Raw genomic sequence first — 71,856 nt, 5'->3', positions numbered from 1 at the left:
CAGAGCCAGAATCAGTCTGAGAGGTAAGAGCCAGAATCAGTATGAGAATTCAGAGCCAGAATCAGTCTGAAAGATCAGAGCCAGATTCAGTATGAGAGGTCAGAGCCGGAATCAGTATGAGAGGTCAGAGCCAGAATCAGACTGAGAGGTCAGAGCCGGAATCAGACTGAGAGGTCAGAGCCAGAAGCAGTATGAGACGTCAGAGCCAGAATCAGTGTGAGAGTTCAGAGCCAGAATCAGTCTGAGAGGTCAGAGCCAGAATCAGTCTGAGAGGTCAGAGCCAGAATCAGTCTGAGAATTCAGAGCCAGAATCAGTATGAGAGGTCAGAGCCAGAATCAGTCTGAGAGGTCAGATCCGGAATCAGACTGAGAGGTCAGAGCCAGAATTAGTATGAGAGGTCAGAGCCAGAATAAGTCTGAGAGGTCATGCCAGAACCGGTATGAACGGTCAGAGCCAGAAGCAGTATGAAAGGTCAGAACTGAAATCAGTACGAGAGGTCAGAGCCAGAATCAGTATGAGAGGTCAGAGCCAGAATCAGTATGAGAGGTCAGAGCCGGAATCAGTCGGAGAGGTCAGAGCTAGAATTAGTATGAGAGGTCAGAGCCAGAATCAGTCTGAAAGGTCAGAGCCAGAATCAGTATGAGAGATCAGAGCCAGAATCAGTATGAGAGGTCAGAGCCAGAATCAGTATGAGAGGTCAGAGCCGGAATCAGTATGAGCGGTCATAGCCAGAATCAGTAAGAGAGGTCAGAGCCAGAATCAGTATGAGAGGTCAGAGCCAGAATCAGTATGAGAGGATAGAGCCGGAATCAGACTGAGAGGTCGAAGACGGAATCAGTATGAGAGGTCAGAGTCAGAATCAGTCTGAAAGGTCAGAGCCAGAATCAGAATGAGAGGTCAGAGCCAGAAGCAGTATTAGACGTCAGAGCCAGAAGCAGTCTGAGAGGTCAGAGCCAGAATCAGTATGAGAGATCAGAGACAGAATCTGTATGAGAGGTCAGAGCCAGAATTAGTATGAGAGGACAGAACCAGAAGCAGTATGAAAGGTCAGAGCCGGAATCAGTCTGAGAGGTCAGAGCCAGAATCAGTCTGAGAGGTCAGAGCCAGAATCAGTATGAGAGGTCAGAGCCAGAATCAGTATGAGAGATCAGAGCCAGAATCAGTATGAGAGATCAGAGCCAGAATCAGTATGAGAGTTCAGAGCCAGAATCAGTATGAGAGGTCAGATCCAGAAGCAGTATTAGACGTCAGACCCAGAATCTGTATGAGAGGTCAGAGCCAGAATCAGTATGAGAGGAAAGAACCAGAAGCAGTATGAAAGGTCAGAGCCGGAATCAGTATGAGAGGACAGGGCAAGAATCAGTATGAGAGGTCAGAGCCGGAATCAGACTGAGAATTCAGAGCCAGTATCAGTATAAGAGGTCAGAGTCAGAATCAGTCTGAGAGGTCAGAGCCAGAATCAGTATGAGAATTCTGAGCCAGAATCAGACTGAGAGGTCAGAGCCAGAATCAGTTTGAGAGGTCAGAGCCAGAATCAGTATGAGAATTCATAGCCAGAATCAGTCTGAGAGGTCAGAGTCAGAATTAGTCTGAGAGGTCAGAACCAGAATCAGACTGAGAGGTCAGAGCCAGAATCAATATGAGAGGTCGGAGCCAGAATCAGTCTGAGAGGTCAGAGCCAGAATCAGTATGAGAGGTCAGAACCAGAATCAGTATGAGAGGTCAGAGCCAGAATCTGTATGAGAGGTCAGAGCCAGAATTAGTATGAGAGATCAGAGCCAGAATCAGTATGAGAGGTCAGAGCCAGAATCAGTATGAGAGGTCAGAGCCAGAATCAGTATGAGAGATCAGAGCCAGAATCTGTATGAGAGGTCAGAGCCAGAATCAGTATGAGAGATCAGAGCCAGAATCAGTATGAGATCAGAGCCAGAATCAGTATGAGAGGTCAGAGCCAGAATCAGTATGAGAGATCAGAGCCAGAATCAGTATGAGAGATCAGAGCCAGAATCAGTATGAGAGGTCAGAGCCAGAATCAGTAAGAGAGGTCAGAGCCAGAATCAGTATGAGAGGTCAGAGCCAGAATCAGTATGAGAGGTCAGAGCCAGAATCAGTATGAGAGGTCAGAGCCAGAATCAGTCTGAGAGGTCAGAGCCAGAATCAGTCTTAGAATTCAGAGCCAGAATCAGTATGAGAGGTCAGAGCCCGAATCAGTCTGAGAGGTCAGAGCCAGAATGAGTCTGAGAGGTCAGAGCCAGAATCAGTATGAGAGGTCAGAGCCAGAATCAGACTGATAGGTCAGAGCCAGAATTAGTCTGAGAGGTCAGAGCCAGAATCAGTCTGAGAGGTCAGAGCCAGTATCAGTATAAGAGGTCAGAGCCAGAATCAGTCTGAGAGGTCAGAGCCAGAATCAGTATGAGAATTCAGACACAGAATCAGTCTGAAAGATCAGAGCCAGATTCAGTATGAGAGGTCAGAGCCAGATTTAGTATGAGAGCTCAGAGCCAGAATCAGACTGAGAGGTCAGAGCCGGAATCAGACTGAGAGGTCAGAGCCAGAAGCAGTATGAGACGTCAGAGCCAGAATCAGTGTGAGAGGTCAGAGCCAGAATCAGTCTGAGAGGTCAGAGCCAGAATCAGTCTGAGAGGTCAGAGCCAGAATCAGTCTGAGAATTCAGAGCCAGAATCAGTATGAGAGGTCAGATCCGGAATCGGACTGAGAGGTCAGAGCCAGAATTAGTATGAGAGGTCAGAGCCAGAATAAGTCTGAGAGGTCATGCCAGAACCGGTATGAACGGTCAGAGCCAGAAGCAGTATGAAAGGTCAGAACTGAAATCAGTACGAGAGGTCAGAGCCAGAATCAGTATGAGAAGTCAGAGCCAGAATCAGTATGAGAGGTCAGAGCCGGAATCAGTCTGAAAGTTCAGAGCCAGAAGCAGTATGAGACGTCAGAGCCAGAATCAGTCGGAGAGGTCAGAGCTAGAATTAGTATGAGAGGTCAGAGCCAGAATCAGACTGAGAGGTCAGAGCCAGAATCAGACTGAGAGGTCAGAGCCAGAATCGGTATGAGAGGTCAGAGCCGGAATCGGTATGAGAGGTTAGAGCCAGAATCAGACTGAGAGGTCAGAGCTGGAATCAGACTGAGAGGTCAGAGCCGGATTCAGACTGAGCGGTCAGAGCCAGAATCAGACTGAGAGGTCAGAGCCGGAATCAGGATGAGAGGTCAGAGCCAGAATCAGTATGAGAGGTCAGAGCCAGAATCAGTAAGAGAGGTCAGAGCCAGAATCAGTCTGAGAGGTCAGAGCCAGAATCAGTCTGAGAGGTCAGAGCCAGAATCAGTCTGAGAGGTCAGAGCAAGAATCAGTATGAGAAGTCAGAGCCGGAATCAGACTGAGAGGTCAGAGCCAGAATCAGTCTGAGAGGTCAGAGCCAGAATCAGTCTGAGAGGTCAGTGCCAGAATCAGTCTGAGAGGTCAGTGCCAGAATCAGTATGAGAGGTCAGAGCCAGAATCAGTATGAGAGGTCAGAGCCAGAATCGGTAAGAGAGGTCAGAGCCAGAATCAGACTGAGAGGTCAGAGCCAGAATCAGAGTGAGAGGTCAGAGCCAGAATCAGATTGAGAGGTCGTAGCCGGAATCAGACTGAGAGGTCAGAGCCAGAATCAGTATGAGAGGTCAGAGCCAGAATCATTATGAGAGGTCAGAGCCAGAATCAGTATGAGAGGTCAGAGCCAGAATCAGTATGAGAGGTCAGAGCCAGAATCAGACTGAGAGGTCAGAGCCAGAATCATTATGAGAGGTCAGACCCAGAATCAGTCTGAGAGGTCAGAACCAGAATCAGTATAAGAGGACAGAACCAGAAGCAGTATGAAAGGTCAGAGCCGTAATCAGTATGAGAGGATAGAGCAAGAATCAGTATGAGAGGTCAGAGCCGGAATCAGACTGAGAATTCAGAGCCAGTATCAGTATGAGAGGTCAGAGCCAGAATCAGTCTGAGAGGTCAGAGCCAGAATCAGTCTGAGAGGTCAGAGCCAGATTCAGTCTGAGAGGTCAAAGCCAGAATCAGTCTGAGAATTCAGAGCCAGAATCAGTCTGAGAGGTCATAGCCGGAATCAGACTGAGAGGTCAGAGCCAGAATTGGTATGAGAGGTCAGAGCCAGAATTAGTATGAGAGGTCAGAGCCAGAATCAGTCTGAAAGGTCAGAGCCAGAATCAGTATGAGAGGTCAGATCCAGAAGCAGTATTAGACGTCAGAGCCAGAATCTGTATGAGAGGTCAGAGCCAGAATCAGTATGAGAGGAAAGAACCAGAAGCAGTATGAAAGGTCAGAGCCGGAATCAGTATGAGAGGACAGGGTAAGAATCAGTATGAGAGGTCAGAGCCGGAATCAGACTGAGAATTCAGAGCCAGTATCAGTATAAGAGGTCAGAGTCAGAATCAGTCTGAGAGGTCAGAGCCAGAATCAGTATGAGAATTCTGAGCCAGAATCAAACTGAGAGGTCAGAGCCAGAATCAGTATGAGAATTCATAGCCAGAATCAGTCTGAGAGGTCAGAGCCAGAATCAGTCTGAGAGGTCAGAACCAGAATCAGACTGAGAGGTCAGAGCCAGAATCAATATGAGAGGTCGGAGCCAGAATCAGTCTGAGAGGTCAGAGCCAGAATCAGTATGAGAGGTCAGAGCCAGAATCTGTATGAGAGGTCAGAGCCAGAATCAGTCTGAGAGGTCAGAGCCAGAATCAGACTGAGAGGTCAGAGCCAGAATCAGTATGAGAGGTCAGAGCCAGAATCTGTATGAGAGGTCAGAGCCAGAATTAGTATGAGAGGTCAGAGCCAAAATCAGTCTGAGAGGTCAGAGCCAGAATCAGTCTGAGAGGTCAGAGCCAGAACCGGTATGAGAGTTTAGAGCCAGAAGCAGTCTGAAAGGTCAGAGCCAGAATCAGTATGAGACGTCAGAGCCAGAAGCAGTCTGAGAGGTCAGAGCCAGAATTAGTATGAGAGATCAGAGCCAGAATCAGTATGAGAGGTCAGAGCCAGAATCAGTATGAGAGGTCAGAGCCAGAATCAGTATGAGAGGTCAGAGCCAGAATCAGTCTGAGAGGTCAGAGCCAGAATCAGTATGAGAGATCAGAGCCAGAATCAGTATGAGATCAGAGCCAGAATCAGTATGAGAGGTCAGAGCCAGAATCAGTATGAGAGGTCAGAGCCAGAATCAGTATGAGAGGTCATAGCCAAAATCAGTCTGAGAGGTCAGAGCCAGAATCAGTCTGAGAGGTCAGAGCCAGAACCGGTATGAGAGTTTAGAGCCAGAAGCAGTCTGAAAGGTCAGAGCCAGAATCAGTATGAGACGTCAGAGCCAGAAGCAGACTGAGAGGTCAGAGCCAGAATTAGTATGAGAGATCAGAGCCAGAATCAGTATGAGAGGTCAGAGCCAGAATCAGTATGAGAGGTCAGAGCCAGAATCAGTATGAGAGGTCAGAGCCAGAATCAGTCTGAGAGGTCAGAGCCAGAATCAGTATGAGAGATCAGAGCCAGAATCAGTATGAGATCAGAGCCAGAATCAGTATGAGAGGTCAGAGCCAGAATCAGTATGAGAGATCAGAGCCAGAATCAGTATGAGAGATCAGAGCCAGAATCAGTATGAGAGGTCAGAGCCAGAATCAGTAAGAGAGGTCAGAGCCAGAATCAGTATGAGAGGTCAGAGCCAGAATCAGTATGAGAGGTCAGAGTCAGAATCAGTCTGAGAGGTCAGAGCCAGAATCAGTCTGAGAGGTCAGAGCCAGAATCAGTCTAAGAGTTCAGAGCCAGAATCAGTCTTAGAATTCAGAGCCAGAATCAGTATGAGGTCAGAGCCCGAATCAGTCTGAGAGGTCAGAGCCAGAATGAGTCTCAGAGGTCAGAGCCAGAATCAGTATGAGAGGTCAGAGCCAGAATCAGACTGATAGGTCAGAGCCAGAATTAGTCTGAGAGGTCAGAGCCAGAATCAGTCTGAGAGGTCAGAGCCAGTATCAGTATAAGAGGTCAGAGCCAGAATCAGTCTGAGAGGTCAGAGCCAGAATCAGTATGAGAATTCAGAGCCAGAATCAGTCTGAAAGATCAGAGCCAGATTCAGTATGAGAGGTCAGAGCCGGAATCAGTATGAGAGGTCAGAGCCAGAATCAGACTGAGAGGTCAGAGCCGGAATCAGACTGAGAGGTCAGAGCCAGAAGCAGTATGAGACGTCAGAGCCAGAATCAGTGTGAGAGTTCAGAGCCAGAATCAGTCTGAGAGGTCAGAGCCAGAATCAGTCTGAGAGGTCAGAGCCAGAATCAGTCTGAGAATTCAGAGCCAGAATCAGTCTGAGAGGTCAGATCCGGAATCAGACTGAGAGGTCAGAGCCAGAATTAGTATGAGAGGTCAGAGCCAGAATAAGTCTGAGAGGTCATGCCAGAACCGGTATGAACGGTCAGAGCCAGAAGCAGTATGAAAGGTCAGAACTGAAATCAGTACGAGAGGTCAGAGCCAGAATCAGTATGAGAGGTCAGAGCCAGAATCAGTATGAGAGGTCAGAGCCGGAATCAGTCGGAGAGGTCAGAGCTAGAATTAGTATGAGAGGTCAGAGCCAGAATCAGTCTGAAAGGTCAGAGCCAGAATCAGTATGAGAGATCAGAGCCAGAATCAGTATGAGAGGTCAGAGCCAGAATCAGTATGAGAGGTCAGAGCCAGAATCAGTATGAGAGGTCAGAGCCAGAATCAGTCTGAGAGGTCAGAGCCAGAATCAGTATGAGAGATCAGAGCCAGAATCAGTATGAGATCAGAGCCAGAATCAGTATGAGAGGTCAGAGCCAGAATCAGTATGAGAGATCAGAGCCAGAATCAGTATGAGAGATCAGAGCCAGAATCAGTATGAGAGGTCAGAGCCAGAATCAGTAAGAGAGGTCAGAGCTAGAATCAGTATGAGAGGTCAGAGCCAGAATCAGTCTGAGAGGTCAGAGCCAGAATCAGTCTAAGAGTTCAGAGCCAGAATCAGTCTTAGAATTCAGAGCCAGAATCAGTATGAGAGGTCAGAGCCCGAATCAGTCTGAGAGGTCAGAGCCAGAATGAGTCTCAGAGGTCAGAGCCAGAATCAGTATAAGAGGTCAGAGCCAGAATCAGACTGATAGGTCAGAGCCAGAATTAGTCTGAGAGGTCAGAGCCAGAATCAGTCTGAGAGGTCAGAGCCAGTATCAGTATAAGAGGTCAGAGCCAGAATCAGTCTGAGAGGTAAGAGCCAGAATCAGTATGAGAATTCAGAGCCAGAATCAGTCTGAAAGATCAGAGCCAGATTCAGTATGAGAGGTTAGAGCCGGAATCAGTATGAGAGGTCAGAGCCAGAATCAGACTGAGAGGTCAGAGCCGGAATCAGACTGAGAGGTCAGAGCCAGAAGCAGTATGAGACGTCAGAGCCAGAATCAGTGTGAGAGTTCAGAGCCAGAATCAGTCTGAGAGGTCAGAGCCAGAATCAGTCTGAGAGGTCAGAGCCAGAATCAGTCTGAGAATTCAGAGCCAGAATCAGTATGAGAGGTCAGAGCCAGAATCAGTCTGAGAGGTCAGATCCGGAATCAGACTGAGAGGTCAGAGCCAGAATTAGTATGAGAGGTCAGAGCCAGAATAAGTCTGAGAGGTCATGCCAGAACCGGTATGAACGGTCAGAGCCAGAAGCAGTATGAAAGGTCAGAACTGAAATCAGTACGAGAGGTCAGAGCCAGAATCAGTATGAGAGGTCAGAGCCAGAATCAGTATGAGAGGTCAGAGCCGGAATCAGTCGGAGAGGTCAGAGCTAGAATTAGTATGAGAGGTCAGAGCCAGAATCAGTCTGAAAGGTCAGAGCCAGAATCAGTATGAGAGATCAGAGCCAGAATCAGTATGAGAGGTCAGAGCCAGAATCAGTATGAGAGGTCAGAGCCGGAATCAGTATGAGCGGTCATAGCCAGAATCAGTAAGAGAGGTCAGAGCCAGAATCAGTATGAGAGGTCAGAGCCAGAATCAGTATGAGAGGATAGAGCCGGAATCAGACTGAGAGGTCGAAGACGGAATCAGTATGAGAGGTCAGAGTCAGAATCAGTCTGAAAGGTCAGAGCCAGAATCAGAATGAGAGGTCAGAGCCAGAAGCAGTATTAGACGTCAGAGCCAGAAGCAGTCTGAGAGGTCAGAGCCAGAATCAGTATGAGAGATCAGAGACAGAATCTGTATGAGAGGTCAGAGCCAGAATTAGTATGAGAGGACAGAACCAGAAGCAGTATGAAAGGTCAGAGCCGGAATCAGTCTGAGAGGTCAGAGCCAGAATCAGTCTGAGAGGTCAGAGCCAGAATCAGTATGAGAGGTCAGAGCCAGAATCAGTATGAGAGATCAGAGCCAGAATCAGTATGAGAGATCAGAGCCAGAATCAGTATGAGAGTTCAGAGCCAGAATCAGTATGAGAGGTCAGATCCAGAAGCAGTATTAGACGTCAGACCCAGAATCTGTATGAGAGGTCAGAGCCAGAATCAGTATGAGAGGAAAGAACCAGAAGCAGTATGAAAGGTCAGAGCCGGAATCAGTATGAGAGGACAGGGCAAGAATCAGTATGAGAGGTCAGAGCCGGAATCAGACTGAGAATTCAGAGCCAGTATCAGTATAAGAGGTCAGAGTCAGAATCAGTCTGAGAGGTCAGAGCCAGAATCAGTATGAGAATTCTGAGCCAGAATCAGACTGAGAGGTCAGAGCCAGAATCAGTTTGAGAGGTCAGAGCCAGAATCAGTATGAGAATTCATAGCCAGAATCAGTCTGAGAGGTCAGAGTCAGAATTAGTCTGAGAGGTCAGAACCAGAATCAGACTGAGAGGTCAGAGCCAGAATCAATATGAGAGGTCGGAGCCAGAATCAGTCTGAGAGGTCAGAGCCAGAATCAGTATGAGAGGTCAGAGCCAGAATCAGTATGAGAGGTCAGAGCCAGAATCTGTATGAGAGGTCAGAGCCAGAATCAGTATGAGAGATCAGAGCCAGAATCAGTATGAGAGGTCAGAGCCAGAATCAGTATGAGAGGTCAGAGCCAGAATCAGTATGAGAGATCAGAGCCAGAATCTGTATGAGAGGTCAGAGCCAGAATCAGTATGAGAGATCAGAGCCAGAATCAGTATGAGATCAGAGCCAGAATCAGTATGAGAGGTCAGAGCCAGAATCAGTATGAGAGATCAGAGCCAGAATCAGTATGAGAGATCAGAGCCAGAATCAGTATGAGAGGTCAGAGCCAGAATCAGTAAGAGAGGTCAGAGCCAGAATCAGTATGAGAGGTCAGAGCCAGAATCAGTATGAGAGGTCAGAGCCAGAATCAGTATGAGAGGTCAGAGCCAGAATCAGTCTGAGAGGTCAGAGCCAGAATCAGTCTTAGAATTCAGAGCCAGAATCAGTATGAGAGGTCAGAGCCCGAATCAGTCTGAGAGGTCAGAGCCAGAATGAGTCTGAGAGGTCAGAGCCAGAATCAGTATGAGAGGTCAGAGCCAGAATCAGACTGATAGGTCAGAGCCAGAATTAGTCTGAGAGGTCAGAGCCAGAATCAGTCTGAGAGGTCAGAGCCAGTATCAGTATAAGAGGTCAGAGCCAGAATCAGTCTGAGAGGTCAGAGCCAGAATCAGTATGAGAATTCAGACACAGAATCAGTCTGAAAGATCAGAGCCAGATTCAGTATGAGAGGTCAGAGCCAGATTTAGTATGAGAGCTCAGAGCCAGAATCAGACTGAGAGGTCAGAGCCGGAATCAGACTGAGAGGTCAGAGCCAGAAGCAGTATGAGACGTCAGAGCCAGAATCAGTGTGAGAGGTCAGAGCCAGAATCAGTCTGAGAGGTCAGAGCCAGAATCAGTCTGAGAGGTCAGAGCCAGAATCAGTCTGAGAATTCAGAGCCAGAATCAGTATGAGAGGTCAGATCCGGAATCGGACTGAGAGGTCAGAGCCAGAATTAGTATGAGAGGTCAGAGCCAGAATAAGTCTGAGAGGTCATGCCAGAACCGGTATGAACGGTCAGAGCCAGAAGCAGTATGAAAGGTCAGAACTGAAATCAGTACGAGAGGTCAGAGCCAGAATCAGTATGAGAAGTCAGAGCCAGAATCAGTATGAGAGGTCAGAGCCGGAATCAGTCTGAAAGTTCAGAGCCAGAAGCAGTATGAGACGTCAGAGCCAGAATCAGTCGGAGAGGTCAGAGCTAGAATTAGTATGAGAGGTCAGAGCCAGAATCAGACTGAGAGGTCAGAGCCAGAATCAGACTGAGAGGTCAGAGCCAGAATCGGTATGAGAGGTCAGAGCCGGAATCGGTATGAGAGGTTAGAGCCAGAATCAGACTGAGAGGTCAGAGCTGGAATCAGACTGAGAGGTCAGAGCCGGATTCAGACTGAGCGGTCAGAGCCAGAATCAGACTGAGAGGTCAGAGCCGGAATCAGGATGAGAGGTCAGAGCCAGAATCAGTATGAGAGGTCAGAGCCAGAATCAGTAAGAGAGGTCAGAGCCAGAATCAGTCTGAGAGGTCAGAGCCAGAATCAGTCTGAGAGGTCAGAGCCAGAATCAGTCTGAGAGGTCAGAGCAAGAATCAGTATGAGAAGTCAGAGCCGGAATCAGACTGAGAGGTCAGAGCCAGAATCAGTCTGAGAGGTCAGAGCCAGAATCAGTCTGAGAGGTCAGTGCCAGAATCAGTCTGAGAGGTCAGTGCCAGAATCAGTATGAGAGGTCAGAGCCAGAATCAGTATGAGAGGTCAGAGCCAGAATCGGTAAGAGAGGTCAGAGCCAGAATCAGACTGAGAGGTCAGAGCCAGAATCAGAGTGAGAGGTCAGAGCCAGAATCAGATTGAGAGGTCGTAGCCGGAATCAGACTGAGAGGTCAGAGCCAGAATCAGTATGAGAGGTCAGAGCCAGAATCATTATGAGAGGTCAGAGCCAGAATCAGTATGAGAGGTCAGAGCCAGAATCAGTATGAGAGGTCAGAGCCAGAATCAGACTGAGAGGTCAGACCCAGAATCAGACTGAGAGGTCAGAGCCAGAATCATTATGAGAGGTCAGACCCAGAATCAGTCTGAGAGGTCAGAACCAGAATCAGTATAAGAGGACAGAACCAGAAGCAGTATGAAAGGTCAGAGCCGTAATCAGTATGAGAGGATAGAGCAAGAATCAGTATGAGAGGTCAGAGCCGGAATCAGACTGAGAATTCAGAGCCAGTATCAGTATGAGAGGTCAGAGCCAGAATCAGTCTGAGAGGTCAGAGCCAGAATCAGTCTGAGAGGTCAGAGCCAGATTCAGTCTGAGAGGTCAAAGCCAGAATCAGTCTGAGAATTCAGAGCCAGAATCAGTCTGAGAGGTCATAGCCGGAATCAGACTGAGAGGTCAGAGCCAGAATTGGTATGAGAGGTCAGAGCCAGAATTAGTATGAGAGGTCAGAGCCAGAATCAGTCTGAAAGGTCAGAGCCAGAATCAGTATGAGAGGTCAGATCCAGAAGCAGTATTAGACGTCAGAGCCAGAATCTGTATGAGAGGTCAGAGCCAGAATCAGTATGAGAGGAAAGAACCAGAAGCAGTATGAAAGGTCAGAGCCGGAATCAGTATGAGAGGACAGGGTAAGAATCAGTATGAGAGGTCAGAGCCGGAATCAGACTGAGAATTCAGAGCCAGTATCAGTATAAGAGGTCAGAGTCAGAATCAGTCTGAGAGGTCAGAGCCAGAATCAGTATGAGAATTCTGAGCCAGAATCAAACTGAGAGGTCAGAGCCAGAATCAGTATGAGAATTCATAGCCAGAATCAGTCTGAGAGGTCAGAGCCAGAATCAGTCTGAGAGGTCAGAACCAGAATCAGACTGAGAGGTCAGAGCCAGAATCAATATGAGAGGTCGGAGCCAGAATCAGTCTGAGAGGTCAGAGCCAGAATCAGTATGAGAGGTCAGAGCCAGAATCTGTATGAGAGGTCAGAGCCAGAATCAGTCTGAGAGGTCAGAGCCAGAATCAGACTGAGAGGTCAGAGCCAGAATCAGTATGAGAGGTCAGAGCCAGAATCTGTATGAGAGGTCAGAGCCAGAATTAGTATGAGAGGTCAGAGCCAAAATCAGTCTGAGAGGTCAGAGCCAGAATCAGTCTGAGAGGTCAGAGCCAGAACCGGTATGAGAGTTTAGAGCCAGAAGCAGTCTGAAAGGTCAGAGCCAGAATCAGTATGAGACGTCAGAGCCAGAAGCAGTCTGAGAGGTCAGAGCCAGAATTAGTATGAGAGATCAGAGCCAGAATCAGTATGAGAGGTCAGAGCCAGAATCAGTATGAGAGGTCAGAGCCAGAATCAGTATGAGAGGTCAGAGCCAGAATCAGTCTGAGAGGTCAGAGCCAGAATCAGTATGAGAGATCAGAGCCAGAATCAGTATGAGATCAGAGCCAGAATCAGTATGAGAGGTCAGAGCCAGAATCAGTATGAGAGATCAGAGCCAGAATCAGTATGAGAGATCAGAGCCAGAATCAGTATGAGAGGTCAGAGCCAGAATCAGTAAGAGAGGTCAGAGCCAGAATCAGTATGAGAGGTCAGAGCCAGAATCAGTATGAGAGGTCAGAGTCAGAATCAGTCTGAGAGGTCAGAGCCAGAATCAGTCTGAGAGGTCAGAGCCAGAATCAGTCTAAGAGTTCAGAGCCAGAATCAGTCTTAGAATTCAGAGCCAGAATCAGTATGAGGTCAGAGCCCGAATCAGTCTGAGAGGTCAGAGCCAGAATGAGTCTCAGAGGTCAGAGCCAGAATCAGTATGAGAGGTCAGAGCCAGAATCAGACTGATAGGTCAGAGCCAGAATTAGTCTGAGAGGTCAGAGCCAGAATCAGTCTGAGAGGTCAGAGCCAGTATCAGTATAAGAGGTCAGAGCCAGAATCAGTCTGAGAGGTCAGAGCCAGAATCAGTATGAGAATTCAGAGCCAGAATCAGTCTGAAAGATCAGAGCCAGATTCAGTATGAGAGGTCAGAGCCGGAATCAGTATGAGAGGTCAGAGCCAGAATCAGACTGAGAGGTCAGAGCCGGAATCAGACTGAGAGGTCAGAGCCAGAAGCAGTGTGAGACGTCAGAGCCAGAATCAGTGTGAGAGTTCAGAGCCAGAATCAGTCTGAGAGGTCAGAGCCAGAATCAGTCTGAGAGGTCAGAGCCAGAATCAGTCTGAGAATTCAGAGCCGGAATCAGTCTGAGAGGTCAGATCCGGAATCAGACTGAGAGGTCAGAGCCAGAATTAGTATGAGAGGTCAGAGCCAGAATAAGTCTGAGAGGTCATGCCAGAACCGGTATGAACGGTCAGAGCCAGAAGCAGTATGAAAGGTCAGAACTGAAATCAGTACGAGAGGTCAGAGCCAGAATCAGTATGAGAGGTCAGAGCCAGAATCAGTATGAGAGGTCAGAGCCGGAATCAGTCGGAGAGGTCAGAGCTAGAATTAGTATGAGAGGTCAGAGCCAGAATCAGTCTGAAAGGTCAGAGCCAGAATCAGTATGAGAGATCAGAGCCAGAATCAGTATGAGAGGTCAGAGCCAGAATCAGTATGAGAGGTCAGAGCCAGAATCAGTATGAGAGGTCAGAGCCAGAATCAGTCTGAGAGGTCAGAGCCAGAATCAGTATGAGAGATCAGAGCCAGAATCAGTATGAGATCAGAGCCAGAATCAGTATGAGAGGTCAGAGCCAGAATCAGTATGAGAGATCAGAGCCAGAATCAGTATGAGAGATCAGAGCCAGAATCAGTATGAGAGGTCAGAGCCAGAATCAGTAAGAGAGGTCAGAGCTAGAATCAGTATGAGAGGTCAGAGCCAGAATCAGTCTGAGAGGTCAGAGCCAGAATCAGTCTAAGAGTTCAGAGCCAGAATCAGTCTTAGAATTCAGAGCCAGAATCAGTATGAGAGGTCAGAGCCCGAATCAGTCTGAGAGGTCAGAGCCAGAATGAGTCTCAGAGGTCAGAGCCAGAATCAGTATAAGAGGTCAGAGCCAGAATCAGACTGATAGGTCAGAGCCAGAATTAGTCTGAGAGGTCAGAGCCAGAATCAGTCTGAGAGGTCAGAGCCAGTATCAGTATAAGAGGTCAGAGCCAGAATCAGTCTGAGAGGTAAGAGCCAGAATCAGTATGAGAATTCAGAGCCAGAATCAGTCTGAAAGATCAGAGCCAGATTCAGTATGAGAGGTCAGAGCCGGAATCAGTATGAGAGGTCAGAGCCAGAATCAGACTGAGAGGTCAGAGCCGGAATCAGACTGAGAGGTCAGAGCCAGAAGCAGTATGAGACGTCAGAGCCAGAATCAGTGTGAGAGTTCAGAGCCAGAATCAGTCTGAGAGGTCAGAGCCAGAATCAGTCTGAGAGGTCAGAGCCAGAATCAGTCTGAGAATTCAGAGCCAGAATCAGTATGAGAGGTCAGAGCCAGAATCAGTCTGAGAGGTCAGATCCGGAATCAGACTGAGAGGTCAGAGCCAGAATTAGTATGAGAGGTCAGAGCCAGAATAAGTCTGAGAGGTCATGCCAGAACCGGTATGAACGGTCAGAGCCAGAAGCAGTATGAAAGGTCAGAACTGAAATCAGTACGAGAGGTCAGAGCCAGAATCAGTATGAGAGGTCAGAGCCAGAATCAGTATGAGAGGTCAGAGCCGGAATCAGTCGGAGAGGTCAGAGCTAGAATTAGTATGAGAGGTCAGAGCCAGAATCAGTCTGAAAGGTCAGAGCCAGAATCAGTATGAGAGATCAGAGCCAGAATCAGTATGAGAGGTCAGAGCCAGAATCAGTATGAGAGGTCAGAGCCAGAATCAGTATGAGAGGTCAGAGCCGGAATCAGTATGAGCGGTCATAGCCAGAATCAGTAAGAGAGGTCAGAGCCAGAATCAGTATGAGAGGTCAGAGCCAGAATCAGTATGAGAGGATAGAGCCGGAATCAGACTGAGAGGTCGAAGACGGAATCAGTATGAGAGGTCAGAGTCAGAATCAGTCTGAAAGGTCAGAGCCAGAATCAGAATGAGAGGTCAGAGCCAGAAGCAGTATTAGATGTCAGAGCCAGAAGCAGTCTGAGAGGTCAGAGCCAGAATCAGTATGAGAGATCAGAGACAGAATCTGTATGAGAGGTCAGAGCCAGAATTAGTATGAGAGGACAGAACCAGAAGCAGTATGAAAGGTCAGAGCCGGAATCAGTCTGAGAGGTCAGAGCCAGAATCAGTCTGAGAGGTCAGAGCCAGAATCAGTCTGAGAATTCAGAGCCAGAATCAGTATGAGAGGTCAGAGCCAGAATCAGTCTGAGAGGTCAGATCCGGAATCAGACTGAGAGGTCAGAGCCAGAATTAGTATGAGAGGTCAGAGCCAGAATAAGTCTGAGAGGTCATGCCAGAACCGGTATGAACGGTCAGAGCCAGAAGCAGTATGAAAGGTCAGAACTGAAATCAGTACGAGAGGTCAGAGCCAGAATCAGTATGAGAGGTCAGAGCCAGAATCAGTATGAGAGGTCAGAGCCGGAATCAGTCGGAGAGGTCAGAGCTAGAATTAGTATGAGAGGTCAGAGCCAGAATCAGTCTGAAAGGTCAGAGCCAGAATCAGTATGAGAGATCAGAGCCAGAATCAGTATGAGAGGTCAGAGCCAGAATCAGTATGAGAGGTCAGAGCCGGAATCAGTATGAGCGGTCATAGCCAGAATCAGTAAGAGAGGTCAGAGCCAGAATCAGTATGAGAGGTCAGAGCCAGAATCAGTATGAGAGGATAGAGCCGGAATCAGACTGAGAGGTCGAAGACGGAATCAGTATGAGAGGTCAGAGTCAGAATCAGTCTGAAAGGTCAGAGCCAGAATCAGAATGAGAGGTCAGAGCCAGAAGCAGTATTAGACGTCAGAGCCAGAAGCAGTCTGAGAGGTCAGAGCCAGAATCAGTATGAGAGGTCAGAGCCAGAATCAGTATGAGAATTTAGAGCCAGAATCAGTATGAGAGGTCAGAGCCAGAATCAGTATGAGAGGTCAGAGCCAGAATCAGTATGAGAGGTCAGAGCCAGAATCAGTATGAGAGATCAGAGACAGAATCTGTATGAGAGGTCAGAGCCAGAATTAGTATGAGGACAGAACCAGAAGCAGTATGAAAGGTCAGAGCCGGAATCAGTATGAGAGGACAGAGCAAGAATCAGTATGAGAGGTCAGAGCCGGAATCAGACTGAGAATTCAGAGCCAGTATCAGTATGAGAGGTCAGAGACAGAATCAGTCTGAGAGTTCAGAGCCAGAATCAGTCTGAGAGGTAAGAGCCAGAATCAGTATGAGAATTCAGAGCCAGAATCAGTATGAGAGGTCATAGCCAGAATCAGTCTGAGAGGTCAGAGCCAGAATCAGTCTGAGAGGTCAGAGCCAGAATCAGACTGAGAGGTCAGAGCCAGAATTAGTATGAGAGGTCGGAGCCAGAATCAGTCTGAGAGGTCAGAGCCAGAATCAGTCAGAGAGGTCAGAGCCAGAATTAGTATGAGAGTTCAGAGCCAGAATGAGTCTGAAAGGTCAGAGCCAAAATCAGTATGAGAGATCAGAGCCAGAATCAGTATGAGAGGTTAGAGCCAGAATCAGTATGAGAGGTCAGAGCCAGAATCAGTCTGAGAGGTCAGAGCCAGAATCAGTATGAGAGATCAGAGCCAGAATCAGTATGAGAGGACAGAGCCGGAATCAGACTGAAAGGTCGGAGCCAGAATCAGTATGAGAGGTCAGAGCAACATTCAGTCTGAAAGGTCAGAGCCAGAATCAGTATGAGAGATCAGAGTCAGAATCAGTATGAGAGGTCAGAGCCAGAATCAGTATGAGAGGTCAGAGCCGGAATCAGTATGAGAGGTCAGAGCCGGAATCAGTATGAGGTCAGAGCCAGAATCAGTATGAGAGGTCAGAGCCAGAATCAGTATGAGAGGTCAGAGCGGGAATCAGACTGAGAGGTCAGAGCCGGAATCAGACCGAGAGGTTAGAGCCAGAAGCAGTATGAGACGTCAGAGCCAGAATTAGTATGAGAGGTTAGAGCCAGAATCAGTCTGAGAGGTCAGAGCCGGAATCAGTATGAGAAGTCAGAGCTCGGAATCAAACTGAGAGGTCAGAGCCGGAATCAGACTGAGAGGTCAGAGCCAGAATCAGTATGAGAGGTCAGAGCCAGAATCAGGCTGAGAGGTCAGAGCCAGAATCAGGCTGAGAGGTCAGAGCCAGAATCAGGCTGAGAGGTCAGAGGCGGAATCAGTATGAGAGGTCAGAGCCAGAATCAGTATGAGAGGTCAGAGCCAGAATCAGTATGAGAGGTCAGAGCCAGAATCAGTATGAGAGGTCAGAGCCAGAATCAGTATGAGAGGTCAGAGCCAGAATCAGGCTGAGAGGTCAGAGCCGGAATCAGTATGAGAGGTCAGAGCCAGAATCTGTCTGAGAGGTCAGAGCCAGAATCAGTCTGAGAATTCAGAGCCAGAATCAGTCTGAGAATTCAGAGCCAGAATCAGTATGAGAGGTCAGAGCCAGAAGCAGTATGAAAGGTCAGAACCGGAATCAGTAAGAGAGGTCAGAGCCAGAAGCAGTCTGAGAGGTCAGAGCCAGAATCAGTCTGAGAGATCAGAGCCAGAATCTGTATGAGAGGTCAGAGCCAGAATCAGTATGAGAAATCAGAGCCAGAATCAGTATGAGAGATCAGAGCCAGAATCTGTATGAGAGGTCAGAGCCAGAAACAGTATGAGAGGTCAGAGCCAGAATCAGACTGAGAGGTCAGAGCCAGAATCAGTCTGAGAGGTCAGAGCCAGAATCAGTATGAGAGGTCAGAGCCAGAATCAGTATGAGAGGTCAGAGCCAGAATCAGGCTGAGAGGTCAGAGCCAGAATCAGGCTGAGAGGTCAGAGCCAGAATCAGGCTGAGAGGTCAGAGGCGGAATCAGTATGAGAGGTCAGAGCCAGAATCAGTATGAGAGGTCAGAGCCAGAATCAGTATGAGAGGTCAGAGCCAGAATCAGTATGAGAGGTCAGAGCCAGAATCAGTATGAGAGGTCAGAGCCAGAATCAGGCTGAGAGGTCAGAGCCGGAATCAGTATGAGAGGTCAGAGCCAGAATCTGTCTGAGAGGTCAGAGCCAGAATCAGTCTGAGAATTCAGAGCCAGAATCAGTCTGAGAATTCAGAGCCAGAATCAGTATGAGAGGTCAGAGCCAGAAGCAGTATGAAAGGTCAGAACCGGAATCAGTAAGAGAGGTCAGAGCCAGAAGCAGTCTGAGAGGTCAGAGCCAGAATCAGTCTGAGAGATCAGAGCCAGAATCTGTATGAGAGGTCAGAGCCAGAATCAGTATGAGAAATCAGAGCCAGAATCAGTATGAGAGATCAGAGCCAGAATCTGTATGAGAGGTCAGAGCCAGAAACAGTATGAGAGGTCAGAGCCAGAATCAGACTGAGAGGTCAGAGCCAGAATCAGTCTGAGAGGTCAGAGCCAGAATCAGTATGAGAGGTCAGAGCCAGAATCAGTATGAGAATTTAGAGCCAGAATCAGTATGAGAGGTCAGAGCCAGAATCAGTATGAGAGGTCAGAGCCAGAATCAGTATGAGAGGTCAGAGCCAGAATCAGTATGAGAAATCAGAGCCAGAATCAGTATGAGAGGTCAGAGCCAGAATCAGTATGAGAGGTCAGAGCCAGAATCAGTATGAGAGGTCAGAGCCAGAATCAGTCTGAGAGGTCAGAGCCAGAATCAGTATGAGAGGTCAGAGCCAGAATCAGTATGAGAGGTCAGAGCCAGAATCAGTCTGAGAGGTCAAAGCCAGAATCAGTATGAGAGATCAGAGCCAGAATCAGTATGAGAGATCAGAGCCAGAATCAGTATGAGAGGTCAGAGCCAGAATCAGTATGAGAGGTCAGAGCCGGAATCAGTATGAGCGGTCATAGCCAGAATCAGTAAGAGAGGTCAGAGCCAGAATCAGTATGAGAGGTCAGAGCCAGAATCAGTATGAGAGGATAGAGCCGGAATCAGACTGAGAGGTCGAAGACGGAATCAGTATGAGAGGTCAGAGTCAGAATCAGTCTGAAAGGTCAGAGCCAGAATCAGAATGAGAGGTCAGAGCCAGAAGCAGTATTAGACGTCAGAGCCAGAAGCAGTCTGAGAGGTCAGAGCCAGAATCAGTATGAGAGATCAGAGACAGAATCTGTATGAGAGGTCAGAGCCAGAATTAGTATGAGAGGACAGAACCAGAAGCAGTATGAAAGGTCAGAGCCGGAATCAGTATGAGAGGACAGAGCAAGAATCAGTATGAGAGGTCAGAGCCGGAATCAGACTGAGAATTCAGAGCCAGTATCAGTATGAGAGGTCAGAGCCAGAATCAGTCTGAGAGTTCAGAGCCAGAATCAGTCTGAGAGGTAAGAGCCAGAATCAGTATGAGAATTCAGAGCCAGAATCAGTATGAGAGGTCATAGCCAGAATCTGTATGAGAGGTCAGAGCCAGAATCAGTCTGAGAGGTCAGAGCCAGAATCAGTCTGAGAGGTCAGAGCCAGAATCAGACTGAGAGGTCAGAGCCAGAATTAGTATGAGAGGTCGGAGCCAGAATCAGTCTGAGAGGTCAGAGCCAGAATCAGTCAGAGAGGTCAGAGCCAGAATTAGTATGAGAGTTCAGAGCCAGAATGAGTCTGAAAGGTCAGAGCCAAAATCAGTATGAGAGATCAGAGCCAGAATCAGTATGAGAGGTTAGAGCCAGAATCAGTATGAGAGGTCAGAGCCAGAATCAGTCTGAGAGGTCAGAGCCAGAATCAGTATGAGAGATCAGAGCCAGAATCAGTATGAGAGGACAGAGCCGGAATCAGACTGAAAGGTCGGAGCCAGAATCAGTATGAGAGGTCAGAGCAACATTCAGTCTGAAAGGTCAGAGCCAGAATCAGTATGAGAGATCAGAGTCAGAATCAGTATGAGAGGTCAGAGCCAGAATCAGTATGAGAGGTCAGAGCCGGAATCAGTATGAGAGGTCAGAGCCAGAATCAGTATGAGAGGTCAGAGCCAGAATCAGTATGAGAGGTCAGAGCGGGAATCAGACCGAGAGGTTAGAGCCAGAAGCAGTATGAGACGTCAGAGCCAGAATTAGTATGAGAGGTTAGAGCCAGAATCAGTCTGAGAGGTCAGAGCCGGAATCAGTATGAGAAGTCAGAGCTCGGAATCAAACTGAGAGGTCAGAGCCGGAATCAGACTGAGAGGTCAGAGCCAGAATCAGTATGAGAGGTCAGAGCCAGAATCAGGCTGAGAGGTCAGAGCCAGAATCAGGCTGAGAGGTCAGAGGCGGAATCAGTATGAGAGGTCAGAGCCAGAATCAGTATGAGAGGTCAGAGCCAGAATCAGTATGAGAGGTCAGAGCCAGAATCAGTATGAGAGGTCAGAGCCAGAATCAGTCTGAGAATTCAGAGCCAGAATCAGTATGAGAGGTCAGAGCCAGAATCAGGCTGAGAGGTCAGAGCCGGAATCAGTATGAGAGGTCAGAGCCAGAATCTGTCTGAGAGGTCAGAGCCAGAATCAGTCTGAGAATTCAGAGCCAGAATCAGTCTGAGAATTCAGAGCCAGAATCAGTATGAGAGGTCAGAACCGGAATCAGTAAGAGAGGTCAGAGCCAGAAGCAGTCTGAGAGGTCAGAGCCAGAATCAGTATGAGAGATCAGAGCCAGAATCTGTATGAGAGGTCAGAGCCAGAATCAGTATGAGAAATCAGAGCCAGAATCAGTATGAGAGATCAGAGCCAGAATCTGTATGAGAGGTCAGAGCCAGAAACAGTATGAAAGGTCAGAGCCAGAATCAGACTGAGAGGTCAGAGCCAGAATCAGTCTGAGAGGTCAGAGCCAGAATCAGTCTGAGAGATCAGAGCCAGAATCAGTATGAGAGGTCAGAGCCAGAATCAGTATGAGAGGTCAGAGCCAGAATCAGTCTAAGAGGTCAGAGCCAGAATCAGTATGAGAGGTCAGAGCCAGAATCAGTCTGAGAGGTCAGAGCCAGAATCAGTATGAGAGGTCAGAGCCAGAATCAGTATGAGAGGTCAGAGCCAGAATCAGTCTGAGAGGTCAAAGCCAGAATCAGTATGAGAGATCAGAGCCAGAATCAGTATGAGAGGACAGAGCCGGAATCAGTATGAGAGGTCAGAGCCGGAATCATTATGAGAGGTCAGAGCCAGAATCAGTAAGAGAGGTCAGAGCAAGAATCAGTATGAGAGGTCAGAGCCAGAAGAAGTATGAGAAGTCAGAGCCAGAAGTAGTCTGAGAGGTCAGAGCCAGAATCAGTATGAGAGGTCAGAGCCAGATGCAGTATGAAAGGTCAGAACCGGAATCAGTATGAGAGGTCAGAGCCAAAAGCAGTATTAGACGTCAGAGCCAGAAGTAGTCTGAGAGGTCAGAGCCAGAATCAGTATGAGAGGTCAGAGCCAGATTCAGTCTGAGAAATCAGAGCCAGAATCAGTATGAGAGGTCAGAGCCAGAATCAGTATGAGAGGTCAGAGCCAGAATCAGTCTGAGAGGTCAGAGCCAGAAACAGTATGAGAGGTCAGAACCGGAATCAGTATGAGAGGTCAGAGCCAAAAGCAGTATTAGACGTCAGAGCCAGAAGTAGTCTGAGAGGTCAGAGCCAGAATCAGTATGAGAGATCAGAGCCAGAATCTGTATGAGAGGTCAGAGCCAGAAACAGTATGAGAGGTCAGAGCCAGAAACAGTATGAGAGGTCAGAGCCAGAATCAGACTGAGAGGTCAGAGCCAGAATCAGACTGAGAGGTCAGAGCCAGAATCAGTATGAGAGGTCAGAGCCAGAATCAGTATGAGAGGTCAGAGTCAGAATCAGTATGAGAGGTCAGAGCCAGAATCAGTATGAGAGGTCAGAGCCAGAATCAGTATGAGAGGTCAGAGCCAGAATCAGTATGAGAGGTCAGAGCCAGAATCAGACTGAGAGGTCAGAGCCAGATTCAGTCTGAGATATATAGGCGAGCGCAAATACAGGGTGTCCAAAAAAAACGCGCGCGCACATGGGCGCGGGTGTCCTATATATACACGTGCACATATACAGGGTCTCATATATATATGCGCGTGCATATACAGGGTGTCCCATATATATGCGCGCATATACAGGGTGTCCCAAAAAAATGTATACACATTTTAGCAGCTGATAACTCAATTATTTATTCTTTCTTTACAGACTGAATCCATTACGAGCGCTCCCATTGAAGTTAAAGGGAAGTGTTCGGCAGCCTGTCGTAGCGCTGGCGTGTACGGCTGTGATACACGCTCGGCGTTACTCTGTGTGAATGTTCCTTTACACGTGGTTGTGCACGTCAGTTTCACAACCTGAACAGGTAAGAGGCCATCGGGTCTAAATAGATATTATTACTTTTTTTGTACCAACCATATTTTAAAAATTACTACACTATCATCGGTTTTTGCTCGGTGCTGTTTTGTGTTCTCTTTGAGGTTTAATATGATGGAAGTTCTTGGTTGTCCTGATCTGGTCCTAGTCTTCGCTGAAGTCCTCGCCTGTCTTGGATTGTGTTCAGTCCTGGTCCTGGGTTGTGCCTAGCCTTGTCCTGGATTGTGTCTATTCCTGTCCTTGGGCTGTATCTAGTCCTGTATTGGGCTGTGTGTAGCCTGGTCTTGGGCTGTGTCTAGACATATTCTTGGGCTGTGTCTGACCCTGTCCTGGATCGGGTCTAGTCCTGTCTTGGACTGTAACTAGTCCTGGTCTTGGGCTGTGTCTGACCTTGTCCTGTCTTGGGCTGTATCTAGTCCTGTCTTGGACTGTATCTAGTCCTGTATTGGGCCGTGTCTAGACCTATTCTTGGGCTGTCTCTGACCCTGTCCTAGATTGTGTCTAGTCCTGTATCTAGTCCAGTCTTGGACTGTATCTAGTCCTGTATTGGCCTGGTGTAGCCTGCTTTTGGGCCGTGTCTAGACCTATCCTTGGGCTGTGTCTGGCCTTGTCCTGTATTGTGTCTAGTCCTGTCTTGGGCTGTATCTAGTTCTGACCTAGGGCTCTGTTTAGCCTGGTCTTTGGATGCTTCTTAGTCTTGTCTTGGGCTCCGTATACTCCTGATCTAATATTATCTATAGTCAGTGTTTTGAGCATGCATTATCCCTAGCCTCACACAGCAGGGACTCAGTAGTCAGCACTACTACATCTGTCAGACCCCATAGGAATGTTATTATCCATATTCTGCACCGATTCTATGCTGACGGCTTAAAGTGACAGAGCAGACTTTCATATAACCTTCACGGAGTGCATCTGTCAGGGGTTTGTGATGCTGCGGTGCCGCACGTGTCTCATTCAGTCCATTCTTTGTTTTACACACATATATATATATATATATACACACACATACTGTACATATCATGGAGGCTTCAGACCCGGGAGGTCAATTATTACCATCTCCCAGTACATGCTCGGCGTTCTACCTCCCAGAGGACACAATCCGCAGCAGAGCCATCACCCAATTATATCGACAACCCAGCAGGAGCCACAATTATTATTATTTCTTTCTAGTCACGTCCAATGTAAGCATTATAAAAAAAAGTATTTGCCCCCTTCCAGAATCATTATTTATGAGTGTAAATGTACTTCAGTACTTTCCTCCTATATTTGTAGTGCAGAAGTCTCGCCCCTGGCCATTGGGGGTAGCTGGTTCCATAGATCCAAAAAGCCCCAAGATGTCTCCGTAGGACAGAGGCAGTGTCTTCAGTATGGCACCTGTGAACCGAGTAGGGTCCAGTACGTAGACAATGGGGCTGAGCCACAGAACTACCATTGGAGAGGCTAGACAATGTTGCAGACAGAAAAATGGAAAATAGTCCATGTTGCTAGTTGGGATGGGTACAGCACAGATCCAGTTGTGAACCCTCAACAACATGGAAGACGTCATCTTATCAAGAGACTGAGTTGGCCTGGAACCTGGAGGACAAACCTGGGTTTGTCCTTGTAACGTAAGAGACCAGCTTGTAGGCCGTGGGTTGAAGACCAGAGGCAAAGACAGCAGAGACACTGCACTCATTTGGAGATCCCTGGGTGGAAGTGGTCATCCTGACACCGCCAAAAACGGCCTATAGAGTCACCTGTAGGGGTGGGATGAAGCCGCTTCTCCCCAGTTCTGTTGATCTACTTGTTAAATATTTGGCAGGTTTGCAAAGACAGTGATAAAAGGTTCCACTGATGTGATTCTGAGCCTCCGGTAGAGCAGGAAGCCATAGGCCTCCTGCCCTACCCCTCTGATATATAGGTTAAAAGTACCCTGTGGTCTACAAGGTGCGAGGAAAACAGACAAGTTACGTGTCCTGGTGCAGGTGGTGGAATAATCACTGCCTTGTGTCCCCCGTGTCGGGTCACTCATGTTCTCTCAGAACTCCCGGTACCTTGTATTTGGCTCACAATCTGGAAGAAGAAGCAGCGTCACCGCGGGATGGCGGAGGTGAGTATAATATTCACACATCGGGGGGGTTATAATAAGGGGACATTGTGGGGGATTATATTATTGGGGGAATCAGGTTACATTACAGGAGGGTATAAAAACATGGTGGCAGCAGGTGACATTGTTGGTCTTAGAGCACATTGGGGGGATTGGTTATATCATGGGGGTATCAGGGGATATTGGGGGAATATTAATACAAAGAGACACCATTTATATCAGGTTATAGTCATACTACCTTCTTTCTATCTTGAAACACTATGCTAAAAAAGAGCAATGTCACAAAAAATGTTTAACAAAAATATATCAGGCTTTATTTAAATACATGTTAAAACATATATAAGAAAAGAGATAATGAGGTGGTACAACCATACAAAAAATGGAGGCCCAATTGAGATAATCCTTGTGTTTGGATGTTTGTGAGTTTGGATGTTTGTTCCTCAATCACGCTAAAACGCCTGGATGGATTTGCATCCAATTTTCCACAAACATAGTTTTCCCTTAGGATTGAGTCACAGGCTACTTTTGGTGCCACTAAACTACATGGCTTCCTAGCAGGAGACTCACAAAAGCAGGACTCCTAGCCCCAGCTATAGACTCACACACACTGCCTGGCATTTCCTGCCTCAACCTGCCTGCACACTCCTTACTGTCACCTCAGGAGTCGCCCTCACTCTACTCACTCACATTTACATATAGCTTTCCACTATATAACAGATCACATTGTCTGTATTACTACATACACAATATAACACATTACATTGTCTGTATCACTACATACACAATACATCACATTGTCTGCATCACTACATACACAATACAACACATCACATTGTCTGCATCACTACATACACAATACAACACATCACATTGTCTGCATCACTACATACACAATACAACACATCACATTGTATCACGACATACACAATACAACACATCATTGTCTGTACCACTACATACACAATACAACACATCACATTGTCTGTATCACGACATACACAATTCAACACATCACATTGTCTGTACCGCGACATACACAATACAACACATCACATTGTCTGCATCACTACATACACAATACAACACATCACATTGTCTGTATCACTACATACACAATATAACACATCACAACACATTTGCTAGCCTACCAAACTTTTTAAAGCACTTTTACAGTTTCACACGTCTGTGTCCGCCCAATTCTCAAATCACCACAGACGAAGTCGCGGGTAAAAGCTAGTATATATATTAGTAAGTAAATGACACTCTCATTGCATACATATAAGTATATACAATATCCATAATTTTTAGAGTGCAAATACAACATAGAATTATCATAGTACAAAAATATTAATTATCTATGCGAAGACCTCCATATAGTAAACGCATCCCAGGGACCTCCAAACAAGGACACAGGTCGCAGCATGGGCATGTTATACTGTATGGGGGAGCACTGCTGGGCTTGCTATACTGTGGGGGGGGGGGGGGGACACTGCTGGGCATATAATACTGTGGGGGGACACACTGTTGGGCATGAAATACTGTGTGTGTGTGTGTGGGGCACTGCTGGGCATGTAATACTGTGGGGGGGGGGGGGCACTGCTGGGCATGAAATACTGTGTGTGTGTGGGGGGGGGGCACTGCTGGGCATGTAATACTGTGCACGCCACTGCCCTCCCCCTTAGATGCAGAAGTACCCCCAAAGATCTCTTGCTCCCCCTTAAATGCCAGAAACACCCAAAGAACCCTGTCTCCCTCCATGCCAACGACTCCTATACCACCCTAAACATCAATCCAATCCCCCAGACCCTCCGGGATACAGTCCCATATAAAACATCACTCTTTTCAGCCTCATCCAACATGCAGTCCCGTGTAACTACATCACTCATGCCCCCAGCCTTACCCAACGTGCAGCCCCATGTAACTAACTCACTCCCCCCCTCAGCCTCATCCAATGTGCAGTCCCATGTAACTACATCACTCCTTCCCTCAGCCTCATCCAACGTGCAGTCCCATGTAACTACATCACTCCTTCCCTCAGCCTCATCCAACATGCAGCCCCATGTAACTACATCACTCCCCCCTCAGCCTCATCCAACATGCAGTCCCATGTAACTACATCACTCCCCCCTCAGCCTCATCCATGTGCAGTCCCATGTAACTACATCACTCCCCCCTCAGTCTCATCCAACGTGCAGTCCCATGTAACTACATCACTCGCTTCCCTCAGCCAACGTGCAGTCCCATGTAACTACATCACTCGCTTCCCTCAGCCAACGTGCAGTCCCATGTAACTACATCACTCGCTTCCCTCAGCCAACGTGCAGTCCCATGTAACTACATCACTTGCTTCCCTCAGCCTCGTCGAACATGCAGTCCTATGTCACTACATCACTCTCTCCCCTCAGCCTCATCCAACGTGCAGTACCATGTAACTACATCACTCCTTACCTTAGCCTCATCCAACGTGCAGTCCCATGTAACTACATCACTCCCCCCTCAGCCTCATCCAACGTGCAGTCCCATGTAACTACATCACTCCCCCCTCAGCCTCATCCAACGTGCAGTCCCATGTAACTACATTACTTGCTTCCCTCAGCCAAGGTGCAGTCCCATGTAACTACATCACTTGCTTCCCTCAGCCTCGTCGAACATGCAGTCCTATGTCACTACATCACTCTCTCCCCTCAGCCTCATCCAACGTGCAGTCCCATGTAACTACATCACTCTCTCCCCTCAGCCTCGTCGAACATGCAGTCCCATGTAACTACATCACTCGCTTCCCCCTCAGCCTCATCCAACGTGCAGGCCCATGTAACTACATCACTCTCTTCCCCCTCAGCCTCATCCAACATGCAGTCCCATGCAACTACATCAATCCTTCCCTCAGCCTCATCCAACATGCCGTCTCATGTAAAACAAACCTGTCTCTCCCCTTCCATCCTCCATTACCACGTTACAATCCTCTCTGCTTTCTGTTCTCCAGCTCCATGTGCTCTGCTCCGGCTTACTCTACACAGCACAGAGCAGTGATGGCCGAAACTCCGCCCTCCTCCGAGAGGCCACGCCCCTTCCTTTGACATCATACCTACCAGGAGCAACTCCACTCTAGTCACGACCAATTGATCATTGCTAGTGAGGAAAGTTCCCGTGCTCCATATTACGCGCGGCTCGTGCGTATTGTACAGTGAGGAGATGGCAGCACATGCCGGCTGGTGACTGACGAGGCATCATGGCAGAAGTGAATGGGGCTGGCAGAAGAAAGGGTCGCAAAGAGCGTAAGGCAGGCCAGGCTGCCAGCAGGAGGGACCTGATAGCCCGGTCTGTGCATAGCGCTGAGCAGTGTCTGCGGGCCCGGGACTATGGCACTGCTTATGCCCACTTCCTGCTGGTGCTTAGCCTGGCTCCGGAACTGAAGGAAGACTTCAAGGTATCAACCAGACGTATAAGTGTCCAGGCCAGCATGGCAGCTGTTTGTGGTGAACGCCTTCTATGTTTTGTCAGGCCCCATGTGTTAGACATAGCGGTAAGCTGTGTAGAATAATTGCACTCTTAGTATGTGTGGTTACACCTACCAATTATATTGGACGTGACTACCCAGCTGACCAGTTCGTCCGATGCTATAGTGACTACCCAGCTGACCAGTTCGTCCGATGCTATAGTGACTACCCAGCTGACCAGTTCGTCCGATGCTATAGTGACTACCCAGCTGACCAGTTCGTCCGATGCTATAGTGACTACCCAGCTGACCAGTTCGTCCGATGCTATAGTGACTACCCAGCTGACCAGTTCGTCCGATGCTATAGTGACTACCCAGCTGACCAGTTCGTCCGATGCTATAGTGACTACCCAGCTGACCAGTTCGTCCGATGCTATAGTGACTACTCAGCTGACCAGTTCGTCCAATGCTCTCGTCCAATGCTATAGTGACTACCCAGCTGACCAGTTCGTCCGAGGCTATAGTGACTACCCAGCTGACCAGTTCGTCCGAGGCTATAGTGACTACCCAGCTGACCAGTTCGTCCGAGGCTATAGTGACTACCCAGCTGACCAGTTCGTCCGAGGCTATAGTGACTACCCAGCTGACCAGTTCGTCCGAGGCTATAGTGACTACCCAGCTGACCAGTTCGTCCGAGGCTATAGTGACTAACCAGCTGACCAGTTCGTCCGAGGCTATAGTGACTACCCAGCTGACCAGTTCGTCCGATGCTATAGTGACTACCCAGCTGACCAGTTCGTCCGAGGCTATAGTGACTACCCAGCTGACCAGTTCGTCCGATGCTATAGTGACTACCCAGCTGACCAGTTCGTCCGAGGCTATAGTGACTACCCAGCTGACCAGTTCGTCCGAGGCTATAGTGACTACCCAGCTGACCAGTTCGTCCGAGGCTATAGTGACTACCCAGCTGACCAGTTCGTCCGAGGCTATAGTGACTACCCAGCTGACCAGTTCGTCCGAGGCTATAGTGACTACCCAGCTGACCAGTTCGTCCGAGGCTATAGTGACTAACCAGCTGACCAGTTCGTCCGAGGCTATAGTGACTACCCAGCTGACCAGTTCGTCCGAGGCTATAGTGACTACCCAGCTGACCAGTTCGTCCGAGGCTATAGTGACTACCCAGCTGACCAGTTCGTCCGAGGCTATAGTGACTACCCAGCTGACCAGTTCGTCCGAGGCTATAGTGACTACCCAGCTGACCAGTTCGTCCGAGGCTATAGTGACTACCCAGCTGACCAGTTCGTCCGAGGCTATAGTGACTACCCAGCTGACCAGTTCGTCCGAGGCTATAGTGACTACCCAGCTGACCAGTTCGTCCGAGGCTATAGTGACTACCCAGCTGACCAGTTCGTCCGAGGCTATAGTGACTACCCAGCTGACCAGTTCGTCCGAGGCTATAGTGACTACCCAGCTGACCAGTTCGTCCGAGGCTATAGTGACTACCCAGCTGACCAGTTCGTCCGAGGCTATAGTGACTACCCAGCTGACCAGTTCGTCCGAGGCTATAGTGACTACCCAGCTGACCAGTTCGTCCGAGGCTATAGTGACTACCCAGCTGACCAGTTCGTCCGAGGCTATAGTGACTACCCAGCTGACCAGTTCGTCCGAGGCTATAGTGACTACCCAGCTGACCAGTTCGTCCGAGGCTATAGTGACTACCCAGCTGACCAGTTCGTCCGAGGCTATAGTGACTACCCAGCTGACCAGTTCGTCCGAGGCTATAGTGACTACCCAGCTGACCAGTTCGTCCGAGGCTATAGTGACTACCCAGCTGACCAGTTCGTCCGAGGCTATAGTGACTACCCAGCTGACCAGTTCGTCCGAGGCTATAGTGACTACCCAGCTGACCAGTTCGTCCGAGGCTATAGTGACTACCCAGCTGACCAGTTCGTCCGAGGCTATAGTGACTACCCAGCTGACCAGTTCGTCCGAGGCTATAGTGACTACCCAGCTGACCAGTTCGTCCGAGGCTATAGTGACTACCCAGCTGACCAGTTCGTCCGAGGCTATAGTGACTACCCAGCTGACCAGTTCGTCCGAGGCTATAGTGACTACCCAGCTGACCAGTTCGTCCGAGGCTATAGTGACTACCCAGCTGACCAGTTCGTCCGAGGCTATAGTGACTACCCAGCTGACCAGTTCGTCCGAGGCTATAGTGACTACCCAGCTGACCAGTTCGTCCGAGGCTATAGTGACTACCCAGCTGACCAGTTCGTCCGAGGCTATAGTGACTACCCAGCTGACCAGTTCGTCCGAGGCTATAGTGACTACCCAGCTGACCAGTTCGTCCGAGGCTATAGTGACTACCCAGCTGACCAGTTCGTCCGAGGCTATAGTGACTACCCAGCTGACCAGTTCGTCCGAGGCTATAGTGACTACCCAGCTGACCAGTTCGTCCGAGGCTATAGTGACTACCCAGCTGACCAGTTCGTCCGAGGCTATAGTGACTACCCAGCTGACCAGTTCGTCCGAGGCTATAGTGACTACCCAGCTGACCAGTTCGTCCGAGGCTATAGTGACTACCCAGCTGACCAGTTCGTCCGAGGCTATAGTGACTACCCAGCTGACCAGTTCGTCCGAGGCTATAGTGACTACCCAGCTGACCAGTTCGTCCGAGGCTATAGTGACTACCCAGCTGACCAGTTCGTCCGAGGCTATAGTGACTACCCAGCTGACCAGTTCGTCCGAGGCTATAGTGACTACCCAGCTGACCAGTTCGTCCGAGGCTATAGTGACTACCCAGCTGACCAGTTCGTCCGAGGCTATAGTGACTACCCAGCTGACCAGTTCGTCCGAGGCTATAGTGACTACCCAGCTGACCAGTTCGTCCGAGGCTATAGTGACTACCCAGCTGACCAGTTCGTCCGAGGCTATAGTGACTACCCAGCTGACCAGTTCGTCCGAGGCTATAGTGACTACCCAGCTGACCAGTTCGTCCGAGGCTATAGTGACTACCCAGCTGACCAGTTCGTCCGAGGCTATAGTGACTACCCAGCTGACCAGTTCGTCCGAGGCTATAGTGACTACCCAGCTGACCAGTTCGTCCGAGGCTATAGTGACTACCCAGCTGACCAGTTCGTCCGAGGCTATAGTGACTACCCAGCTGACCAGTTCGTCCGAGGCTATAGTGACTACCCAGCTGACCAGTTCGTCCGAGGCTATAGTGACTACCCAGCTGACCAGTTCGTCCGAGGCTATAGTGACTACCCAGCTGACCAGTTCGTCCGAGGCTATAGTGACTACCCAGCTGACCAGTTCGTCCGAGGCTATAGTGACTACCCAGCTGACCAGTTCGTCCGAGGCTATAGTGACTACCCAGCTGACCAGTTCGTCCGAGGCTATAGTGACTACCCAGCTGACCAGTTCGTCCGAGGCTATAGTGACTACCCAGCTGACCAGTTCGTCCGAGGCTATAGTGACTACCCAGCTGACCAGTTCGTCCGAGGCTATAGTGACTACCCAGCTGACCAGTTCGTCCGAGGCTATAGTGACTACCCAGCTGACCAGTTCGTCCGAGGCTATAGTGACTACCCAGCTGACCAGTTCGTCCGAGGCTATAGTGACTACCCAGCTGACCAGTTCGTCCGAGGCTATAGTGACTACCCAGCTGACCAGTTCGTCCGAGGCTATAGTGACTACCCAGCTGACCAGTTCGTCCGAGGCTATAGTGACTACCCAGCTGACCAGTTCGTCCGAGGCTATAGTGACTACCCAGCTGACCAGTTCGTCCGAGGCTATAGTTTTCTACTCCACTTTCTGCCCCAGCCTGTAAATGGCAGGATGGCTAGGAGATGACCCCTTATGTGTAGCAGGCTCTTCAGCAGTACATTTAGGCCGGTTTTTGGGCTGGAATTTGACGCGGAATCCGCACCAGAATCCGACTCAAAAACCGCCTCCCATTGAAATCAGTGGGAGCTAGTCATTTCCTTTTTCCGCGAGTGGTCTGTTCCCGCTTGTGGAAAAAAGAAGCGACATACTTTCTTCAGATGGATTCCACAACTGATTCAGCTGCGCACTGCATCGGCATCCAGTCGTGGCTAGCCGTTTTTTGGACCCGAATCTGAGGCTGCCTCCGCCTCAAATTTTCCCCCAAAAAACCCTGTGTGAAACCGGCCTTAGGGTAAGTTCACACAGGGTTTTTTGGACCGGATATTGATGCAGAGTCCACCTCAGAATCCGGTCCAAAAATGGCTAGCTGCGACTGGATGCCGATGTTTATTGCTTTAGGTGGAAGATAAAGTCCTGCCAGCCACCTATAAATTGTGTCCTGCCATGTTCCATCTACTTTTACAGCCATCAAGACAGAGCTATTTCCTCTATAGGCACAGCAGCTTTTCCTTCTCCACTTCCTGCAAAGGAACATGGTTTTGTCCTCTACTTCCTCAGTGGAGGAGCTCCCTATTTGCATCTTCATTAGGCACAGCAGCTTTTGCCTAAACATTGCTTCAGTAGGCCCTGTTGTTTCAGTAAGGCCCTGTTGTTTCAGTAAGGCCCTGTTGTTTCAGTAAGGCCCTGTTGTTTCAGTAAGGCCCTGTTGTTTCAGTAAGGCCCTGTTGTTTCAGTAAGGCCCTGTTGTTTCAGTAAGGCCCTGTTGTTTCAGTAAGGCCCTGTTGTTTCAGTAAGGCCCTGTTGTTTCAGTAAGGCCCTGTTGTTTCAGTAAGGCCCTGTTGTTTCAGTAAGGCCCTGTTGTTTCAGTAAGGCCCTGTTGTTTCAGTAAGGCCCTGTTGTTTCAGTAAGGCCCTGTTGTTTCAGTAAGGCCCTGTTGTTTCAGTAAGGCCCTGTTGTTTCAGTAAGGCCCTGTTGTTTCAGTAAGGCCCTGTTGTTTCAGTAGGCCCTGTTGTTTCAGTAAGGCCCTGTTGTTTCAGTAAGGCCCTGTTGTTTCAGTAAGGCCCTGTTGTTTCATTAGGCCCTGTTGTTTCATTAGGCCCTGTTGTTTCAGCAAACTTTGCATAAATGAATAGTAGAGCCAATTATAAGAAAGTAGAATATATTATACCAGCTATCATTTAACAGAGGCCGATACAGAGGACATACAGGGGAATTGATCGCTTTCCCTGCATATACATTCATTGTCTGTCAGTGGCATTCAAAATTAGACTGGCTGATATGCTACCGACAAACAATGATTGATTGATTTTGTCCTGTCAAAATGAGAAGATCACGCAATGAATTTGCAAGTGCTACTTTATTGGGTGATTTTTTTCGGCTTTATTAGACAGGCTAGTTGCCTGTAACCAATACTTGTACAAGTGTTCATTCCCAACAATTGGATGCTGAATCGCCTTGTTTGATGCTGGAGCTACATAGAAGCTTTGTATCACATCTATACACTTTACTCATTTTTGTACAGGTTGGTACTTCTCTATATGTTCTGTAAATTGCCTGCGTTATACTGGAGCTGTTTTCAAGTGAGAGACAGGCTAAGGCCCCACGTTGCGTCCCACAGCGAAAAAAGCACTGTGGGAAAAACCACACTGGCAACACTTCGTGGTTCTTCCTGCAGCACTCTGGACAGAAACTTCAGAGGTTTCCTCTGTGGACTTTCTGTTTCAATTATACCTATGGAAACGTCAACGGTTTCCCCATAGGTATAATTGACATGCTGCAACGGTTTTGGAGATCGCGTTGTGTCTGCAGAGCAGTTTTTACTGCAAAGTTGGATGGAAGTTCGCTTTAATCCCATCCACTTTGCTCTGACTGTAAAACGCCGCAACTTTTATCGCGGCGTTTACACCACGTGGGGCCAAGGCCTTATGGAGCGAATTCTCCAGTACTTGTTGTATGGAAACTAGTCTCCAACTACCAGCTGTGAGAAAACTACAAATATAACATGTTGAGGGGTACACTGCTAAAACAGACTATATGACTTAATAACCAGACTTAGTGTCAAATGAAGTGACAGGTACGCTTTCAGTTAAAAAAAATAAATAAAAAAAATTCTTTTTTAGCTCTTCTAATAGTTCTGTTCTATATCTTGCTTATACCTGCTATGTTTTATAGGAGACTTTTCAGTATGCCCTTTTCAAATGGGCAGAAGAGTTGTATGCCTTAAGCCGCAGTCAAGACTTATTCAGTTGTTATGAGCAAGCCCTTGAACTCTTTCCAAATGATGATGTTATCTGCAACAGTATGGGAGAACAGCTATTCAGGTGAGATATCTTTTATAATGGGAAACTCTATCTATGAAATGAGCAAATGAACTTTTTGGAGCAAGGAGGGCGTTATCACTTTCCTCTCTGGAGCAATGATTGGAGCTTGTTTGAATTTTGACAAAAACAATGCTCTCTTGGCACCAGAGGCACACTTTCATGCCATCTAATTCAGGTGACCTTAACCTATCTATATACAGTGCATGGTTGATATGCTGGGTTCTGCAGACACTCCATTTAAAGGGACATTTCTTCTAAGTGCCACCTTCAGAATAGCCTTAAGAAAGGCTATTCGTCTCCTACCTTTCGTCGTCTTCTCCACGCCGCCGTTCGCCTACAATCCCGCTTTCTCTCGGTATGCAAATTAGCATACCTTTCTTAAGGCTATTCCGACGTGGCACTTAGAAACAATGTCGTGTGAATGATAGGATCCCGTTAAATAATTATTTATAACTATTATAATCTGTGGCTTTGTCTGCAGATTACATGATTAATAATTTTAACTACATTTCCTTAACTATCATAGATTGGGATTTCGTGATGAAGCCGCTGGTTATTTTTACAAAGCTGTTAAACTGAACCCAAATTCGGCCGACGCCAAAGAAAACTTCTACCGTGTTGCAAATTGGCTTGTGGAACGCTGGCATTTTGTAATGCTCAACGATGTCAAGAGGAATCAGATGTATCAGAAAGCCATTGAAAATGCCGTACAGGCTGGCTGCAAAACTGTGTTGGATATTGGAACGGGCACAGGGATACTTAGGTAAGTCAAGAGCGTGATACCAATTTTTGTCATGTAGTATTTTAAAGAAGCAGTCTTTGCTGAAACACCTTTTTCCATTGCTGAACCCCTTAATTGGTTGTATTTTACTCTAATATTATGTGCATTGCACTCTTCGCTCTTCAGCTTATCTTTGTGTCTGTTTCTGTAGATGCAACCTTGAGTTATATATTTTCTTTCTCTGTGCTCTATCTATCCCATGATATCTTAGCCTTGCATCACGAGGGCTACTATAGATATCATCTCTTCTTGTGGAGGTACAATGTAATTATACTCCCACTTGTGTTCTTCAAGATATTCTAAGTGACCATAAATAAATATACAGTCAAGGATGCTGAGCTGTCATTTTCTCCTTTATGACTGTGTGAAAGGAGTTTTCTATGGTTACACTCTTGAGAGAACAGACTGGGATATAATTCTTGGTGGTCAGCATGAGAACACATGACAAAAGTGAAATGAGACTCCATGAATCCCATTTCTTTCTATCTGAATTAAACCTGTTACTCTTGTACTTAATATTAAATACTGTTGTGCATAATATCTTTGTGTATCGCCTACCACATGTTAATATCCCAACTAAAAAGATTTATTTATATGCATATTTTTTAGCATGTTTGCACAAAGTGCTGGTGCCCCCCATGTTTATGCCTGTGAAGTCTCCAAGACTATGTACGACCTGGCCTGTGAGGTGGTGGCAACCAATCACATGGATGGCAAGATCAAGCTTCTGCACATGAAGTCTCATGATGTTCGTGTCCCTGAACACTTACCTGAAAAGTAGGTAGCAAGCAGATTAGTTCTGAAAAGCGTTATAAAGTCATAAGTCATTCTTCAGTTAGAGGACGTTTCACAGTTTTACGTAATATGTCAGGGGAGTCAAACTCGTTTTTACTGAGGACAACATCAGCATAATTGTTACCTTCAAAGGGCCGATTGTAAGACCATAGATGTAACTGTTTGTTAACATATTAAATAACCTGAGACATAATATCACTCACCATCTTCAGCCATTGATCATGCTCAGAAAATAACAACAAACACAATACAAAATCCAAGCCCAACCATTCAAATGTCCGGTTAAAATGTAATACAACCAATATTGTGGGTTGAAATACATTTTATTATATTATCAATTCAGGTTTGTGAAAATGCTTACTTGTTTTTATTTCTGGATGGATGTTTAACACTATGTACCCATGGTAGGTGTGCCTATGTCAGTTTTAGTACTCATATTGTAGCAATCTGTAAAATGTGGATGTTATTGGTGATGCATGATCTGAGACTCCCTATTGAAAACATATGTTCACTTCTGATAATAGCCATCCCCCCTCCACCTTTTTATCGCCAAGTTTCCTACCATGGAGAGTGGCTAGGGCAGAGTCAGTATGTGGGTGTTGGAGTTATGTTCCATATAGAATTAGACTCTCAACATAAACAGACTCTGCCAATCCATATTCTCATGTGGTGGGGCTCCCAGCACCTCCAGTGAGCAGACACCCTAAGATATGGGGAAAAATGTTGTTTTTGGGTCAGCTCTTTTAATGCAAGTGTAGTTCATTTTTCTGTATGTTTATTTCCCTGTAGGGTATCACTGGTTGTCACAGAGACAGTAGATGCTGGTTTGTTTGGTGAAGGTATTCTGGAAACTCTAATCCATGCCTGGAAAAACTTGCTCCTAGAGCCTAAGGTTAGCAAATGATAAATAATGAGTTTTTACTTGTTGTTACATGTGATATCCAGCTTTTAATAAGACCTTTTTTTTTTTTTTCTTATTCAGCCCAAAGATTCAACCTGTGATGGATATGGACAAGTCATACCTGCTGGTGCTGTAGTGTATGGCATGGTTGTGGAATGTCCTGAGATTCGCAGGCATCACAGGTTAGTGAATGTGTGATCTTAGAATATTCTTATTAATTGAAATGTTTGACAATTGATATACTGTAGAAGCAGCCTATATGCACTATCCTTCAACTAGCAGCTTCGGCACCGAGGCTGTAACAACATCTGATCTGTGTGGGGGTTCGGGTGCACCATACTTCATGGTGCAAAATGTAAAAGTTTTATTTATGCCACAACTCCTATTCCACCCCCCCCCCCCCAATATAAAGTGTGTGTGTGTATGTATGTATATATATATATATATATATATATATATATATATATATATATATATATATATATAATTATAAAACATGTGTTAACAAATTATTTTAAAAAATACAGCTCTTCATGCTAACAAAAAATAAATAAATGTTATAGCTCTTACGTAGTGACACTGGGTAAAAATAAAAAATCTCTGCATTCTTTTTTTCATAATTTCTTTTACCCAGGGTGTTTGTGAATGAAGTTGCCGGTCTGGTGGTAGAAGAAGCTGTGCAGTTTTCCAGTCCTGTACATTGTAGTCACAAATCTAGTGATGTAAATGAGCCGTATGCTACAGAAAAGATAAGCAGAGTGCCTGGGGGTTACAGAGCATTGAGCCAGCCCTTCCTGGCACTGACTGTAGACTTTAATAACCTCCAGGTAAACATTACAACCAGATTTTCTGTTATATGTTGAACAGCTGGATGTACTTGTGCTTGATAAATGATATGTTGTAACCTCCTAAGGGATTTCTTTTTTTTGACACCATACTTTTCTGTAGAGATCAATGACAGCTTCTCAGTATTGGATAGGGAGAAAACTGTTAACCATAGGCTTGTGGCTGTGAGATGTTACTAGTCTGTGAGTAACATAGACTTTTATAGATAATGTGCCCTTTTATTTGCAAAGCTCTGTGCACACAATAGGATAGATAACTAGATAGATAATCTAATGATGGGCTCCCTATAGATGATAACATAGGTCAAGCTCCCCTTTTATATATACTTTTCATCATGCCAATACATTTCTATGTCAGTACAAAAGAGATTCTTACATGCTGCCTTTTGTTTTTAATGCTAGGATTTGGAAAGCATTGCTTCTGGAAAGTCCTGTAGGATCTCGGTTCTGGTCCAAGAACCAGGTCAGCTTGACTGTTTTATAACTTGGTTTGTCTTACATCTGGATAGCGAACACAATCTGTCAACAGGACCTAGTGAAGAGACATGCTGGGAACAAGCTGTATTCCCTATCCAAAATCTCCCTGGTGAATAATATATTTTTATTTATTGCTTTAAATTTGGTAAAAACGTGGAATTTGACTAGAAAATAGTTAACCATATTATGGATACAAGCACAGGCTGATCATAAAATACATGAGAAGGGGAGAGCAAAGGGTTGGGTAGGTGGGACTTTTAAGTCAGGTAACCCCCACACAGACCCCATTTCCCAGACAGAACGGTCATGTTACTATAATAGCAGTATTCAGTGCACACGTGTTTGTATGTACAGGTGTAGCAGAGTTAACCCAAACTTCTGCAATAACCTGTTGTCATCTGTGATAAGATCTCACACTGCAGCAGTTTAACCAATTGCAGAAGTTTGGGTTAACTCTGCCACAGCTGTATGAGGGCATGTAGTCTACATAAAATGTTTAACCATTTATATGACCTTAAAGATACTCATGTATTGTTTTCCTCCACAGCTGATGGTTATAGTGTCAACCGTGGAGATACTGTAGTACTGGATGTACACTGTCCTGACTGTTATTTAAGATTAGATCTAGTCACGGTTATTAGAGCTGGAGAGGAGGATGACAGGATGTCTTCTGATGGGACATCACTGGAAAATGAGGTTGACTTGTGTGATGCATTGGCCAGTCTTCACACCACACATCAAACAGGGACTGAACAGCAAGCATGCATTCTGGAGCCCAGTGAGATAGCATTGCTCAACAATGTTATTTACCACAAGAGCTTTAAGGATGCTATAAGTAAAGTCATATCTTCCCTGACACCCAGGGAGAATGGTACATTTAGTAATGAGAATCATGCTGAAGCACCTAGACAGGACTTTGAAGATCCTCTTTATATACTGGACGTGTCGGAAGGATTTTCTATCTTACCTCTTATTGCTGCAAGACTTGGGAAAGTGAAATCTTACAGCTCAGTTGAAGAAAAGCAGCACTGTGTTGCCCTAGAAAGGTTATCAGAGAAAAACGGCATTTCAGAAGACCGTTTGGAATTTTGGCTGAACCAGCTGGAAGCCAATGATGATGTTTTACAGAGGCCCAAGTCTGATAAGTTGTGGAGCATTATTATTCTAGATGTTATTGAACCATGTGGTCTGATCAGACAAGAGGTGATGGAGAAATGTGCCATAGCAAGGTAAGTGAGCGATTTCTATTGGTAAGCATGTCCTTTTTAGCTAAAAGAAAATTAATCTGCAAGAGTTTTTTTATCAACTAAAAAATACATATACTACATGCTGTGAGGCCTCATAGATTATTAATGGTTTCTTTTGGGATGACATTAGCTAGGTCATTCTTATAAGATCAGTGGTGAGCTGGCATCTTGTACCCCCACTGATCCGCTGTTCTGAGTAGCTGAAATGCAGAGAATGGAGCAGGAAGCAGACAGTGCTCTTCTGTTTGTAGTGGACAAACCAATTTACTGCAGATCAGCTCCCATTTACTTGAAAGGGAGCTAAGGTGTAGTAATGTAGTTTAGCCACTTCACAGAGAACAGCGCTGTTTGTTTCCTGCTTCAAAAAAAAAAGTTGAACAACTTAACAGTCCAAATACTAATTTTGCAGTGATTCCTAAACTTACTGAGCCCCTTTTCAGACAAGACTTTTTATTCGGAATTACCCACTGCTGATGAGGTGCGCGACTATAGTCATAGAGGCGCATGCTCTGGGGGTGCAGGGATTTTCAATATCAGTGTTTAGTATTCACCTAATTTTTACTGAAGAAGCTGAAGAAAATGATCTAGCCCTATGCACTATTCATTTGGCATCAGAAAGTCACACAACTTAGTTTTGGGCTGATTTGCTCAGACATTTTGCCAATCGCACCATTTTTATGATCAAAACAGACTAATTTATTATATTTTAAGCAGAATAGATTTACTTACAATCTACACTTGGTCCTAGTTTCTTAATAAATTCAGCATAATTCACTGAAGGGACATTACACGTGTATTACAGAAAACTGACCCTACTGTTAGTATTGACTTGCAGCTATCGTGAAAAAGATGAGAAAATATAATTAAAAAAAAAACCCTGAATGTATGCAAAAAATTTCATAGATTTAATTTTATTATATTTAATATAATCTAAAATGGGAAATGCCTTTTACCATATACATTTCACATGTTTTTTGTATGTTCACACCGCTTACGTACCGCTTTTGCATTCGGTTTATTCTCTGTTCATGTTAGTGTATATTTGTGTACTTTATGTATCTAACATACACGTTTTTCTGGTTCTAGGTGCTTACTACAGTCTGGAGGAAAGATCTTTCCTCAGTGTGTGGCAATCCATGGCATGCTGGTAGAATCCCATACTTTAATGCAGGAGAGTGCGGTTCAAGGCACAGAACCTACCCTGGGCTTTACCATAGCACCATCTATTAACCAGTTCAAGGTGAGCGGAGACAGTACATAGCTTCTATCAAATATTAGTATACATAAATCTGAAGTTGTTCCTGATGAGCATTATGTTTCCATAGGATTATAATAGAACGTACAATACAGTGTAGTCCTTATTACACGCAGCAATATTTTTTCCTGTGGAATCTGACGAGCTTGTGGTGGAAACAACAGTATGTTCACAGAAAATATTGGCACAAGAATTATTCTACTTATACATTAAGATATTGGGTTTATAGAGCTGCTGAAAATAGTTGAAATAGAAGCCCCCCCCCCTCAATTTAGTGCTTATTGTAGGTGTTGCACAAAGAATAAATCCCTAATTTAAAATCAGGAGTGAAAACCTTGAAATTCCTTTTCTGGAGCATCCTTGCCCTGTCACTGCAAAGAATGACAGCAATAGGAACACAGTACAGGAGACCACAATTAAATGTGAAAATTGGTGGTGACTGTTTATTTTCTATAATTCTATTACTTCTGTCAAACACTGAACTAAATTTTCTTCCGTTGCTCTATCTGTCATAGTTTTTCATCCATCATTCTGATCCTAACATTTATATGGTGCAGATGGATTGTAATGTAAAAAAACAAGATGTCTTCTTCCTTCTTGTTTATGGTTTTAGACAGAAGATAAAGTTTTGCATGCAGGATCTTATCTTCCATTTGTAAGGTAAAGAAACAAGATGGACGAAAGCTCATGTCTTGTTTTTTATATTACAGTGAATGATGGATGCAGACAAAATGTGCTTCTTCTGCATCCATTGTTGTATTAGTGTGTCAGTCCATTGTTCTGATCCTATGACTCATCAGAACAGCAGGTGAAAATAAAGATAATGCGAACTTTGCCTTACTAATGTTCCTGTAACTACTCTTTTCAGGTACCTGTTCATGTCTTTCTAAATCTCTCTACCCTGCCTTGTGTCCAGTTAAGCGATCCAATAGAGTTGCTTAGGCTGGATTTAATGAATCCATTATCAAACCACTTGAACTTGGCTACAGAAGTAAAGGTAATGTGACCATCAGTAATATTATTCTTTACTTTTTACCTACTTGACTTACATACTACTTCTTGTAGCTTATGAATAGGGTAGGGCACCTTCCCACCTACTCTATCCTTCCATGTGCTATAACTGCGCCATATTTACACTTTTAATGTTGTGGTATTTTTTGCATCATATTTTTTTTTTTTTTTTTTACACAAAATCGCAGTATACTATACTGTGTGTCTATCTAAAAATAAGACAAAAACAGATTTTATATTTTTTTTTGTTTTAAACTCTATGTAAATGCCTGTGTAAAAAGATGGCCTTCTGTGTCAGTTTTTTGCATCTGTTAAACAGATTTTCTAAATGGATGTAAAAAATCTTGATCTATGCGGAGACTAACTTCATTCTTTAGGTCAGTTTGATTACAACAATACCAAATTTTATATAGTTTTTGGTTGCTTTACGTAAAAAATAATAAATTCAAAATAAAGTGTTTCTTGTGATCTAGATCTATTAAGATTGAGGCTAAAGGAACCTCCTTCCTCTGTCTCACTGCTCAGATGGCAGGCAGGGTATCTATCGACTTTGGCATCTGAGGAGTTAGAATTCTGGGATCTGAACTAGTTCCAGTGCTGGAAGCTGCCAGCTCCTGAGCCTGCTCAATAAACCCAACATCACAATGTACATGGACAAGAGGTTAAAGAGGCCGCCCATCAACATTTTTATTCTCTTAATTTAAATGGTACGATACTGAATGTTTACTCAGGCCTTTACACCACAGGTATACAAGACATTCTGGTTTTTCTCTGTCCCATATGATTGGACTTGGACTCGCCCCTACCGTTTATGTGTCAAATCAAAATCACTTTTTCTATTCATTCCTATGACAAACTCCATGTGGGGCCAAGAATAAAATTGTCCACGGGAGAGCCTGTTTTAATATTTTGCTTCATTGTCAGTTGAGGAAAAATTTAAGAATATTTAATTAAAATAGCGAATAATAGAAGTGAGGGCCCCGGTTGCTCAGGTTAGAGAAAGGGTAAAAACTTTTGGGCATACTTTTTTCCTCTCTTACTGTCTTATGTACTATGATTTTGTAAGAATACGTGTGTGTGTGTGTGTATATTAAAAAAAATAAACTGGTGCACATTTAGCAATGGTGATGTCCCAGAATTCCAGCATTGTTTGCGCCCACAAAGCTGGTGTAAATGCCTTATACCACGTTTATCAATTGTTTCACACATTTGTTGTGCTAACCATTGATTAGTTCTGCTTCTTGTCATATTACTAGAAATTGACAATGTAAAAATCCAGATTGGCAAGTGGCCATTGCTTTTGTGTAAAACAAGATACATCCTGCAGTGTTGATGGTGTATTTCTTTAATGCATCCTATGTTACATAAACCAGGAACATATATATATTTTTTTTTTCTGCTTTCCTCTAGGTAAGAATCTGTAAATCAGGACAAGTGACAGCTATTCCATTCTGGTATCGCCTCCACCTTGACGAAGACATTCATTTAGACACCTCCAGTGACATGTCACATTGGAAACAAGCGGCCTTTGTGTTAGAAGAGCCTTTTAGAGTGGATGAAGGGCAAGAACTCTTACTTGGAGTACATTTCCAGAACAGCAATGTCAGTATGACTTTGAGACGACCATCGTAGTAACTTCTGGAGGATAACATAGCTGCTCTGGAGTAGAATTGTGTATTTCAAGGAGTATCTGTCATATAGCATATATGCTACTTAGTTTCTTCTTCGTATATATTCAATTGTATAGAATTTTATCTATATAAATAAAATGTAATTAATTTTTTTTATTTTTTGTGTTTGTTTGATATCTGCCTTTGAAAAACACTATTTGGTGGGGATTCATCCTTTGTAGCGAGGCTTGGGATAATGCGCTAATCTGCAATCCATCATGTTCGACGCTCTCTGATTTCTATGATGCTGCTCTCCTTGGACGCAGAGAAAGCCTTTAATAGAGTAGACTGGAGGTTTCTAGAGGACACCTTTGTACAGATAAGTCTTGGTACTACTATTCTCACTCTTATTCTGTAGCTCACTACACGTATAAATACGGGTGAAGAATGGTACACTCTTCCCTGCTCATTATTTGTAATGGTACCCGTCAGGGTTGTCCCCTATCCCCTTTTCTATACACATTGGTGATGGAACATTTTGCTGGTGGCCATTAGGAATAACCCAGATATCCAGTGTCTGTGATCTGCATTTGAAAATCTCAGCATTTGCAGATGATCTGCTCTTTGTTACCCAACCACTTACAACTTTCCTTTCTCTCCTCCGTGAAATCGGCACTTATAGTTACCGTACATACTTGAGTATAAGCCGAGTTTTTCAGTATAGTTTTTGTGCTGAAAAAGTCTGCCTCGGCTTATATTCTGGTCATTACAGCAATATCATAGTTACAGACACCAGGGCGGGTGCTGGGCCGCAGCATCGCCACGCTCCTGGCAGGAGCGTGGCGATGCTGTTCATTTCAAACTGCATAAGTACTTACGGTACTTCTGCTAGCAGGGCCGGAATACTGATCCCGCCCCCTACGCCACTGCTCTCACACGCGGGGTGACGTGGCCACGTAACCTCAGGCCCGCACCCAGCGTGTGTCGCGTGCTAGCAGAAGTATTTAAGTACCTCTGCAGTTTGAAATGAACAGTATCACCACGCTCCTGCCAGGCCCATGGAGAGAAGAGGGAGAGGGCAACCCTGAAGCACTGAGGCCGGACCTGAAGGGGATCCGGCCGCCGGCAGAAGCGTTGAGAGGAGTCTCTGGCAGTCGGGGAATCCCCTCAGTGCTCCTGCCGGCGGCCGGCCGCAGTCACTCTTTGGGTCTGGCAAGCAGAGGTTCTCATTCAGGTCCGCCCTTAGAGCTTCTGTAAAGGCTCCCCGGCCTGCAGTGCTTTTCTTTTGCAGGCTGCTCTATGCAGCCTGCAAAAGAAATGACGACTTTTGCAATGGTGTTGTGTGGAGACATTTCCATAATGATGGCCATATGATGCCAATTTCGGGTAAGCTAGCCTTCCCTGCTGCTCTCCATTCCTCTTTACTCTTCCACTACGTGGGTCAACCCACCCTTAGATTCCATAGGGTCATGTCGACCTCCTCCCCAAGTTCTGAACTACTCACACTAAGCCCAAACCCTGACTACATTTCCTCTCACTAGCAGTATGCTCAGCTTTCCCATTTCTATACTACTCTTAAGACGTCTCATGCCTTTCATAGGACATTACCTTTTTATTTGCCTCTCATTTAGTTCTCCAACTCATACTGTCTCCCTCATCTATGGCATACTCGTGGAGGATTCCACCAGCAATCATGGGTATTTGGGAAAAGGAATTGGGGGTCTCGTCCCTTCCAGATGCGTGGTCCTCAGCTTTCCAGGTGTGTCACAAATTCTCTATATCTTGCAAAGCGCAGGAGACGAGCTACAAGATCCTCTCTAGATGGTACCGAGTCCACTCTGCCCTTCATAAGATTTACCCCTCTACTTCAGAACGATGCTAGAGATGTAATGTGCACCATTGTGCCCCCAGTCGATGCCTTTCGTATTATTCAGACAGTCACTGGCATTGCCTTGGCGGATGACTCTGCTCCTCTCTATCTTCCCACATAAGTTTCCAAAGTATACCCTCAGGCTTTTAGGTTTTTTATAGATACCGGCAAAATCCATTATCCCTAGACTGTGGAAATCCCTGAAGCCCCCCCCTCCCCCTCTCAACTGTTTTGGCTCCAGGAGATCCTAAGCATACGCAGCATGGAGAATTTGCTTGCAGAAGTGAAACATGACAATGGAGACCATCAGCAAACGTGGCTACTGTGGAACCATTTCTACTACACTGAATTTCGCTCTGCCTTCCCCTCTACGTCCTCTTGATTTTTCCTTTATTCCTCCCCCTTCCCTCCTTTTGTCACCTTTCTCTCTTCCCTTCTGGCATTAGGCATGTTTTCCGTGATTTTTGTTCCTGAATTTAGTGTTTGACTGCTGCTACAGAGCTTTTGTCTCCCTTCTCCACTTATGTTCCCTCCTTGTTTTCTATCTGCCATTTCTTGTTCCCCCAATTCTTCCTTGTCTTGAATTTCTGTTACTACTACCACTATGTCTACTGAAAGATGGTAGAAATGTAAACTAGACAGTCTAAAAATGTTCCTGATTTATCATTCAGCATCATACTGGCAAACTTTTTAAGACTGTCTAATGCCGGGGAACCACCTTCGTGAAAATGCCTCGGTTTGGCCACAGCAGTAACACTGCGGCTAAAACCACGGCGTTCTATGGTCAATGCAAAGTGGATGGGATTCTAGAGATTCCTATCCACACATAGCAGTAGAATGCAAACAGAGTAAATGCTACAATTTCCGAAACCGTTGCGGTTTTGGAAATTGCAGTATGTCAATTATACCTACGGTATACTTATAGATATAATAGGAGTAGAAACTTCTGCGTACTTTCTGTGAAAAGTGCTGCAGGAAAAAAACACAATGTGTTTTCACCACGCTTTTTCTTACATCGCTTTTTCGCTGCGGCCCACTACATGGGTCCTTAGCCTAATTGTCTATTCACACGGAGGAAAGTGGTGAGGAATTCAGTGTGGAATTTCATTGCTGAGAAAAAAAAGCCTCCCATTGACTTCAATGGGTTCCTTTAGGGTGTGAATAGACCCTAAAGGTGAAACAGGATTAGTAAATATACCCCATCATGTATACACCCCTCGAAAAAACCTGCTTAAATATTTGTCACTGTTTTGAAAACTTCATACAAATGAGGCGGCCATGAAATATAAGCCTGATGTGGACAATTCCTTGGTGTAAATTGTTGCTTCCTTTGACAAGAGATTGTTCTTTGTCAATATGCAAATGCGTTCTATGGGGAGTAATGAGGATGTTGTCATTGCCCCAAAGAGATAAGCGGCAACACCCCCTCTTGCTCTATAGAGTATATTTGCATATTGACAAAGTGTCAATATGGAGAACACAGTTTAATTTAAGTGATCCGACCCGATCATCCCAACCCTGTAGATAGACTCCCTTTCAAATGCTTACGTAGATGTTACAGAAGAGCTGTAATTGACCAGTGTTGTGCTGCATTCAGCAGTAGTAATGTAGTAGCTTTTTTTATGTATGGAAAATGTGCTATTGTTTGGGATTTGTTTTTGTTTTTTCAAAAATCCATCTTGCTATATTTAACTGTGAATATGCTAGTACTATCGGTATTTCTTATTTTCCTTGTATTGTGCTTTTTTTTTTATTATTATATAAATCTTTCTTTGTTTGCTATAGACTCTTTATCTCCTGCACCACCATGGCAATCTCCTAATACTCCCATAGAAGTGAATAGACTACTGACCACAAATTCGAAACAACGTGCATTCATAAGACATTTTGGGTCCCAGCAATGTGACACTTATCCATGAACCTGTGGATAAGTGTCATTAAAGGGGTATTCCCACCTCAGATACTCATCAGTCTTTACTGCTGTAAAATCTTCTTTCTTCCTGGTTTCTTGCAGCATTTGGTGGGCGGGGTTTCACATGCAACCTGCCGTTTAGCTCCGCCCACCCATATTGGACTATGAAGTACAGGCAGCAGCAACTCCATTCTGTGTTACATAATGAGACTGCCTGTCTCTGCCATAATGAACACAATTGAATTAGCTAGCCTGATAACTGGGAGAACAGAAGAAATGAAATCAGCTCCTCTCCTCTATCTGCTAACAGGAAGCTAGGTCACGTGGTGTAGACACAGGAATAGCTAGAAACACAGGCTCGCTCCACTGCACTTAGCCCCTCCCCCCTGAGAGCAGCAGATACATCACTTGACTTTTGACCAGATAAGTCAGGGCTGTGGCCACAAAGAATTGAATAAAGTGATATAGTGGGCAAACAAAGCAGTTTTGCTGAAGCAATGTATTTAGGAAAAGTCTTACATCCACATTAACAAGCAGTATAGATAGGATCCTTGTGATAGGACAACCCCTTTAATGTCATCCCTGTTTTAGAAAGGCTACAAAACCTTTAGGTTAGCAGAAGATCATGTAAACAGAATATTGGATAGATACATATATATCTAGACAGACAGATTTGTTAAAACAGCTTATCTATACAGAACACAAAATTCAGTGTAATATAGACCTTCTCGAGTATAAATCATAGCTGTAGCATAGGATGGATAATGTGCTGTGTCAACAAAGTATACGTGGAAGATACAGATGTTACTGAGAAGCACTTTAGTAAAACACAAAACCACAGCAAGGAACAACCACAACAGGACATATTGGCTAAGATGACTGGTAATGGAATAGATGTTACTTCAGGGATTAAGTTTAAGTGGAGCTCCACATTTTGAGACCATTTAACTATTATGGAATTGCATTGTCAGCAAAAGTCCAATATACATCTGTTTCCATTTTTGCAAATTTTACCAATCTGTTGTACATATCAGTCTATTTTTAGCGGATCTTAGTCATGGTGCATCAGCAGTATGTGAACCTAGCCCCATAGTACTTACAGGGCTGGTTTAGACAAAGTGTGGCTCTGGGCAAAATTAAAAGCAGGGCCCCAAATGCTGATATGCAAACAACACCATCATCTTCCACTGGTAGCCTATATAATAATATCTCGTTTCTACCAACAAAAAAAGGAATAACAGATAAATAGATATTATAGTGCCCTGTATCAGTAATATTCTCCCTTATCAGTAACAGTCACCCAGTAAAAATAATACTGCTCCCTTATAATTAGTCCCCCTTTATTAATTACAGCACTCTCATAAATAATAGTTACCCTTATAAATAATATTCCCCATTATATATAATAGTTTCCCCTTTTTTATAGGCCTCTTATAAATAGTTCCTCTCTTATAAATAATAGCCCGTCGTATATATAATAGTTCCCCCTTCTAACAACCCCCTCATATTTAACAGTTTCCCAATTATAGCAACCTACCCTTATACTGTATATAATAGCTCCTTCCTTATAAATAAGAGCCCCCGTGCATATAATAGTTCTCCCTTATACAGCGTAGGACTAAAGGGTCTGAGGCCCACCAGAGGAACTCGTTCTGGGACCCCCGTCCAACAATTTCCTGCTAATAGCCTACACCATGGCTCCTTCACTGAAGTCTTATATATGTGCTGATTATCTGGTGTTACTGAGTTTGTTCCCAGTATAGTCAGCCCCTATAGCACTGTGCAGGACGCAATAACTCCATGGCCAGTACATGCACAGTACTGTATGGGGAATGACATGGCCATGGAGCACTACACATATGTGTAAGATTATACTGAGGGAGCTGTTATGCTGACATAGCACACAGGGCTGCCAGTAGGAATTTTGAGCCCCTCCCCCCAACATTATAAGGCTCCACAGTATAAAATGCTCCCCTGATTCCTGTTTCCACAGTTTCCCCACATGGTATATAATGCTCCACAGTGGTCCCACACAATATAAAATGCGACCCAAGCACCCCCCCATAGTGGCCACACATAGCATATAAGGCTCCACACAGTATAAAATGCTCCCTAGAGCCCCAACACAGTATACTACTCCTTAGTAGTCCCAGACAGTATAATATGCTCCCTAGCTGTCCCTCACAATATAATATTCACCCACAGTGCCATTCCCCCCAGTGTAATGTTTCACAGTGGCCTAACATAGTATAACATACTTGACAATGGCCTCCACACAGTATAATAGACTCCCCAGAGGGGTTCCCCCAGTGTAATGCTCCACAATGACCCCAGACAGTATAACAGGCTCCCCACACTGCCCCTTCCCCCCCAGTATAAAACTCCACAGTGGCTCATAGTATAAAATGCTCACAAAAGGCCTCTCCCAGTATAATGCAACACAGTAGACCCCACGAAGAGAACCCCCTAGTATAATACTCTTTAGTGCCCTACCCCCGAAAAATTGGGCCTCAATGGTCATGTGGGGCAGGCTGCCAGAAGATGACGCCAGATGCCTAGGAAAGGTGAGTAAAATTTTTTATTATTTTTACTCACCTTGGAAAGGAACCCTGTGGCACATGACACTGGGTCCCTTACTGTTTCTTGATAGGGCCAGGCCCAGTTTGCCCCTCCCCCCAACGGTGGCCCTGACTATGGCCATACATAAATAACAACAACTATATACCAGGCTATATATTTGCTCTCATACTGTAGATTGGACACCTACGGATTTGTATAATACTTTTTTTTTTTAATAGGAATCAGCCTAAATATTAGATGTAAGTTGTTGTCAAGCCTTATAATGCAGAATATACTGTGCATTACTATGACTGTTTAACATCATCTCTCCAGAGGCGTAGCTAGGGGTTCAGCATCAAACATGTCCAAATAGGCCCTCAGTTTAGGTATACCAATATTATAAAGTAGAAAAGATTTCTGTAGCTCACCATTCAAAGATCAGAAGAACAGTTTCAGGGTGCACAGGCTACTCTGGACTTGAAGAATGAGGTAAGGCAATGCATAAAAGGAAAAAGCAAGCCGGGATCTCACTGAAGTTTGTAAAATATATCTTTTAATCCATCAAAAATAAAAATAAATACTGTACATACAATAAAAAAAACAAAAAAGGAGGAGAGCACAGCCGCCTTTCAGACTATTCAAGGCCGTTCTGGAGAATGAAGATCTGCCGTGGCTGGAGAACCAAGCCCTTCACCCCGAGGATGAGTTCAACTATATGTCACCAAGTTGGACCTGGTAAGATCCTCCTCTAGTGATGATATCCATTAGTGCTTACTGTACATGTAGTGATGATCATTTCTGTTCCTCAGTCTTCTTCCTCCTGTACTTTGTTCTCATTGCTCCTGCCAGTTATTAAGTCTCTGCATCTTCTTAGTTTGACGGAAAGATCTCGACTGTGAAGGAGTCCTCGACCATCTGGTGAGTATCCACTACTTCCACCTATACTTACATATCTATACACCTACAGTCCTATGAAAAAGTTTGGGCACCCCTATTAATCTTAATCATTTTTAGTTCTAAATATTTTGGTATTTGCAACAGCCATTTCAGTTTGATATATCTAATAACTGATGGACACAGTAATATTTCAGGATTGAAATGAGGTTTATTGTACTAACAGAAAATGTGCAATATGCATTAAACCAAAATTTGACCGGTGCAAAAGTATGGGCACCTCAACAGAAAAGTGACATTAATATTTAGTAGATCCTCCTTTTGCAAAGATAACAGCCTCTAGTCGCTTCCTGTAGCTTTTAATCAGTTCCTGGATCCTGGATAAAGGTATTTTGGACAAACAATTCAAGTTCAGTTAAGTTAGATGGTCGCCGAGCATGGACAGCCCGCTTCAAATCATCCCACAGATGTTCAATGATATTCAGGTCTGGGGACTGGGATGGCCATTCCAGAACATTGTAATTGTTCCTCTGCATGAATGCCTGAGTTGATTTGGAGCAGTGTTTTGGATCATTGTCTTGCTGAAATATCCATCCCCGGCGTAACTTCAACTTCATCACTGATTCTTGAACATTATTCTCAAGAATCTGCTGATACTGAGTGGAATCCATGCGACCCTCAACTTTAACAAGATTCCCGGTGCCGGCATTGGCTACACAGCCCCAAAGCATGATGGAACCTCCACCAAATTTTACAGTGGGTAGCAAGTGTTTTTCTTGGAATGCTGTTTCTTTTTGAACGCCATGCATAACGCCTTTTTTTTATAACCAAACAACTCAATCTTTGTTTCCAAAATGAAGTTGGCTTCTCCAAATGTGCTTTTGCATACCTCAGGCGACTCTGTTTGTGGCGTACGTGCAGAAACGGCTTCTTTCTCATCACTCTCCCATACAGCTTCTCCTTGTGCAAAGTGCACTGTATTGTTACCGATGCACAGTGACACCATCTGCAGCAAGATGATGCTGCAGCTCTTTGGAGGTGGTCTGTGGATTGTCCTTGACTGTTCTCACCATTCTTCTTCTCTGCCTTTCTGATATTTTTCTTGCCCTGCCACTTCTGGGCTTAACAAGAACTGTCCCTGTGGTCTTCCATTTCCTTACTATGTTCCTCACAGTGGAAACTGACAGGTTAAATCTCTTAGACAACGTTTTGTATCCTTCCCCTAAACAACTATGTTGAACAATCTTTGTTTTCAGATCATTTGAGAGTGGGCTGTCCATGTTCGGCGACCATCAAACTTAACTGAACTTGAATTGTTTTGTAGAAAGAAATGGTCCAAAATACCTTCATCCAGGAACTGATTAAAAGCTACAGGAAGCGACTAGAGGCTGTTATCTTTGCAAAAGGAGGATGTACTAAATATTAATGTCACTTTTCTGTTGAGGTGCCCATATTTTTGCACCGGTCAAATTTTGGTTTAATGTATATTGCGCATTTTCTGTTAGTACAATAAACCTCATTTCAATCCTGAAATATTACTGTGTCCATCAGTTATTAGATATATCAAACTGAAATGGCTGTTGCAAACACCAAAATATTTAGAACTAAAAATGATTAAGATTAATAGGGGTGCCCAAACTTTTTCATAGGACTGTATATATACAGGAAATATTCTTTATTATAAACTTTCCCAATTATGTAAAATTCATTTACTCCATATGGATAAATACATTGTAAAATCATTTTATATAATTGGGAAAGTTTATAATAAAGAACATTTCTTCAAAAATAACAAAAGTCTTTTCCACTCCTTAGTTATATCTGCTATTGGTAAATCTGGCAACCAATAAAATACAGCCACAGTGGCGTAACTAGGAATGGCGGGGCTCCGTGGTGAACTTTTGAAGACCTCGACCGACCCCCTCGCCGCACTCTATTATGTCCCTTAGTAAGCCCTGCACACAGTATTATGTCTTATAGTGGCCCCTGCACACAGTATTATCCCCCATAGTGGCCCTTGCACACAGTATTATGTCCCTTACTAGCCCCTGCACACAGTATTATCCCCCATAGTGGCCCCCTGCACACAGTATTATGCCCCATAGTGACCCCTGCACACAGTATTATCCCCCATAGTGGCCCCTGCACACAGTATTATCCCCCATAGTGGCCCCTGCACACAGTATTATCCCCCATAGCGGCCCCTGCACACAGTATTATCCCCCATAGCGGCCCCTGCACACAGTATTATGTCCCTTACTGGCCCCTGCACACAGTATTATGCCCCATAGTGGCCCCTCCACACAGTATTATGTCCCTTACTGGCCCCTGCACACAGTATTATGTCCCTTACTGGCCCCTGCACAAGGTATTATGTCTCTTACTGGCCCCTGCACACAGTATTATGTCCCTTACTGGCCCCTGCACACAGTGTTATCCCCCATAGTGGCCACCCATAAACAATTATTATACTCTTTTCAGACCCCAGAGTATAATAATCGGAGACCCGGGGGAATAAAAACATAAAAAATCACTGTTTCTTACCTGTCCCCCGGCTGCCATCTTCTCCGCTGGCGTCCTTATGAAATGACGTCAGATGTCACATGACCCGGGACGCAGGCCGGGTTCATGTGACGTCAGAAAGGAGGCCTGGCAGGATCGTGGAGAGGTAAGTAACACTGCTTGTTATGTTCCCTTACCTCTCCCGATCCGCCGATCATTATACTCTGCAAAGACCCTCGAGTATAATGATAGCATTTGTGGGGCCCGCGATGTCACTTGCCGATCCAGGCCCAGCCAGGATCAGCAAGTGAATAGGGGCCGTAACGGCCTATTTAAAAAAAAAAAAAAAAAAATGCAGCGGGAGGTTGTCCCTAGGTCGGTGTCCCTAGGCACCAGTGTAGTTGGACTTCGCTATTACATCGCATTGGACTTCTCCCTGTACAATATGCTGGATGAGTCACTGCATTTAAGGAAGAGGGGGAAGTTCTGGCAGCACAGCACAGACAAGCCTTTATAAGATGGCAGCAATAGCTAACTGCTGCTAAGTCCCGGGAAAGGTTACAAGCAGCCATTAGCAAAAGCTGCAGCTGCCAATGGTGTCCTCCTGATATTTATTTCCCATAATAGAGAAGGTCTGCCATTGGCAGGGTGTCATCTGCGTGTGTTGGGGCCCTGGGCAATTGTCCAGTTTGCCCCCTCCCCTTGCATGCTTGCATATGTTCTTTCTTGTAATATACTACTGTATTATCCATGCTGCTGTAACACACTGAATTTCCCCATGGAGGGACTATTAAAGGAATATCTTATCTTATATTTAAACTGCTTTGAAAAAAAAAAAAAAAACTGCTCTAGTTGCTATGAGCAACAAAGACAATTTTGGTAAATTAAGCCTGCATTATAGGGCACTGCTATATGATTGAGTGTATCTATGAGATAAAAAAATATTCTGTGTTCTAAACCCCCTCAGAATGGACCTGGAGCCAGTACATGTAGTTTGCTATCACTTTAACTTTATGTACCAAGAATAAAGTGTGACAAGTGCCAGGTTTATTTGTTGTATTTACATACCAGTAGGCTCTTGTGCCCTTGAGAAATTCAGTCATCTATATGGGTTATAGCACATTTAGGATTGCAGCAGCTAGTGATTTACGCCTGTAACTCTAGTTACATAGTGCTTCATGCCATCTGGCACATGTGGTCATCTCCAGAACTCATTTCATAGTAGGAATACCTATTTTCATGCAGCACATTGCTGGCAAACCACATAGTCCAAAAATAGCTGCAGAGAAAATGCTAAGCCTTCATTCCATGTACAGATTAACTTCTTAAAGGCAAATGTGTACATTGCATGCCATGGCACTTAAGAGATGGTACGGATATATTCATCCTCTTAGTTGATTCCTTTTTCTTTCTTACCTAAATGTATTATTAGAAGATGCACAGTTACAAACTTTGCTTTGGACTTCACAGACAGAGATGGCATGTTTGCAGCACTGTGGAATGTGCACCAGCCTGTCCAATAAAGGGTAGTGGTACACCACGGCTTCTGACCACATGCTCATGAAAGACATTTACAATATATTAGTGTGTTGTACTTCCCTATAAAGGACATGGTAGTTTATAATTATTAAAAAAAAAAAAAACTGCATCTAGTGCTTAAGGTCAGGGCCAGCTACTATTGTACAAATAGTAAATTTCTGAAACAGGACAACCCCTTTAAAGATGCTTTGTGGCTTGCTAGGTAATGTTTGTGTAGGACTGACATAGGCTGGTTCACAGTCTGCTTAGAAACTATTTAAGGGTACATTCACACGGAGGAAAATGGTGAGGAATTTGGTGTGGAATTTCAGCGCTGAAAAAAAGCCTCCCATTGATTTCAATGGATTCCCTGTTCTGCTAGTGGAAAAAGGAACCCATTGAAGTCAATGGGAGGCTTTTTATTCATTGCTGAAATTCCACACCAAATTCCTCACCATTTTCCTCCGTGTGAATGTACCCTTAAATAGTTTCTAAGCAGACTGTGAACCAGCCTATGTCTGTCCTACACAAACATTACAGTACAGCTCTGTACTGTCAGGGGGAAGGGGCGGTGTCAGACAAGGGGTGTGATTCTGAGCTCTGACTGCCTCTGATTGGAGCTCTGAATTACACCCTCCATCAGGCAACAAAACTAACTGCGTGTGTCGCTCAGTAATGGTGGGGACTACAGAAAAAATTCCAACTGTGCTGGAATCAATAGAGAAGTGCCTACTAACAAATGCTAAGAATTGGCTTAGGTGGCGAAAAGGTCCTCTTTAAGCAAAAACAAGAATAATCAAGGTTAAAATAGAGAATTGCTCACAAGCTTGAAAAAAAAAAAAAAAATCAAGATTTTATTTTTAGGGTGTAACATACAGTGTAAGATCTGTGTGCTGTGCATGCAATAAATATCCCATACATACTCTGTTAAAGCCAACAATGCATTGCAGTATACTAACTGCACCAGATTTCCCAAAGGGTCTAATGCTGTTTGATACATCTGTTGCACTTTTAGACTGTCTAGCCTAACTTTATACCATTTTGGATGTCTTAGTTTGTGACAAACAAATGCACCAAATGTACAGTTTTTCCTATTAAGTCAAAGCTCTTTTCATTCAGTCCAACACACCTAATGGATGAAGCACAGACTGAAAGTGTGTATAACAACAGAAAGTGATCTGTAGAGCTTGTACACCACCATTTTGATACAAATTATGTAAGAATTCTGGCGCATTTCATTATTTTATCTGTATGTTTGTGATATTGATGACTCTTTATAGATAAGGTTATTGTGGTTCCTTCCTTCTGCTCATCATTGGTTGTGCATGCAGGAACACAATCCATAAGTAGTACTGTTTTGGAAAGAAAGCAGCTTCATACAGTTCCTTTAAGCAGTCATATACCAGTGTGACTAACAGCCTTTCTCCCACTATGGATTTATCTAAAATGTATGGGGTCACTTAAATGAGCTCTTATACAGACAGTGGGCGCTATGGAGTTTTTCTCTGGAGGCAGGATGTAGTTCATAAAACTTTTAATAAAATGACCACTCGACAAGAAATATTCATAAAACTGAGTTTTCTCTTTATTTTTAAGAGTGCTGTAGCTTCATGAGCAACATAGCCATGCTCATAGGAAAGGAATGATAATGTTCTGTGGGTTATGTTATAAGGACAGATGCTAGTGTAAGGATTTAGAGACATAACCTACCATATGCTCATACATCATGTGTAATGGATACGCCCCAGGTCAATTCTACAAATACAACCCATGGATTAGGAAATAATAGCTAACTAATATAGCGAACAGTAATACATTCAGATAGTCTAGGCCTCCACTGTACTCACTCAAGAACACAACAACAAGAACAAAAAGCTCTCTGTGGATCTCTCGCCATTAGATTCACTGCAGAACAATGAAGGGATGAGAAGCGTATAACAGTTTTACACCATTCTAGGATTACAATAAACAGGATTTAGGTTTTTTGTCTCCAGTAACAGCATCGTATCTGTTCATGAACTGCAATAGGAAACATAGTGCTATTTCTGGCAGAAGAAAAACAAATATCCTAATGTAATGCTGGATAGTCCCTTCATATAGAAGCCATCCAAATACAGTTGTGTGAATACACTCTGGGACAGGATTCAGACTTGGGGGTACCCCTGGGATGGGGGGGGGGGGTTACCTTCGGACATCCTAACCAGGAATCAATAAATGTCTTCCTACCCACAGAGTGTTGCCGCCCCCTGGCAAGTTTCCAAGGTTGGGAGTCGCTGTTCGGGAATTTCATCAGTAGGAGAGAGACAGAAGATCAATGAAAAACGTTCATTGTTGCCCATAGCAACCAATTACTGTGCAGCTTTCAATGTTAAAGATCACAGTACAAAGTGAACGCTGCAGGGTGGTTGCTATGGGCAACATGCACATTTTTCTTTATATACAGTATTATAATAGACCCCTACATGTGTCCTCTTTTCAGCAACGTCTACCAATACATACATGTACCTACATTGCTAAAGACCTTAAAGACAGGCTTCCAATTCAGATTTATCCTGTTTCTTTCACACAAAATATATTATATATATATATATATATATATATATATATATATATATATATATATATATATATATATATCGTATTTTTCGGACTATAAGACGCACCTAGGTTTTAGAGGAGGAAAATAGGGAAAAAAAATTTTGAAGCAAAAACTGGTAAAATATTTAATATATGGGAGTTGTAGTTTTGCAACAGCTGCAAGGCCACATTGACAGGTGACCCTGCAGCTGTACGGGGATGCATAGAGTGGTTTTTTTTGCGGGTCCAGAAGTACTTTTTAGTTATACCATTTTGGGGAATATCTATTGCTTAGATCACCTTGTATTGAAAAAAAAAAAACGGTGGTTTATGATATATGATTTTCTACTTTTATATATATATTCTAGGGACAGGAGGTGATTTAGAACTTTTATTTATTTCATATTTTTAAAGCTTTTTTTTTTTTTTTTTTTTTTTTTACTATTTTATTCCCCCCCGGGGCTTGAGCCTGCGGTCACTTGATTGCAAGTCCCATAGACGGCAATACAACTGTATTGCCGTCTATGGGACATTCTGTCTATTAGTATTACGGCTGGTCATAGACCCAGCCGCAATACTAATACAGCCGTGACAGGCCTGGGAGTCTCATTAGGCTCCCGGCTGTCACCCGAACAGGTCGGCTCCTGCGATATCGCCGCGCAGGAGCCGGCCTGCAACTTTACAGGTACGGGGCCGGGGAGAAGGGGCCGCTGATACTGACCCGGCATCCGCTGTACTAGAGAGGCGGATGCCGGGGAGGGATAGACGCCGGGGCCTGAGACATCGCTGCCCTGCCCTGCATGAAGCCAGCGGCAGGGGGACGGAGGAGCGGAATAGCATCACTCCCCCCGCTGCTGGCTTCATGCGGTGCAGAGGAGCGCAGCGATGTCGCAGGCCCCGGCACCTGTAATGGCGTCTATCACTTGCCGGCTTCCGCCTCTCTATTACAGCGGATGCCAGGCGCCACATTCGGCCTATAAGACGCACCCTTCTTTTCCCCCCAAATTTGGGGGAAAAAAAGTGCGTCTTATAGTCCGAAAAATACGGTGTATATATATATATATATATATATATATATATATATATATATATATATATATATTTTTTTTTTTTTCTTTTTTAAAAAACAAACAAACAAACCTTAAAACCTAAACAAAGAACAGACGTTATACTTTTACAAAAGCAGGAGGTATGTCTTGGGTGCCTTCTTGAAGCAGTGTGAAACTACGAGCAATAAGACAGGTCATGTCAGCGTATGGTCACTTCACAGACTTGAATGGCTGAAGCTTGTAGAGAAAGAACAAAACAAAACAATACATGCAACATTTTTTTTTATCGCTGACCCTTCACATCTGTGTGAATGTTCCAATCACTATAATAGGTATTGTCATGTACAATAGTCAGACAGAAATATCATTCATGTGAAAGAGTCCCAATGCTGATGTTCTAAATGAAACATAGTATAAATAAGGGTGCATTCACACGGAGTAACATGCCGTGTGACCTGGCACGTATACGCCGTGTGAGATTTTATTTTTTTTTTAATGTAGATTGTGAGCCCCACATAGAGCTCACAATGTACATTTTTCCCTATCAGTATGTCTTTTTGGAATATGGGATGGAAATCCATGCAAACACGGGGAGAACATACAAACTCCTTGCAGATGGTTTTATGCCCTTGGCGGGATTTGAACACCAGGACTCCAGCGCTGCAAGGCTGCAGTGCTAACTACTGAGCCACCGTGTGAGATTTTGAGCGCCGAACGCTCCCATTGATTTCAATGGGAGTTAGTCTCGTATACGCCGCGTTATTTTGCGGCCGCAAAATCACGGCCGCAAAATAACGCGGCGTATACGATCCAGGCTCCCATTGAAATCAATGGGAGCGTATACGGCGCTCAAAATCTCACACGGCGTATACGTGCAAGGTCACGCGGCACATTACTCCATGTGAACGCACTTTCCTTGTTCACATCTATAATTTAGTTTTTTCCCCCACATACGCTTTTACAATGGAAATTGTGCAGTGCCCAGATGTGACAAATAAGTGAGCAGCATTTTTTTTGGAACATCACATTAAACTTTCATGTTTGAAACCACATTTTGGGATTTAATACAGTTCTTCCAAAATTGCACATGACATGTAGTTCAGTCTTAGATATTTTGATAGGATGCAAAAAAAAAAAAAAAAAATCAAATAAAAAAAAAAAATCAATGTGTATAAATTTGGTAGGTGAAGTATGTCTATCATGACACTACATCATATAAGGCAGCAATCTATACATACAAATACATTAGCCATAAAAGGCTAACATGGGAATACCCATTAATAAGCAGGACATAATTTATTCCATTATTTACATTCCTGTCTCCTTCTAAGACCTCTGATGATGTTGACAAGTGTCCTTAAAAAGACCCTCAGGTGTATGCTTTGTAATTTAAGTGGCTTTGAAGCAGATAACCATATTTATCAATTATTTCTTGGCATCGGAAATTAAAACAACTTAAAAAAAAAAAAAGTGACTTGCAATAAGTTGGGAGTAGCAGAGAGGCTTTTTTTTTTTTTTTCCCAAGAAATCTCATCAGGGGTATATTCCTAAATTCTTAACCAAACCAACGTCAAAATCTGAACAAATTACTCAAATAAGAGGTAGCACGGTGGCTCAGTGGTTAGCACTGCAGCCTCGCAGCACTGGAGTCCTGGGTTTGAATCCTGTCAGGAACATCCGCAGGGAGTTTGTATGTTCTCCCCGTGTTTGCGTGGATTTCCTCCCATTGTACAAAGACATACTGATAGGGAAAAAAAAAGTACATTGTGATCCCTATATGGGGCTCACAATCTACATAAAAAAAAACAAAAAAACCCCTCAAATCTGCAAACAGTGCATGTAGGTTTCAGACTTCACAGGCAAATCCACGGCATCTGCACTTACCCTAGAGTGGTTCTGTGGCTCTGACTGACAGTTTATTCACACAGGGTCGATTTTCTGCAGAAATTTAAGTCATCTGAATAGACCTTGTCGATATCTATGCACTTACTACAAAAACATCCTTCATAAATGAAACCGATTTTCAGTCACAGAAAATTTAGCAAAACACTGCTCAATGTCAATATATCCTGCATATATATTTTTTTGCAAGCAGTGTCCTTGAGAATCCATCTAGTGAGTGCGGAAAATATTTATCGCTCTTCATGTAACTCATCCTAGCATGAAGTAAACTGACAATAAACACCCCCTACATCATGGTCCTGTTTCAGTTCCATGAGCTATCCGGGACCCATTCTGAATTATCAGATGGTAGATCTCTTAGTTACCGTATTTTTCGGACTATAAGACGCACACAAAATTTTTGGGGAAAAGAAGGGTGCGTCTTATAGTCTGAAGGTGGCGCCTGGCATCCGCTGTAATAGAGAGGCGGAAGCCGGTAAGTGATAGACGCCATTACAGGTGCCGGGGCCTGCGACATCGCTGCGCTCCTCTGCCCTGCATGAAGCCAGCAGCGGCAGGGGCTCCTCCGTGCCCCCGCCGCTGGCTTCATGCAGGGGAGAGGATCGTAGCGATGTCTCAGGCCCCGGCGTCTATCCCTCCCCGGCATCCGCCTCTCTAGTACAGCGGATGCCGGGTCAGTATCGGTGGCCCCTTCTCCCCCGGGGCCGGTCCCCACCGGCCCCGTACCTGTAAAGTTGCAGGCCGGCTCCTGCGCGGCGATATCGCAGGAGCCGACCTGTTCGGGTGACAGCCGGGAGCCTAATGAAGCTCCCGGGCCTGTCACTGCTATATATTAGTATTGCGGCTGGGCCTATGACCAGCCGTAATACTAATACACAGAATGTCCCATAGACGGCAATACAGTTGTATTGCCGTCTATGGGACTTGCGATCAAGTGACCGCAGGTTCAAGCCCCCGGGGGGGAATAAAATAGTAAAAAAAAAAAAAAAAAAAAAAAAAAAAGCTTTAAAAATATGAAATAAATAAAAGTTCTAAATCACCTCCTCTTTTTTTTCAATACAAGGTGATCTAAGCAATAGATATCCCCCCAAAATGGTATAACTAAAACGTACAGCTGGCCCCGCAAAAAAAACGCTCTATGCATCCCCGTACAGCTGCAGGGTCACCTGTCAATGTGGCCTTGCAGCTGTTGCAAAACTACAACTCCCATATATTAAATATTTTACCAGTTTTTGCTTCAAATTTTTTTTTCCCTATTTTCCTTTAAAACCTAGGTGCGTCTTATAGTCCGAAAAATACGGTAATCCTTTTGAATGCACTTTTCACATTTTATTCCACAACTTATACAAGATTTAAGAACTTCAGGGAAAACACAAAACTATTTTATGTTTTGGCTAATCAATGAAATAACATTGCAAATAAAAATGCAATGTCAAGTACACTGTTGTGATATATTACAAGTGAATCTTGTATGCCATCATCACATTATATCTGCAATGCATGCTTAAAATGGAATCATCAGGTTAGGAAGGGTTCACACTACCATTGGATTCCATTATGAAGGTGTCCGTTTAAAAACAAAAACCAAAAGAAACGGACACAAACGGACAGTAACTGAAGTCAGTTTCCCATAGACTTCAATGTTAAAAAAAAATTAAAATAAAATAATGGATACTTGCCGTCAGGTTTTTATAACGGACAGAAAAGTCCGCTGGAAAAAAACAGACTTGGGTGTAGACAGACAAGATAAAATCCCACTGAAATGAATGGTAATTTTAACGGACTATTGACGAATCAGCTAATGTTTGTTGCTAAAATATTGTAACTGACAATAGCTATGGACACAACGGTAGTGTGAACAACCCCTTAGAAATTTCTGTCAATACTAAATAAATAAAAATTGTACCATTAAGGGTAATAAGTTCGGTAAGGTGAGATAGTGTTTTACTCTCATAGCCCATGTTAATTATCTCATTGTAGGGTTAGGCGGGAATGACTAAATGAAAATCACGACTAATTGAAGATTCTACCTTGATTACGATTAATAAATGGATTATTTTAGGACACCCTCTTTTTATATGCCACACCACTTGTTATATGCCATGCCACTACATTTTGGTGTCAGTTATACACACATTAGCAATTCTCATTGGATAGCATACAGTGACATATCCTTTAGCAAAGGCCGTGTGAGAAAAGATCACAAAGCTCACAATGATTTATTCAGCAGACTTCAATCTTGATTATTCTGCGATTAATTGACCATCCCTATTCTTCCATATTAGAATGAACACATTTTGGTTAACAAGGACTTTTCCACACTTCTGACAGGGGGAATTTTTCTCTAGCCCTCACCGTTCCTGAGCTATTGGTGCAATTAGGTTTGGTACTTGACATGCAAGTTATTCTTTCTACTGTCAATTGGTTGTTCTTGGACCAGTCAAGACAACGTGATTCAGAGTTCCAATTCCAGTTCCATAGACTACCCACTTGACAGTAGAAAGTTTAATCGCATATCAGACAACAAAACTGACTGCACTGATTGCTTGGGAATGGTGGGGGCTCGAGAAAAAAAAATCCAACTCTGCATTATTTAATCTGTGCCACTCCACTGATTCTGAAGAAGAACTGCATTTGGTAGAGGTGTTGAAAGCTACTGTTAAAATTAGATATGAGGTCCACTTAGTCAGGGGAAGAGGCCTTTGTCATATGGCCTGGTTAGATAGTTATTTCTGTGGATAGCTTGGAGAGTGGAAAGGCACTGTTTTAGTACTGGCAAGTTGAGCCATCTTGGTGTAGTGCATATCTGACCTGAGAGGAGAAACAGCCTCAAAGCAAGCCTCTCCCATCTCACCTGCTGCCTACACTGTAGGTTATATATATATACATATGCTGGAGAACCTTATTTAAGCCCCATATACATCATAAAATATAGAATGTGGTTTAGAAGCAATTACAACAGAACTTACTAACTACAGCTAAATGTTATGTATAGGGGTATGATAGAATGCATTTGGTACAAGTGTCAAAAATGTGTGTGATATGATTAAGTTGAAAAATACCTTTACTACTAGTGTAAGGTAGAGTCCAAAACATCTGTTCAAGTTGTTGGCGTAAGTTTACATGAATGTCCATTATTTAGCCAGGTTTAAAAACACAGACTTACATACAAAATACATTTTGTCAACAATGCCCAAACTATACGTTATCTAAACCTTAAGTAATAGATGTCCACTTGGGCACTATTTTCCCTAGAATGGGGGGCTTCAAGTTATGAGAACATTTGGCAGAGTTTCCTATGATCTAGGAGCGTGAGCGGTTGCTGCTCTCATGTGATACCTCCACCTCATCAGGCTCCGGTACTGGCACGGCGACATCTTCCTCGGGTGACTCTGTGCTGTAGAGTTCTTCTGGAATAGTTGCAGATGTGGGTGTAGTTTGAGGGGTTATTGTCTGACCAAACCCTTGGTAGTGTCCAGAAGGAGATGGTGGCACAGATGATACTGCCGATACTGGATCCTGTGTTGAGGATGACAACAGGCTAGTGTGTTCATTCTGCTCCAGATCCTCAGGAAAAAACATCTTCCGGGGTCTACCCAAAACTGTTCTTCCTGTAATAAGAAAAAAAAAATCAAAAAAACAATGAACATTTTCTCTATTCTATTGTAATGAACAGAGTATTACTAAGGGCGGGTTCACATCTGCACCCCGGTCTCCGCTTTCAAGATTCCATCTTCTGCCCGAGAAACTGGACAGGAGACGGAAATCAGCAGTCACTTTTCAAACCCATTCATTTGAATGGGTTTGCAAAGTGTCCGCCCGCGAGCATTTTGCGGTCTCCATGGCTACAACATTTTTTTTAACCGGACACAAAGTTGGACATGCAGGACTTTGTGTCCGGTTAAAACCCCACAAAACAAAAAAAAAAAAAAAAAAAAAAACGGTTTTGCCACGGAGGGCATAAAACTCTCACGGGCAGACACTGTTGGCAGAAGACGGAAACCTGAAGGTGGAGACCGGGGCGCAGATGTGAACCCACCCTAACTGGCTAATGAATACATTGTATATATTCCCATCTCAGCTTAACAACTGAATTCTGCTGTTCTATGCGGTTTCAATAATTCTCAGAGGTAAATAGGAGTTACGGAAACAGTGTAGCACAATGAGCTACACTGTTTCCCTAACTTCAGGAGTTATGAAGACAGTGAAGCTTGCTGTACCACAACATTCACACAAACAGCAAATCGCAAACAGTTTTGCTGACTCTCTGACTCCCTTACACAAAGCTCTAAGCACACAACCGTGTGCTTTGTTGCTCTGCACACAGGTAGCACACTGATCTTTTTATTATGGCCCCCTACACTCAACCATTACAAGTCAGTGTGGGCCTAATCCTGTCCATTTTATGGCATGGACTCAGTAATAAAAAACATGGGTCTATGGGTCCATGAGAAAAAATAGAATAGGAATAACTAATTAACAAATGGGGTATATATTGGCCAAATAAGATTGGGAGTTACAGAATCAGGTGAGCATGGCTGTTCTACATGGTTTCTCATAGATGTAAACAGGAGTTATGGAAACTACATAGCACACGACATGTCATTTCCATAGCTGCAGCTCGCTGTGCTACACCGTTCATAGAAGCACACAAAACATCTGCGTTTGGGCTGTCTCCATTACTTCCAACCATCTCAGGGAGGTGGAGACAGGGCTACTCCCATCTAAGCCATGAAAGACTGAGATGGGAATGACGCTTTAAATGCAAGGTGTCAGGTCCTGTCTCCCATTTAATTATTGCTAACACTAAATAGCAGACAAATACAGTTTTCTAAGCAGATCTTCAGGCTCCTGAACCAAAGTACAATCGCCTGGGAACTTACAGCTAATTTGCATATTTCATCAACCTGCAAGGATGCCCGGCAAGTGGTCAGGATCTTGACAATAAACTCTGCTTTCCGCTAACCCTCTGAACAGTATACTTTCTCATGTGGGCATAGTCATCATTGATGAAACAGTTTTTTGTTTGTTTTTGTTGCAGATTTTCTTGCCAAAGCCAGGAGTGTATTGAGCACAAGGTAGAAGTATAAGTGTTTACTATATATTTCCCATTCCTTTTGTAGCCTTTCTTGGCTTTGGCTGAAAAAAAAAACGCAGCAAAAAAAGCTGAGTTTCCGCAACGTGGGGCCTCAGCCTTAGGGCGTTTCTTTCAGGTGGTGACACACTGTGTACTAGGTGCGGATATAGCCAAATTCAGTATCCAGACACCAGTGCTGTCACTTTGGGGTAAGTATGACACTCATTAATTCTGGCTGTGGTTTTGCTGTTACCGAACCAGGAATTATAAGTGGCTGAAATTAATCTGCGTTTACAGAAAAGTGAAAGTCCTGGAGGCCAGGGACTGGATGCAACATCCAGATACATAGTGTGTCACCATCCTTCAGGCCTTACCTCACTCTGCTACCAGTCACATACATTTACCACTAATTGCTGGTTACACATGTACTTACATTGCTTCTAATGGAAAAGTACAAGTGTATCCAGGCATATAGCGGTAAACACATGTGGCTGGGAGCACAGTATGACAGCCCCCCTATTTTACAGTTTGTGCTATATGACTTTAGTATACGGGTCATTAACCTTACAATTATTGTGCGGCATTCCGAGGACCTCATTTTTGATTTCTTAATTTAAATCGGCACGCCGAACAAAAATGGTTGCCTATCCCTGACCTAGTTGTACTCTATACAGTCAGGATTGCTGATATGTGAGTAAATGAAACCAAAATACAGTGGCATAGCATGGCATATAAATAGGGGTGTGGCATATAAAAAGGGGAGTGACCTAAAATAAGCATTCAGGAATTGTGGTAAAATGTTCAAATAATTTTGATTTAGATCATAGTCACCCCCAGACCTACTTTATAGTGAGTCACAAAGCCTCAAGGGAACTTAGGAAATAGAAGTTTGGCACAGTGTAATGTAGCCAGCCTCCCTCCCACACCCCCAAGATCTGAGATAGAAGAGCAGGGAAAATGCAGTGAACGTCACCAGAAAAAAATATTAGTACACACTTTTAAACTATGATTTATCTATACAACAAAGTCTAAGGGATACCCTGCATGAATGAATTGTTGAGCAGAAAATTTAGCTACAGTTTAGTATTATGTACTTACCAACATTGCGTACTTGCTCTGATATATCTGCTCGGATGTCTGATATATCCCACATAGCAAGAAAGGAATCAAAGCATGAGCCTTCTTCTGCTTCTTGCACATAAGGTTTGTAGGAAAAGCTGAAGTGGTGAGCGATGGCGGCCAGGAACATTTCAATACAGATCACAAAATCCTGATCCAAAGTGAAAATATAGGGAACAAGATGTTAGAATTGTAATGAAGACTCCAAAGAAGTGTCCTTAGAGATCACTGCAATATTAGTCAGATTATTAACATTTCCGATAATATTTCAAGCTGCAATGTACACTTGTATATAAGGAGTAATACTATTTCTGCCCATTATAGGACTTGTATTGTGCATATTCTAGCAGTTTTCCCCATTAAGGTTCTCTAACTACTAAAACGTCTTCCATAGACAGTACATGTAGGGGGAAAAAAAAAGGGAAAATCTGCTCCAGAACTAACACTCACATAGAAACATCATGGAGATGTGTTGAAAAATACTGATGTGAACAAAGCACCTGAAGTAAGATAGAAAACTTATTATTAGCTCCAGCAGCCTTTGTCAGTAATTGTATCTCTCCTTCTCTCTCACACTTCTCTGCTCAGTCTTCCTAATTAAATCATGGAAGACAGACTTGAACATTCTCAGTCAGCGCCCTCTATTGGTGTGCATTCTTGAGGCACTGACATCCTAATTACATCATGGAAGTCAGATTTGCATATTCTTCCCATGTTCCTTTGCACAGTGGAGCGCTCATGGCTTAATAAGACTCCACACACCTAAATGGTGGTTCTCTCCTTATGGAGTGACAATATCCCCTCAACCCCGTCTATGGGTACAGAGACAAAAAAATATTTTATAATACTACATTAGGCTGCATTCACACTGAGTAACGCTGGCGTTTTTTGTGCTTATTTTTGCACATAGTGCCGCGTTAACGCCGCGTATACGCCGCGTTTGCGCTGCGCTATTTTGCGGTCGCGTTGCACGGCGCAAACACGGCGTTAACGTGGCGCTATGTGCAAAAATAAGCACAAAAAACGCCAGCGTTACTCAGTGTGAACCCTCCCTTAAAAGGCATTTGTTGATCATGAATTCATTGTGTCCATATACTACAAACATCACTAACACTGAATAAACTGAACAGATAAAGAGGATACAGAAACACGAGTAAGTATTCAGGGTAGATTATATTCACATCATGCTGCTATCATCCATTTAGCAGATCTGTTTTAATGGATGGCCATCTGTTTTACATTGACTTTAATTTAAAAATGATCTGCTGCTTTTTTCCCCTGACTGAAAGCATGGTGTACTATACTATTCTGTTTGGACCCTCCCTGCACAAACTGTCTCTAGAAAATTCTCCTAAATACATCATTGAGTCTCTGCAGACTAAGGCTACCTATGGCCATAAGACTATGTAAAGCATATCACTAAATGCCGTGAACAGAGAAGAAGAGAAGCTAAAGCAAGATGGCAGTTCACATAATCTTGTGGAGAAAATAGAATATAAGACAGAATAAAAGACAGAATAAAATGTATGTTACTTTCTGGTTTTAATAAATAAATTTAAAAATTGGCAATAAATTCTTTTAAAGTCTATGTACACTATTCATGAAAACCATTCCGCTATGTAAATGATAGATCTGTATGTGATTCTAGATATGATCACATCTAAACTGTAGTCTCCGTTAGTGATTCTAATGCAATGTTCGCCTGAAATTGGTGGATGAAAATATCCTGCACGGGGGACTGTTTAGGTTTTAAAAAATGAACACACGATGGAACCCAAAACAGTCAATGGGGTCCCCCGTGCTACGTGTATACCCGCCATTAAAGCGGTCCATCTGACGGACCAGAGAAAAGGAAAGGTGATGCTACTGTGTGCAAGAGCAAATTCTTCAACCTGTCTTAAACATTTATACTAGTGCGAGTTTCATGTTCATTACCACATGCCGGGTATTTCTGTGACATAGATGTTAACAGGTTAAATGACTATAAATAGAGATCTTGTAACAGGGAGAATGTATATTACAAAACTTAAAAAGAGTATCCCGCAAACATAACCATATTTAAAATGTAGACAATTAAAAGTTTAAATTTTTTTGCAAATATAAATCAAACATTATTATTATTTTCTGATCATCTCAATAATGATATTTTTTTTTCTTGATTGTGAGCCAATGGATATGATCATGCAAGAACGTTCTATACTCTGAAACCCAGCCATGGTTTACTTATTGTGGGCAGGTTATCTTGTCATGCATGTAATCTCCCTGCCTGATAACCTGATCACAATAAGGGTCCGTGCACACATTTTTTTGGCGCTGATTTTGACGATAAGTCCACCTCCAAAAAAAAGCCTCCCAATAGAACTCTATTAGAAGGTTTCTTTTGGAGGTGGATTCAGCGTCAAAATCAGTGCCAAAAAACTGTGCACAGACCCTAAGGAAATCATGGCTGTGTCTCTTACAAGTCCCAGACTAAAAAAAAAAAAAAAAAAAAAAAAAAAAAAAAAAAAAAAAGAGTTCCTGCATTCTTGGATGTATTCAATGGCAACCAATCAAGACAACAGATTGTCACAATAAAGATTATTATTTTATTTTTTTTAAACAAAGCAACATTTTTAAATTATCTTTATTTGCAAAAATGTTTAACTTTTAATAGTCTACAAAACTAAACATGGTTATGTTCATGGGAGCACCCCTTTAATAATTGTCACGATAAAATTATGAAAGTAGATTACACACTTTCAGATAAATTCAATACAATTCATCAATAAACGCGTCACATGTCTAATCTTTAGTAGGAGAAGTTATGATAGAACTGCGATTTAAATTATATAAACAAACTTGTCACATCATAGAACATTAGAGGTAAGATCCACTTTCTAATATTGACGGCCTCTCTTTATTGCCTATTCCCTCACATACCTAATATTTAAGGCATTTCCTAAGAACAGGCCATCAATATTAGACAGTTGAGATCCCCTTTAATATTAGAAATAAAACCACACAGTGAGGAACTACCGTATAGGGAAAATAGTTCTATAAAATAGCCAGGATTGAGGCGTCAAGGTCAGTTTTTGGTGGAGTCAGGAAAAATGATTAAATATTTTTAATTAGATTACCGTATTTTTCGGACTATAAGACACACTTTTTTTCCCCAAAATTTGGGGGGAAAAGAAGGGTGCGTCTTATAGGCCGAATGTGGCGCCTGGCATCCGCTGTAATAGAGAGGCGGAAGCCGGCAAGTGATAGACACCATTACAGGTGCCGGGGCCTGCGACATCGCTGCGCTCCTGTGCCCTGCATGAAGCCAGCAGCGGAAGGAGTGATGCTATTCCGCTCCTCCGTCCCCCCGCCGCTGGCTTCATGCAGGGCAGGGCAGCGATGTCTCAGGCCCCGGCGTCTATCCCTCCCCGACATCCGCCTCTCTAGTACAGCGGATGCCGGGTCAGTATCAGCGGCCCCTTCTCCCCCGGGGCCGGTCCCCACCGGCCCCGTACCTGTGACGTTGCAGGCCGGCTCCTGCGCGGCGATATCGCAGGAGCCGACCTGTTCGGGTGACAGCCGGGAGCCTAATGAGGCTCCCAGGCCTGTCACGGCTGTATTAGTATTGCGGCTGGGTCTATGACCAGCCGTAATACTAATAGACAGAATGTCCCATAGACGGCAATACAGTTGTATTGCCGTCTATGGGACTTGCAATCAAGTGACCGCAGGTTCAAGCCCCGGGGGGGAATAAAATAGTAAAAAAAAAAAAAGCTTTAAAAATATATAATAAAAATATGAAATAAATAAAAGTTCTAAATCACCTCCTGTCCCTAGAATATATACAGTCCTATGAAAAAGTTTGGGCACCCCTATTAATCTTAATCATTTTTAGTTCTAAATATTTTGGTGTTTGCAACAGCCATTTCAGTTTGATATATCTAATAACTGATGGACACAGTAATATTTCAGGATTGAAATTGCAAAAATATGGGCACCTCAACAGAAAAGTGACATTAATATTTAGTACATCCTCCTTTTGCAAAGATAACAGCCTCTAGTAGCTTCCTGTAGCTTTTAATCAGTTCCTGGATCCTGGATGAAGGTATTTTGGACCATTTCTTTCTACAAAACAATTCAAGTTCAGTTAAGTTTGATGGTCGCCGAACATGGACAGCCCGCTCTCAAATGATCTGAAAACAAAGATTGCTCAACATAGTTGTTCAGGGGAAGGATACAAAACGTTGTCTCAGAGATTTAACCTGTCAGTTTCCACTGTGAGGAACATAGTAAGGAAATGGAAGACCACAGGGACAGTTCTTGTTAAGCCCAGAAGTGGCAGGCCAAGAAAAATATCAGAAAGGCAGAGAAGAAGAATGGTGAGAACAGTCAAGGACAATCCACAGACCACCTCCAAAGAGCTGCAGCATCATCTTGCTGCAGATGGTGTCACTGTGCATCGGTCAACTATACAGCGCACTTTGCACAAATAGAAGCTGTATGGGAGAGTGATGAGAAAGAAGCCGTTTCTGCACGTACGCCACAAATAGAGTTGCCTGAGGTATGAAAAAGCACATTTGGACAAGGCAGCTTCATTTTGGAAACAAAAATTGAGTTGTTTGGTTATAAAAAAAGGCGTTATGCATGGCATCCAAAAAGAAACAGCATTCCAAGAAAAACACATGCTACCCACTGTAAAATTTGGTGGAGGTTCCATCATGCTTTGGGGCTGTGTGGCCAATGCCGGCATCGGGAATCTTGTTAAAGTTGAGAGTCGCATGGATTCCACTCAGTATCAGCAGATTCTTGAGAATAATGTTCAAGAATCAGTGACGAAGTTGAAGTTACGCCGGGGATGGATATTTCAGCAAGACAATGATCCAAAACACCGCTCCAAATCCTCAGGCATTCATGCAGAGGAACAATTACAATGTTCTGGAATGGCCATCCCAGTCCCCAGAACTGAATATCATTGAACATCTGTGGGATGATTTGAAGCGGGCTGTCCATGCTCGGCGACCATCTAACTTAACTGAACTTGAATTGTTTGTCCAAAATACCTTTATCCAGGATCCAGGAACTGATTAAAAGCTACAGGAAGCGACTAGAGGCTGTTATCTTTGCAAAAGGAGGATGTACTAAATATTAATGTCACTTTTCTGTTGAGGTGACCATACTTTTGCACCGGTCAAATTTTGGTTTAATGCATATTGCACATTTTCTGTTAGTACAATAAACCTCATTTCAATCCTGAAATATTACTGTGTCCATCAGTTATTAGATATATCAAACTGAAATGGCTGTTGCAAATACCAAAATATTTAGAACTAAAAATGATTAAGATTAATAGGGGTGCCCAAACTTTTTCATAGGACTGTATATATAAAAGTAGAAAATCATATATCATAAACCACCGGGTTTTTTTTCAATAAAAGGTGATCTAAGCAATAGATATTCCCCAAAATGGTATAACTAAAAAGTACATCTGGCCCCGCAAAAAAAAACACTCTATGCATCCCCGTACAGCTGCAGAGTCACCTGTCAATGTGGCCTTGCAGCTGTTGCAAAACTACAACTCCCATACATTAAATATTTTACCAGTTTTTGCTTCAAAATTTTTTTTCCCTATTTTCCTCCTCTAAAACCTAGGTGCGTCTTATAGTCCAGTGCGTCTTATAGTCCGAAAAATATAGTTTTCAATATTGTATAGTTTATTAGATACTTTCATAGGAATTTAATCATTAGCTTTTTCAGAGGATCTCTGCTGCTTCTAGCTGACAACTCCTAAAAGCCATTTCTGAAGGAGTCGTATCAGGAGTTGGAGATTTGCCCTACCCACTCCACAATCCTGAAAATAGCTTTCAAGTTTATGTATATTCTAGAAATGCAGGCGCATGCCGTTTAAAAATTTCACTTTACCTGAAGGCCTGTAGCGACATCTTTGACATTTTTCCATTCCCAAGT

The 71,856-nt window shown here is 44.2% G+C and overlaps 2 protein-coding genes across 3 annotated transcripts in view; one reads left to right on the top strand and one right to left on the bottom strand.

Moving 5' to 3' along the window:
- Window positions 1–27,490: 27,490 nt before the first annotated feature.
- Window positions 27,491–43,107, top strand: PRMT9 (protein arginine methyltransferase 9). 2 transcript variants are annotated; one of them, XM_075287688.1, is made up of 12 exons: window positions 27,491–27,794; window positions 33,864–34,012; window positions 34,539–34,775; window positions 35,403–35,570; window positions 36,378–36,480; window positions 36,571–36,671; window positions 37,124–37,316; window positions 37,737–37,920; window positions 38,359–39,040; window positions 40,145–40,298; window positions 41,182–41,310; window positions 42,735–43,107. In XM_075287688.1, exons 1-12 carry the CDS (start codon window positions 27,597–27,599, stop codon window positions 42,954–42,956), a joined length of 2,520 nt encoding a protein of 839 aa, XP_075143789.1. In that variant the 5' UTR covers window positions 27,491–27,596; the 3' UTR covers window positions 42,957–43,107. The 2 variants fall into 2 exon arrangements, with proteins under 2 accessions (XP_075143789.1, XP_075143797.1); XM_075287696.1 differs by having other exon boundaries at window positions 41,182–41,315; window positions 42,740–43,107.
- A 17,808-nt stretch (window positions 43,108–60,915) lies between these two features.
- The window catches only part of TMEM184C (transmembrane protein 184C), a 21,216-nt gene continuing 10,275 nt past the window's right edge, over window positions 60,916–71,856 (bottom strand). The window contains exons 8-10 of the mRNA XM_075257593.1: window positions 71,812–71,856; window positions 65,893–66,064; window positions 60,916–63,328 (exon numbers count right to left, since the gene is read on the bottom strand). The exon at window positions 71,812–71,856 is cut by the window's right edge and continues 55 nt beyond it. Of these exons, the coding sequence (XP_075113694.1) occupies window positions 63,021–63,328; window positions 65,893–66,064; window positions 71,812–71,856 (525 nt within the window). The 3' untranslated portion in view covers window positions 60,916–63,020. The remainder of the gene's footprint in view (window positions 63,329–65,892; window positions 66,065–71,811) is intronic.

Source organism: Leptodactylus fuscus, chromosome 1 (assembly GCF_031893055.1).
Source record: "Leptodactylus fuscus isolate aLepFus1 chromosome 1, aLepFus1.hap2, whole genome shotgun sequence".
Taxonomy (NCBI): Eukaryota; Metazoa; Chordata; class Amphibia; order Anura; family Leptodactylidae; genus Leptodactylus; species Leptodactylus fuscus.
The sequence above is the reverse complement of the archived record's forward strand: the minus strand, read 5'-3'. Positions and strand labels throughout refer to the sequence as shown.

Coding starts and splice junctions, on each gene's coding strand:
- PRMT9 (XM_075287688.1), top strand. CDS start 27,597: ATGGCAGAAGTGAATGGGGCTGGCAGAAGAAAGGGTCGCAAAGAGCGT. Junction 35,571..36,377: donor CCTGAACACTTACCTGAAAA/GTAGGTAGCAAG, acceptor ATTTCCCTGTAG/GGTATCACTGGTTGTCACAG. Junction 36,672..37,123: donor GAGATTCGCAGGCATCACAG/GTTAGTGAATGT, acceptor TCTTTTACCCAG/GGTGTTTGTGAATGAAGTTG.